Here is a 72,089-nt window from a genome sequence, read left to right as displayed (position 1 = left end):
GTGTCAGCCAGTTTGCCGTGGCATACGGAGCTCCATCGCAGTCTTTAACACTGGTAGCATGCCGCGACAGCGTGGACGTGAACCGTATGTGCAGTTGACGGACTTTGAGCGAGGGCGTATAGTGGGCATGCGGGAGGCCGGGTGGACGTACCGCCGAATTGCTCAACACGTGGGGCGTGAGGTCTCCACAGTACATCGATGTTGTCGCCAGTGGTCGGCAGAAGGTGCACGTGCCCGTCGACCTGGGACCGGACTGCAGCGACGCACGGATGCACGCCAAGACCGTAGGATCCTACGCAGTGCCGTAGGAGACCGCACCGCCACTTCCCAGCAAATTAGGGACACTGTTGCTCCTGGGGTATCGGCGAGGACCATTCGCAACTGTCTCCATGAAGCTGGGCTACGGTCCCGCACACCGTTAGGCCGTCTTCTGCTCACGCCCCAACATCGTGCAGCCCGCCTCCAGTGGTGTCGCGACAGGCGTGAATGGAGGGACGAATGGAGACGTGTCGTCTTCAGCGCTGAGAGTCGCTTCTGCCTTGGTGCCAATGATGGTCGTATGCGTGTATGGCGCCATGCAGGTGAGCGCCACAATCAGGACTGCATACGACCGAGACACACAGGGCCAACACCCGGCATCATGGTGTGGGGAGCGATCTCCTACACTGGCCGTACACCACTGGTGATCGTCGAGGGGACACTGAATAGTGCACGGTACATCCGAACCCTCATCGAACCCATCGTTCTACCATTCCTAGACCGGCAAGGGAACTTGCTGTTCCAACAGGACAATGCACGTCCGCATGTATCCCGTGCCACCCAACGTGCTCTAGAAGGTGTAAGTCAACTACCCTGGCCAGCAAGATCTCCGGATCTGTCCCCCATTGAGCATGTTTGGGACTGGATGAAGCGTCGCCTCACGCGGTCTGCACATCCAGCATGAACGCTGGTCCAACTGAGGCGCCAGGTGGAAATGGCATGGCAAGCCGTTCCACAGGACTACATCCAGCATCTCTACGATCGTTTCCATGGGAGAATAGCAGCCTGCATTGCTGCGAAAGGTGGATATACACTGTACTAGTGCCGACATTGTGCATGCTCTGTTGCCTGTGTCTATGTGCCTGTGGTTCTGTCAGTGTGATCATGTGATGTATCTGACCCCAGGAATGTGTCAATAAAGTTTCCCCTTCCTGGGACAATGAATTCACGGTGTTCTTATTTCAATTTCCAGGAGTGTATTTGCATAGTGCTACACGTGCATTATCTTTTGGCGATTTAGGAGTTGTTTCGGTTTCTGTTGCTTTATTTTATGAACAGATGTGCAGGCTGTGCAATGTATAATTTCGACGGTTGATTAGCAAGCATGTCTGCAGAGCCTTTTACATGCATTATTTTGACAATTTACGAGTGGTTTTCGTGTCTGTATATCACCGTACTGCATAGTTTGCAGGTCTGTAGACTATTTACTGTGACCTCAAGCACGCCAGGGTTAGTGTTTTGTATCAGTGTAATAAATAAACTACGTGAAATCCGTCCCTAAATAAATTGTTCCAAAATAAATAAAGTACATTCCTTCCTCTCTCCAGCAGCTGGACACAGAATGAGTCTTTTTTCCACCATTTGTCCCCAGACCGCCATGGGATTACAGTGCACTCTGATGGCAGTACTGTGCACCTGGTCAGTTGGACTCTGGACCTCACATTGAACATACTTGATGGAGCTACTGCCTCAAATTGTTTAAATAAGGACTCCATGCAAAATAAAGACTTATGTCTGTCCTATCCAACAGCCCAGCACAGCCTGAATCCAGTTCCAAGAAGGAGGTGGCAGTCAGATGACGTAGGTTAGTGGAGGTAGCCCAACTGACCTATTTTACCGCAATTTTCTCAGGTTAGGGGACGAAGCCCAATTCACCTATTTTCCACCAAAATTTGAACCTCCCACCATTTTCTGGGGGAGGGGGTTAGGTTAGTGGAGGTAGGCCAATTGACCTATCTTCCCAATAAAATTAGAACTTCCCACCATTACGTCATTGTGATGTTGGCACACGTGTCGCAACTATCTTGGATCTGCCATCTTGAATAAATTCGGCAACAGTGCAACGTGGGGCCATGCTCTCTTTGTCCTACCTCTGAGCAAAATACAGTGCCATGCGATAGAAGAATGCTGCGGGAAGAGGTGTGGTGCTGCACTTTGGCACACTTAAGACCACATAGCACGTCTTATGTTCACTCAAACTCTTCAGAAAGATTTGCACTAGAAAGCGAACATATTTTTGATAAATCGTTTTTTTTTTTATTTTTGACATCCTATCTTAAGCGCTCATCTCTAAACACATCTTGTTGCACATTAGTAATTGGAAACTGTTATTGAACATGTCATTGATGAGAATGCCAAGTTTGAAGCTTGGGATGACTTGTAGAAATTTCAAAATGAATCCTTGCCTCCAGGCAGTATGACAGGCAGCCACCATATGTGTACACACTGCAGTCTAGCTCAGCTGTCCCCAATATGTTGCTTTCGCTTTTAAATTCTCTGTCTCTTCCATCATTATTTCTTCTCATTGTTTCCATCTTCATTTAAGACTCTCCTGCTGCTCTTTGGCCGCGCGGGATTAGTCGAGCGATCTAAGGCATTGGAGAGATTCGAGTCCTCCCTCGGGCATGGGTATGTGTGTTTGTCATCAGGATAATTTAGGTTAAGTAGTGTGTAAGCTTAGGGACTGATGACCTTAGCAGTTAAGTCCCATAAGATTTCACACACATTTTAACATTTTGATTTTGCTGCTCCTTGAACCTCAGTAAATTCTGCACTTCTTCATTTCCAAGAATGGAACCAGGCACATACTGCCTGTTCCTTCACGCATATTTTTTATAACTTCAGTCATAACCTCACAGTCGCTCGTTTTCAGCTGTTCTGTAGCCTCATAGGTTGCATTTGATTTCCTGCAGTATTCATGGCATCACTTCTTCTGCCCCTTCAGTTCTCTATTCCACTTCCCCCATATGGCTGTCTTGTTGGTCTTCTTGTCGCTTACTTTGTTGATTCACTGTCCGTGACCAGTATGAAGTGGTAAAGTTATAAAAGTGTCTTGGAACCAGCAGAGGATCGTCATGACGAAATCGGGCCACTGCCAAGCCGGTCACAGCTGTTGGAGGGGCTGCATGGCCAGCAGCTGCATAATGCTTCTGTGACACATTCTGCAGGACTATACCTACCTAATTAAGACAGCCAGATGGTCACCAACATATTCCAGATGATTCAACACAGCAATGTAAACAGCAGAAATCAGTGCAGAGAAGAAGTATTTAAGACTGTGTGAATCAGCCCGTCAGCGTCGACTAGCCAGTCAACGATGTGACATCGAGCCTATGCTACTCCACGTTGTGCCAATGACAGACGCTTCTGCTTCAGTTGGGACATGAACTCTGCTAGCTGCGCAAGCCCCAGGGGGAATCTCACACTTTGCCACCATTCTGGGAATTCAAACCTGGGATCCAGCCATCTCTGCTCTCGTCGGAGTGCCAATAAAAGACCACTACATCTCAATCCCAAGAGCATGTCACAGCCTGACGTCCCCATAACTGCCACCACCAGCCATGGTCAGGCAACATGGGAATGTGGTGATGCATCAGCAACCACTCAGCAGCTGAATGCACAGCCAGCAACTGGTGGCCATCACCTGTCGGTCTGTTGTAAGTTGTCTCCTTTAACCCTTGGATGCACGAGTGGCTGGACTAACAAAAAATGCGTGAGAGGGGTTTGCAAGACCCCTGTCTTATATCAAATACTAAATGTTGGTATTAAAAGAAATATTATGAAATTCTGATGGGATTGTTGACACAGAAATAATAAGAAAATATTTATGATATTGTGACCTTTATATCATAATACTATTACATAAATTACGCTAAAATTTTCCTGAGTTGAATAACTGACTTAATTTTACTGATTCACACCAGATCATTAAAAATACTATGGTTGGATAAAAAGTGGTGGCAACACTGCTGTAACATGAAGGACGTACATCCAGTGGCGTGGGCAGTGTCTGTAGCTGAGAGCAGAAGGTCAGTTGAACTAGTGCAATGAGCGGCAATGTCTGTATTCGAATCGATTGTAGTGTGTACTCCCTGAAAGTGTAGCAGAACAGTTCAGGCCCCCTAACAACATGTTTAGGAACAAAACATGCAAAGACCAAGAGTGAAAGGGCACATGGTCAGAGTGCACAACAATGTTTCCAGAGATTGCATGAGGCGTGTGGTAATGCAGTATTGTCATGTCGTATGGTGGCGAGATGGGTGAAAATATTTCGAGAGAGCAAGGACGTCATTGAAGATCGGCCCCATTCGAGACGTTTCCCCATCTTGTGTTCCTGTCGTACACTACTTGATAGAGCACTGCACTGGGTCCCCCGCAGGAACTGTCATTTGCAATATGAAACAAGATAGATGAACTAAAAGTCAGCTCTGTCTCGATCCTACAGAACTCATTTTCACATTGCTCCTCCCTCTACCAAGATATATTCTTCCCAGTAAGGACTAAAATATGTGGTGCACTGAGAGTGACTGACAAACTTCCTGTTGTGAGGTCTGATCCGAGATTGATACAGGCAGTGTGAGATTTTCCAGTATAAGAAATGAGCTAGAAGTTACAGTCAAGAATTATGATAGAAAGTTCGTGAGAGAATCTGCGGATATAGCTTGGCTGTTTACACTGTTACTACACAAAGGCATCAAGTTTGTCTGGTCTGAAGAGTGTCAGAGAGTTTGTCGAATCAAAAGAGGTGCTAATGTTGAATCCAGTGCTAACGTTGAATTATTCATAGTATCATGTGACACATCAAACCATGCTCTCAGGTGCATTTTGAACCGGGAAGTCAATGGACAGGAACATCCTATTGTTTCTTCATCAAGACAACTTTATGGAGAGGAACTTTGAGAGAGAGAGAGAGAGAGAGAGAGAGAGAGAGAGAGAGAGAGAGAGAGAGAGAGAGAGAGGAGAGATATGCTTAATGCTTAGCCTGGGATCCTAGGTTACAGAGTAATGTACTTTCAGTGTTACCTGTATGGAAGTAAGTTTAAAGTAGTAGCAGACAATGCTTCTTTGAAGTGGTTAGTAGGTTTGAAGGACCCATACAATAAACTGACAAGTTGGGTATTGAAACTCAGTGAATGGGAGTATGGAGTATGGAGTAATCCACAAACCAAGGAAGCAGCACAGAAATGCAGACACACTAAACAGGAAGAGAACAGTGGCACAAGCACTAGGTCAAAATCTTAAATCTTGCTGAGTGGCAAGCAGCACAGAATGCTGACAGAGTGTAAGCAATATAGCAAGCAGCAGCAGTTTAGCACGTATGCCTGATTATTGTGTATGGAGATGAAATTAGGACCATGAGTGGATGTACCAGTGAAGTTGAGGAAAGAAGTCCTGGGGGAAATGTGTGATCACGTTTTATCTCCCCATGGAGATTCAGAATGATGAATCAGAGGGTGAGAGGGAAATACTAGTGGAGAGAACAGAAAATTGAGATCAATCATTATGTCAGGAATTGTATACAGTGTGCACAGCACGTGGATTTGAGTCAGAAATAAACTATTGCAGAGGTTGCCAGAAGCAATGGAACATTTTAGTTTTATGATATTGCAGTGCCTGTGGTATTCAGAAATATGATGCAAAGCCAGCCGCGGTGGTCACGCGGTTCTAGGCGCTCAGTCCGGAACTGCGCGACTGCTACGGTCACAGGTTCAAATCCTGCTTCGGGCATGGGTGTGTGTGATGTCCTTAGGTTAGTTAGGTTTAAGTAGTTCTAAGTTCTAGGGGACTGATGACCACAGATGTTAAGTCATATAGTGCTCAGAGCCATTTGAACCATTTTTTTTATGCAAAGGTCGACGGTATGTGGAGGTTTGGGTTGGCTGTGAGTCGTGTTTGGATACCGAGTGAGAGAGACCACTTACAGGAAGTGGAAACTCAGAGTTCAAGTACCAGTCTGACACAAATTTTCACTGTCATTCCATTACACAGTTGATGGTTGTCCATATTCGCAACTGAAAATATGTTGAATGGCTTTTAGTTTCATGGAGGTGGATGTGTTAGGACCATTCATCATCTGCATGACTGCAGGAAACAGGTTTGTGTTAATCATCATCTATCATTTTTCTCATTATATCAAGATGGTGCCGATGCTGGACAAGCAGGCAGTCACAGTGACACAAACAACGGCGAATGGGTATTGAAGTTACAATAACAATAACTGCTCACATAATGAACTTTATGTCAGACCTGATGAAGGAATTGGGTCAGTTGTAGAAGCTGAAGAAATTAGAAACCATTCCACTTCATCCTCAGTCAAACAAAAGGACAGAGTGAGTTTATTCAGCAACTGGGAGAATGCTTGGTTATTCGAACACATTTATCTTTTGTGGTGAGAACTTGTAATTCAAAAGTACATACTAGTACAGGATTCTCACTATTGGAAGTGATGTACAATAAGGTTATGCTATCACCATTCAGTATGATTAAGCAGAAAGAGAGCAGGAATGGAAAGTCAGTCTGAAAATTGCGGAAATAGTGAGATATCTGGAGGAAGGATTAGCAAGCAAACAACAAGGCATTGGAAAAACAAGAGGCAGCAATTAAAAGAAGTAGGGTTTTAATTCAGTACAAGGTGGGCCAGTGGTAACAAGTCTGCATACAACAAAAGGAAAGATGATGTTTGTGACAAAGCACCAGGGTCTGTACCAAGTGATTGAAGCCATATCCCAACAATGTCAACAATTTTACATGTGGGGCATCTGCTAAAATTCAAAGGTGCCCCATGTAATGGTCGCCTGGTCGTAGATATTGCTAATTGCTATAATCGCACTATTTCACTCCCATTTACGGAGCTTGTTAGCACTTGATGTTAGGTTGGCGCCATTAAAATGCATTGTGTTGTAGTAATCGCTGCTACTTGCTGGATCGCTGCTGTCTCTCGATGCTGATGCTGGCTCTACATCTGGTTGTCTAGGGTTAAAAACATGAGGTCCCGTGTTTTTTATGTGCTTTTGATGATAAAGAACGAGCGAAACCAACAAATATGTAAACTTCAAATATTTATTACTCTGGTGGCCATCTTAATTCCACTGTCCACCAAAGACCATGACACAACACAAAGTAGTATTTCCGTTACATGTTCTTTGCATTGTTTATCCACCTCAAACAGTAACACACAAACACACTTTACCAAAGTGACATTCCGACTGCCTCCCGACCGTTCTTGCTGCTTGTATTTATAACATTGCCAAAGAACTACTAAAAAGAGATATAGTTTACAAGTCACATGTACATCTGTTATCATAATTTGTGCAGAAAAGTTATTAATTTGCATCGAGTGATATAATTTAACATGTTATTAAAATGACAGACAGGTTTGTGGACTTGCCAGAATAATGCTTTGTTACAAAAAGGCCGTTTTTTAGAAGTTTGTCAATTGACTTATCTAATTTGCATAAATAAGTAAATAACATGAATTATTAAGCATTACATTGGTTTTCGTGTAAAATAGGATTGCTTGCGTGAATACTGAGTGAAAACGCTCCTAGTGAACAAATAGGTTTCACTGGGTGATTTTTATTTAAGGAGATCCAAAATACCTAAGTTGCCCACTATTTTTCGTACTTCATATTAATTATTTAAGATGAACTCAGTGTTTTTACATGACATTTGCTGTATCAGTGATCAAGTGATCTTAACTTTTGTGTGGGTCAGTTATTCCGTATAATTTAATGGGTTGACTGTTTATGGAGACATGTTATGCAATCATTGTTAACATACACAATACCTTTGCTATAATCATACATACTCATTAAACTGGTTGAATTTGGAGGGTATCGCATACTTCGGTAAAGTAAAGCCTTTAATATGTTCCGTTACACCCAGAAGCAATCCCAGGTGGAGTATTAATGGAAGCAAGGAAAGAAGTGAGAAAGGTGTGGAACAATGAATGGTAGGAGGAGATGGTACATACTCATCTTATGGCATATGCATTAAAGTTCGAAGTAGTTAATCTATATTGTGTTTTGTTATGATTCTTGTGAATTTGGTTATTTTATTTGGGTGTGCTATAGATTGTTGGGGGTAGCTATTGTATGTTAGGATAGGCATTATACATAGTTACTGTATGAAGTATGGAGGTTGTGGAGGGAAGGGGAGATGTTTAGGGTCTCTCCTCAGGAAACATAACAGATGGTTGCACATATCAGTGAAAGTACCAGTTTCAGACGAGCATGCGTTTGTCAATTGTTACACAATGCACACCCATCTGGTGAGGCTACAAACAGTGGGGAAGGTTATACAGATTAAAGGGCCTGTCATGTTACATTAGCTTTGCTGAAACTCCCGTTGTCACCACATGTTTATGACCGAGGGAGAGTTTCAGCGATGCCAAAGCAGGGAAGTTACTATATGTCCTACTCACGAGATTTAGATGAAAGTACTCCTGCCATGCAGAAGGAGGTGATGGAACCAAAATTCTTCCATTGGGTTGGGATACACGGGGTATATTCAGTGTATGACAACACAGCAGTGGTTGCATATTGCTATCAGCAAACCAAGCTCATGGGTGTCAGATGCTCAGAACTAAGAAGTAGTCAGTTGTTTATAAATGAACTACTATGATGTGTGATATTACAGGACCAATTTCTCATATAACAGCTACTGTGATAATTGTCACTGCGTTAAATGTAACACAACAGCTGTATTGGCCAGCTGAGCCCTTAAAGCATTATCTAAGCAAAATATTACCCTTTTTTGGACAATACCTGGTAACCATGCCTAGTTCATTCACTGGGTCAGATGATAGTCGCAAAGGAAGGGCAGATCACTGTGGAGCAGGTAATGCAGCATGTGGAGCAGTATCAGGGTGGTAAACAACAAGTCGCCGTTACCTGGAACACTGCAATTCCTAGTGCCATGGTGAGATACTTTGTTCTGCAGAGCTTTTGTTTATCTGAGAGGACCTGTACAGAAATGTATTCCACCAGTAATTCAGGTTCTAGTGGACTGGATCCCAAGAGCAAAAGATGAGCAGTGAATTTGAAGAGTAAAGATGAGAGGAGCTAGCCATGAAATTTTAGTATAGTGAATGTATCATGTCTGAAGTTGACAGCTTTGTGTAAAGGTGGAAGTGTTCATTGTGGAGAACCAGTCCTAAGCAAAGCCTGAGGGGCTGGGTCTAAGCCACGCAAAATAGTGTCACTACCTAGTTCTGGTGGAACCAACCTACTACTGGGCAGTAGCATAGTGTGACATATGAGTCATAGTAACGTGTATGCTAAAAGATTTCCGGACAGGCTAGCCAAAATAAGCGGAAATCTACTCTGTGCAGTGGTTATAGCGGGAGTGGGTATGACTGTCATTACGATACAATAACCCTGTTAGCAATGTGACTGGATGTGGGCTTTTAGTGTAACAGGTGTACACCTGAGCCATATAGTAGTAGCGGATAGAGAGGCACACACATTTGGAGTCCAGCAGCAGCACCATGATGCCAGTACCACACCAGCTGACAGGACGACTGGAGAACGTCAGCTGCAGCCACAGGTTCGAGACCAGATTGGACCCGCTGCCGACAATGTCTCCCCTTGTGGGACTTGGTGCTACAGAGCAGCTATCTGCTACCATCCGACTCCTGCAAGGGGATGCCGGTCATGTCTCGTGCACAGCACTTTCTTCGCCTTCGCAGTGGATGGCGCCGGGTCTAAGCCGCCTACATGCAGCCACCATGGAGCACGCCGACATCAGAACAATGGCCCACTGCCAGGCCATTGGACATCCCTCTGCCCAATGTAAGCATCAGGGGACACTGATTCTGTTAATTTTTGCCAGGGCTGATGCCTCCATCTGTGAGCTTTTGCCAGCCAGAATCACTGGAGTGGGACATGTCAGGATTACATTTTTCTGTAGCATTGTTTATCACTCATTGTATCTATTGGGCGCAGTTCCCACCACCACTCACCCTACCGACTGCTGCCAGCAGTCATCAGTTTAAACATTTTCCAGGTCATTGTCACTAACAAATTCGACAACAGCGTTAATTTATGGTAATTGCAGACAGCATACATTCCTTTCAAAAAGGGAAAAATAGTGTGGCATGATATTTTACTTATTTACTTACCTATAGGAACTAAATCACAAATGCCGGTTTTCCATGAAACTTGTTATGTAAAAAATTTGCAACTTAAAATTAGCAAAAGTACTTTTGCAAGCGTCCAAAACTTCTCAAAAGTATATCTTTTTCACATAAATACATGATGAAATTAGTAAACAACTTGTTTTGAACAGATATGTTGTGTCCCCAAGTTTCTATAAAGCACAAATTGAAGCTGTGAGTGATGATACAGTAATTTTTTTTTCTTCCAGCACCCATATTAAGGCCATCAATACACGCAAGTGTTGACAATGGAAGACTCAGTGAAAATGGCACAAGCAGTATTTCAGAACATTAGAATCTAGATTTTCGTATCTGACCTATCTGGCATATGCATCCAAAGAAAATTCAAGAATCTGCTTTTACAAGCTGTCCTGGGAGAAATGGTCGATGTTTGACAAGATGACAGGAATGATCATTTGAAGTAGAAGACTTCATATACATTGTTACTTTTCTGTATTATGCAACACAGTGTCAGTTTTAACACGTGCAACCTTCACTAAACATTACTGCATGTGTGTTAAAAGTCTAGATGGAAAAATACGTATTTTTTACGCGTTCATGTCTAAGCATTATTGTACACGTCACATTACAGCTGTTATACGGTTCCCAAATGTGCGAATATCCCACCACCAACTTCAGTGTATTTGTGCACTCTTGGGAGAACATGTGTTTCTTGCGAGTGTGCCTCTGCACACTCCCTAAAGAGGGCAGCAGCATCCATGATTCTACCCACCAGTTCATCTCACGACTAACTTGTTTGTACAGCAGATTTTGTTCAACACTATAAACAAGTCTAATGGGATAAGGTCTGGAAATCTCTTGCTAGTTAATTTTACAACCATACCAATCCAGTGATCAGGCGCATGGTATCAGTCCAAAAAATGTACATCATTTAATGTGTTCCATCTCTGAAACTATTTGGAATAAGTCATATGTCTACACTAAGATTTTGACTCAAATGAGCATTCCTGTTGAATCCCAAAATTCTGACCATTCCTGCTGGGACACTGTCAAATGTGCAAATATTATGGATTTTACTTTAGTGCAGAATCAGTTTGTCAAAATTGTACAAAATTTTGGAGCACCAATTAAGCATGTGTCCTGCTTGTGACAGGTCTAGACTAAATCACGAATAATGGCAGCTCGCCTAAGTCAAGGCGTGGACTGCATTGTTTCCAATTCTAAGCAACAGTTGCAGTACATGCATACAAGTGCTTCACACTTTAAGGAGACATCTATCCTGAAAATTTTCTTGTAGCTTTCTTATGTAGAATGTGCCACTTCCACCAGCGATGAAAAGTCACAACGAATGGAACACAAATTCACTAAACTTGTTACCACCACACTGAATACTGAAACAGGCTATGACATTCACAGCAAAACACTGACCACAACTGAATGCTCTGTCTGAATGCAGTGCACAGGCACCCAGAACAAGCCTTAACCCCCACTGACTCCAGTTATTCAATGAGGTGACAAATGTCATGTTATACCTCTTGATATTTTGAACCTCCTTTTGCCCAGTGTAGTGCAGTAACTTGATGTGGCATGTACTTAAAAAGTCATTGGAAGTCCACTGCAGAAATATTGAGCCATGTTGCCTCTGTAGCCGTCCATAACTGTGAAAGTCAAGCCAGTGCAGGATTTCCTGCAGCAACTGACCTCTCAGTTATGTACCATACATGTTCGCTGGGAGTCATGTCATGCAGTCTGTGTGGCCAAACCTTCAAGTGCATTGTCCAACTCGTTCTTCAAATTAATCATGAACAAATGGGGTCCAGTCACATGGGGCATTGCCATCCATAAAAATTCCATCATTGTTTGGAGACATTAAGTCCACAAATGGTTGCAGATTGTTTCCAAACAGCCATTTCCAATCAATGATCAGTTCAGGTGGACCAGAGTACCTAGTCTTTTCCATGTAAAAACAGCCCACACTTACAGAGCCACCACCAGGTTTTACAGTGCATTGTTGGTAACTTGGGTCCATGGCTTAGTGAGGTCTACACCAGTGGACAGACTGGTCATGTGTATGAGAGTTGTGCTTATTGTGACTATGATATTTGTACTTTAAAAGTCCTTTTGGCTGAAATGTCAAATGTATAGCAATCAAATGTATAGTGAGAAGTTAAAATGTGTCCACTTATCTTATTATGATAGAAAGGTCTTTTAGACTGATACATACCCTGCAGTTAAAGAGACCAGCATGGCCAATTTGAGAACATCCCCCCAACACCCTCACTCACCCAATAAGGTGGAGACTTAGTAAAAAAATTAATTCCAATTACATTTGTACTAAGTAGGACAGTATTTCACAGTGACAGCTTGTAGCCACACATTGGCAGTGATCTTGTGAATAGGTCATTTGTGACCATGTTTACGGGAACATGGTTTTGCAAGTATTATATACTTTCCCCCATGTTAGCTTTCACTGATTATTTTTTACTGTATACAAATTTTGGGCTTTGGCACCCAACACTCCTCAACTTGGCATCCCAAGTGGCCACTTGTGTTGCTTGGTACATCCTTGCAAGCTTGTGACCCATCCAAGTAGTCTGTGTGCATCTGCATTGTGAGAAAAACTGCAAACACTGTGCAACGGTTGGCAGAAGTTACTGAAGATGATTGATGCTGCCTCACCTAATTGAGTGATCTTGCCAACAGCCACACAGATGCTGCACACCCAGACTATGAAAATTCGAAGTGTGAGCACATGCAACATGCATCCATTACCTCCAGATTTTGGCATAATTCATTTAGGTAATTAATAACCATACAGATTTGTTCATGAACAAAAATATTTATTCAGAATTTCCATTTACATGAATAAAAACAATTACCACCTGTGATTAAGAATCTATGAATAATCCAGTCACATTCATCACTCCACTTTGTGATATGTATGTACACTGTTATTTCAAATTTATTTTCAGGACAATTCATCAAACATTTCACCAGAAATCTTTTATTTTCAAAGACTGGCCACTGTGACAGACTACATTCTCTACCTTCAAAGATCATATCACCTGAAATCAATTCATTTATTACTTTCAAATCACTATCTTCACCAAAACTTAAGAAATAATTCTGCTGTAGTTTTTGGCACAGAACTTCCTGTGATTCCACATTAATGTAAGCTCTTGGACCAATTTTCTTTTTACATGTCTGATTACTTCTTTGGCTGTTATGTCTGTAGTTTGTTATAATCATACCTTTGTCATTGATAGCACAAATCAACTGTTTTTAAATTGTAGGTAAGATATTGTAATAATTTCATTTGGTGAAGAAAGATAAAGGTCTTCCAATCATCTCTGAACTTTGATAAAGTTGCCAGTATTCTAGAATTTCAAAAACACAGTCAAAATTTCTCTTCTGAAATTTATCCATCTTTAAACTATTTAAATACATAAAAGCATGTCTGATTTGAAAGCTATCACATCTCTTAGTAGAAAGCTTACTCCATTAATCTTTGAACACTTTCAGATGAAGTCCAGCAGCATTCCACACATATTTTAGTAGCTTTTCAAATCTGTTGGCAACCACTGAGTTGTTCTGAAGTGCTGTGTAGCATGCACACTTGTGCAACACGTCTACATCTATTTTCTAAAGAAGCTTTCAAATGTTTCTTCATATTAGCCAAGTGAAGTACAAATGTGGGGATACAATTATGCAACATACATTTACTTTGCATCCTCAAGTTATTTTTGCCCATACTACCTTTTTATGCTAACATTTCCCAACCCCAGCATCTTCTGTAACTGTACACTGTGATGACAGTTCACTTCAAATAATGTTCTTACAGAGGTGTGTGCCTGCCTGAAGGCAAACAGACATTGAATCCATAGCTGCTTATTATGTAATACAACATTTGATTTGCAAATTATGACTGCATTTATTTCAGCTGTACTATTTATTGATGACAAGAAAGTTTTGCAATTTCATCATCACTGAGGGAATGTACAATATATGCTCTCAATGTACTAATCTCCATTTCCAACACACAGTCCTTCACATAATGGAAGTATTTATATCACCAGGGAATGTGGCAACTAGAATACATTGGTCTCTCCAGACCCAGTACATTTTTTAATTTATTGTTCAGCAACACTAGGAATTTTTATTTACTGGTGTGAAACAAGGAAGTTTGAGATTAAATTTTCTCAAGTCACCATACATTGTCTCTGTAGACCAGACCAATAATCCCATCAGTAGGATTAATTCACTTTAACATTAAGTTGAAAGGTAGAGTAGAAAGCTTTTTCACTATAATCAAACTTGAGCTCAATTTTATTTGTTAAAAATTTTAGTTTTAATACAAAAGGAACACAGAATTAGCCATTATTTATTTACACAACAGTTCTCAATAATTGTCTCTGACCAACAAGATCAACTGTAATAACTTTCAATGCTTTTAATTTTGAGTATGGCACAACATGATTTTACTTCATTTCACATGCATCAGTCTGAAAATTGCAGTTGGTGAATCATGTACATGTTTGCCTTACTTAGAGGAATTTCTAATGTTACACAGATTCATAGTGTTTTCGTATGGACTTGGCGAGACAGCAGGACAGAATAATTCCCAGTAGCTGAAACAAAAATATCACAATAGTACAGTACAGGTGTTGTGAGAAAGGAACATATGGTGTACCTGTTCATTACAGGAAACATTCAGACAATTTTAAATCCTTCCAAAAAATATAGGGTGTACTAGTTCCCTTTGAATTATTGTTATCACAATTAAAGTAGTTCATCTATTATCAAACACAAAGTATGTAATGCACCACTTTAAATGCTGTTAAATGCTTTAATTTCCCACACCATTCATTGAACATGCTCAGGTGTCAAGTACATTGCACCTTGTGGAGTTGCACATGTAAGCATTTTAAGTAGCCAGTCATTTATAGCATTTAGCAGAAAATAGAGTGGTAGTAGCAGTGGTGGTGATTTACGTGTACTTAACAGTATTAACACCTCTGGCAGCACAGTGTGGAACATGCGTGAAGTTATTTAATGGTTAGTATTGTTCAGTTCATACACAGTAAGAAATGTAATGTGAAACCTTTTCTTGGCTGTAAAGCAATACATTAATCAGCAATTTAAATGGAAGAGGGGCCGACCATCTCCCTTGCCTCCTCACAAAAGTATTTCAAACACTTACGTTAACTATCACCATATCAAACATTTCATTGTTTATCCAAAGGCAGCACCACAACTGTGTTACAATACATTTAAGGTTCAGAGGAATGATTGTTTACAGTAGTAGTTACATGACTAATTTTGGTAACCATCACTCAGGGCTAAATGATTGGATATAAGGTAATATCCTTTCAATGAAGGCACTATTAGAGATACCACAAGCTATGCCTGGCATAGTATGATTCCTGTTTGAAGGAATCATCTGTGCTTTGCTCACAAGTGACAACTTTACCACAAACCTTTATTTTAATTTACACTAACCTGAATAAATGCTATTCCAACACCAACACCACCCAATGTAACAGCATTTGCTATTACAGATTCTTGAACTGCAACATGACAGCTCCTAATGTGATGCTGTTCTGCCATTGTGACATTACAGCTGTACTGTGTATGTAAGAAACTGGCACAGCAAGAGTCTGGTAGTGACTCATTTTTGTATATAACACCCCAGTCTGTAATATTATTGGTCCCACAGCAACTGAACTGGAAAAGATGAATACTAATTGAGTACATACTGAATTAGGCACACTGTGAAACAGACGTTTTAAGTTACATGACAATTGGCAGACATGAGGCATAGAAATGATAACTTAAGAGAGTCAGCAGAAGAACGTACTAATAAACAACAGCATATTTTGCATTACTGTCTTAAGGGAAGAACTTGTCTTAAAAGGCAAGGACATACATACAATGATACCAAACTAGTTATGTAGGAGAATATTTTCTGATAGTTGCCTACATAAAGAACTAATTGTTACATTCAATACATAACTTTATCAGATCAATCCTTATTAAGTGAGAGTTAGCATTTTGTGACCCCTTCAATTCCTGGCTACTCAAAAGAAATTAAAGGAATTTGTTATTGAAAACTTATATAATTTTGAAAATATTTTAGTTCATGACTTCAACCCTCATTAAACAGCTCTCAATTGTCAGTTTACAGACAAATGATAATATTCTGTTTAGTGTTACGTAAATGTTATTAAGTGTCTAGAAATGAATGCCAAGTAGCTTAAGCATAAAAGCCGTAATTTTTTCAGATTAGTTATTTTTCTCCAAATGGACAAAATAATACAGCACTCAGCTTCTCTTATTTGCATGTGTGTGAGGTAGACAAATATAAATGCAACAAGCCAACAGCTTCTCTTAAATAGGGGCAAAGTTTCTTCTCCATTCCTTGGTGAAGGCTTTTAAATTTGAGGTTTCTTCTAACTTTTGTAAGGTACAATGTCAGATGTGCCGTAAGTCGCCTTATGGTATTTGCAATGGCAGCAGGCCTGCTGTGGATGTCTCCTCAGCTCATATCAGCACAATCATTCCCTTGAATGTGTCAGTCAGCATCTTGAGCTTGGCCTCAATGTATGAGAATCAGGCCTTTAGATCACTGTGTGTGCTACAGGAATAACCTGTGCACTAGAATATCTTTAACACAATGACAGTTTATTTGATCATAGAATGCCAAATACAGAGCTCACACGGAATGCTGAACTCACAGGACTAGGAATGTGGGAACAGATCACCTGCACTTAGTGAGTTCTGTTTGCCTGCATTACTAAATACATTGTGCATAGGAACCCACACAAGACAAAGTAAAAAACAAAGAACAACAAACATACAAAATGTAACAAAAGAAAAGCTTTGCATGTCATGAGAAAGACAGCATCTCTAGTGGAATGTGCCCAACTACTTAGCACACACATGAAATTGACACTTTAGACTTGTGCACTAACAACACATGCCAGATGACATCTGCAGTCCCTACAACAGCCCCCTCAGTGGGAGCAGAGTGCCATCTAGAAAGTGCACTGAAGCGCACATGACTGCCAGATCTCGTGCAGTGTAGTATAGAAGCTGCTGGGGCACCGGTGATAGCTGGACAAGGCAGCAGAGTAGTTAGCGGTTGTCAGTCCACATGTGGTTGTGGCACATGGAATACATAGACTGTCACGTCTGGTGACCATGGTCTATTTTCCATCTAAGATAATATCCATGGTGCAGTTTCTCCTGCTGACAACCTCATGTGGACCTACATAGTGTGGCTGGACAGCTAGTCTGTCACCACACTACACTGTATCCTGTGAGCAAAAGCTGAGGTCCTCGTGTGAACAGTGGACTAGTACCACATCTGGATAGCTGTGGGGTGTATCTCTCTAAGATGCCCAGTAAGTGTTGATAGGTCTATCTGGATGGGGAGGGGGGTGTGGCAGCTTCTATGAAATTGCAGAATAGTCTCAGCATTTCTCCATGTACCAGCTGCCAAGGAACCACCATGGTCTGGTCTGTAGGTGTTGTGAAGCCCAAGGATAACTGGTAGAACCTCAGTCTACCTGACCACATTATACCAGACCCACTTTTAGGGTGCAGTGTCATCATTCCATAATTCTGTTCCTGGCTGGATGGTAGCTGGTCATCCAATTATGGATTATGCTGCAAAGTGCTGCCAGTTTTGTGACTGCCTTTATCTGTTGTGACACGGGAAGGGCAGCCAAACTGCAAAATCCAGTGCCTTATGAAGGTGTCAAGGTTTTGACTAAGATTGGCTACTAGGACTGCTTCAGGCCAACAAGTAAATCTGTTGAGCAGGTAATGTTGATCATTTGAGGGTGATAGCAATCTAAAGATATTTGTGTGGAAATGTGTAAAGCACACTGACATTGGAAAATTACCTACTGGTGCATGAACATGTCTTAGTCTTGCTGATTTGGTACTGCAGAAAACATTACATCCACTCTCTGCAGTCCTCCATTTCCACTGGATACACAAAGTGAGCTAGAATTAGACAGAGCATAGATCTTGTGCCTGGGTGGCTCAGGTTATGTGGAGATTCAGACACTTGCTCACAGAAGTTTGGAGGCAGGTATGGATATGGCATGGCTATGGATGCATCACAATACAGTTGTTGACTGGTTCCAGGAATGTTCACAAGCTGTTGTAATGATGACTGCATGTCTTCTCAGGCCTTTAAGCTCCTGATCCAACCTCTACACTTTTGCAAGTGCCATATATTCCATTGTAGAGACTACTCTGATGCAAGAGGCACTCTGCCACAATGTTGTCCATACCAGAGATGTGCTGGACATCTGTGGTAAATTGGGCTATGTACAGCAGCTTGAAGTGTTCTCAGCAAGCAGTTCAGGTTATTTTTGCCATATAATAATAATAATAATAATAATAATCCCCGTAGAGGCCCGGGAAAAGAATAGGCCTCCGGTATGTTCTGCCAGTCGTAAAAGGCGACAAAAAGAACAAACCACTAATAGGGCTAACCCCCTTTTAGTGTGATTACTTGGTTCAGGACAGAACTAAAGAAGCCTCGGACAAGCGCCATCATGGTCGGGGACGACGCTTGAACCCTATGCCCGCCCACAATGGTAACTACACTGCTTGCCAACTTGAAAATGATTTAAATCCAAATAGAGGTGTTTTGCAGGATATGCTTCCTGCAGCCACCCTAGAAGGAAAACAAAGACAGAGGATGAGATGGTCAGATGAAGTTAATCGACACCATGTTCTGTTATTACCAAGCAACAAACCTAGGAACCAACACAACTTGATACAGATCACAAGTATACACAACATTACCAGATACCCACAATTAAAATTTTTAACAGAACAACGACTAGCTGATCAGATCCGTGTAATAATAAAAACTAACAGGATACCCCAGTCAGAATTAGAAAACATCAAACAACAAGTACAACAAATACTGGAACAAAATAATGTGCAATTAGAAGAAGAAGAAGAAGAAGATACAGTAATGGACTCAAACATCCCAGAGCAAACAAAGAACAACATGCATCAATTAAACAATCAGAGGAAAACAAAATCTTAAGACAGCCACCAGAACAAGTACAAATAGAACACTGACACACGTTAGATACAGAAGAAAAATTTCGGCTGACATATATAGAATACAAAGACACAAATACAGACATTAGACCATTCTTGCATAGATCACCAAATAACCCACAAGCCGAAACAATAACAACTATCAACACAATCATACACAACAAAATAAATGAAAATACAACTATGGAAGAGTTACAACTACTGGTTTATGTAGGAGCACTCACTACACTAAATATACACACTAGGCAGAGATCAGAACCAACCCACACACAGAAGAAACCCACAAAACCAGCATGGCAACACAGGCTACAGATTAGAATAGAAAAACTGAGAAAAGACATTGGACAGCTAACACAATTTATAAGAAATGAAATATCAGACAAAAACAAAAAAGGTTAGGTAAAATCTCACAACAAGAAGCGATAGAGCAATTAGATGAAAAGCAGAAATTACAAGCATTGGCCAAACGACTTAGAAGACACAAAAAAAGTGAAAATAGAAGGAAACAAAACCAAACCTTCAACACAAACCAAAAGAAATTTTACCAGACAATAGATAACACACACATTAAAATAGACAATCCACCAAACATAACAGACATGGAACACTTCTGGAGCAACATATGGTCAAACCCAGTACAACATAACAGGCATGCATGGTGGATACAAGCAGAAACAGACTCATACAAGATGATACCACAAATGCCTGAAGTGATAATTTTGCAACATGAAGTCACCCGAGCAATTAATTCTACGCACAATTGGAAAGCCCCTGAAAATGATAAAATAGCAAATTTCTGGCTAAAGAAGTTCACCTCAACACATTCACATCTAACTAAATTATTTAACAGTTACATTGCAGACCCATACACATTCCCTGATACACTTACACATGGAATAACCTATCTGAAACCTAAAGATCAAGCAGACACAGCAAACCCAGCTAAATATCGCCCCATAACATGCCTACCAACAATCTACAAAATATTAACTTCAGTCATTACACAGAAATTAATGACACATACAACACAGAACAAAATTATAAATGAAGAACAAAAAGGCTACTGCAAAGGAGCACGAGGATGTAAAGAGCAACTGATAATAGACGCAGAGGTGACATATCAAGCTAAAACTAAACAAAGGTCGCTACACTACGCATACATTGATTACCAAAAAGCTTTTGATAGTGTACCCCACTCATGGTTACTACAGATATTGGAAATATACAAAGTAGATCCTAAATTGATGCAGTTCCTAAACATAGTAATGAAAAATTGGAAAATCACACTTGATATCCAAACAAATTCAGATAATATCACATCATCACAGCCAATACAGATTAAGTGTGGAATATACCAAGGAGACTCATTAAGTCCTTTCTGGTTCTGTCTTGCTCTGAACCCACTATCCAACATGCTAAATACAAATTATGGATATAATATTATTGGAACATACCAACACAAAATCACATTTGCTATACATGGATGATGTAAAACTACTGGCAGCAACCAATCAACAACTTAACCAATTACTAAAGATAACAGAAGTATTCAGCAATGATATAAATATGGCTTTTGGAATAGACAAATGTAAGAAAAATAGCATAGTCAAGGGAAAACACACTAAACAAGAAGATTACATATTGAATAACCACAGTGACTCCATAGAAGCGATGGAAAAAACAGATGCCTATAAATATCTAGGATACAGACAAAAAATAGGAATAGATAATACAAATATTAAAGAAGAACTAAAAGAAAAATATAGACAAAGACTAACAAAAATACTGAAAACAGAATTGACAGCAAGAAACAAGACAAAAGCTATAAATACTTATGCTATACCAATACTGACCTACTCATTTGGAGTAGTGAAATGGAGTAACACAGACCTAGAAGCACTCAATACACTTACACATTCACAATGCCACAAATATAGAATACATCACATACATTCGGCAACAGAAAGATTCACATTAAGCAGAAAGGAAGGAGGAAGGGGATTCATCGACATAAAAACCTACATTATGGACAGGTAGACAATTTAAGAAAATTCTTTCTAGAACAAGCAGAAACTAGCAAAATACACAAAGCAATCACTCATATAAATACATCGGCTACACCACTGCAATTTCATAACCACTTCTACAACCCTTTAGATCACATAACAACAGATACGAAGAAAGTAAATTGGAAAAAGAAAACACTACGTGGCAAGCACCCGTATCAGCTAACAGCCACACATCGATCAAGACGCATCCAACACATGGCTAAGAAAAGGCAATATATACAGTGAGACGGAAGGATTCATGATTGCAATACAGGATCAAACAATAAACACCAGATATTACAGCAAGCATATTATTAAAGATCCCAATACCACAACAGATAAATGCAGACTTTGCAAACAACAAATAGAAACAGAAGATCACATCACAAGTGGATGTACAATACTAGCAAATACAGAATACCCCAGAAGACATGACAATGTAGCAAAAATAATACATCAACAACTTGCCATAAAACAAACTAATAAAACAACACGTTCCCACATACAAGTATGCACCACAAAATGTACTGGAGAATGATGAATACAAATTATACTGGAACAGAACCATTATAACAGATAAAACATCACATAACAAACCTGGCATCATACTCACCAGTAAAAAGAAGAAATTAACACAACTAATTGAAATATCCATACCAAATACAACAAATATACAGAAGAAAACAGGAGAAAAAATCGTAAAATACATCCAACTGGCTGAGGAAGTCAAGGACATGTGGCATCAGAAGAAAGTTAGCAGCTGCCAGGTTTAACCGACATTTAGGTAACTGCCCACTGCAGTCTGATTCGCATCTACCACCACAGCCAACAGTGCATTTGGCTCAGGATGTGCCACCAGTGCCACATCCACTATCACTTGTTTAGACAGGAAGTCCTTAGGACATGCAAAGAATTATGGTGCTATTTAGGCATACTGAGCCTTTGACAGTATATGCTGCATGCAATTTAGTTAGAGCCACTGATAGCCCCTCTGACTGACTGACATCCTCAGGACAAGGTACTTTACCACAGTTTCTTTATGGTAAGTTGATATACTTTTATTGAAAAAGTTTTTTACCTTTATCTTTAAATTTTTTATTTTCTTTGTTGGTTTGAAGATTTTATTTATTTCATTTATTTAGTGAAATAACAACATCCTCAGGTCAGTCCACCAGGGCGGCTATCAGTGGCTCTAACTAAACTGCATGCAGCATATACTGTCAAAGGTTCAGTATGCCCTAAATAGCAGCATAATTCTTTGCATGTGGCTGGCTGGGGCAGCTAGCAGATAGCATCAGCCTTGCCTATCAATGGTACTGAGTGAGGGGGTAATGTGGTTGCCTAGAAAGTCTATTTGCAGCTACTCTGAGATACACTTCATCACATTCAGCATTATTACTTGTTCACTAAGTAACTGGAAAACCTGAGAGAGATGCTGACAGCATTGTTCTGATGATGCTGAGAAGACAGATGTCATCCAAGTATGTGAAGCAAAACAAGACCAGGAAGCACCGATTCAACAAACCTGTCACATGTGCTGCATTCTGGAGGCTGAAAGTCATGAACTTTCAAATAAGCCAAAGGGTGTAGTAATGGATATCATTGAGATGTCATTGGGATGTCATTTGCTACAGGAATCTGTGTAGGCATTGGCACAATCTAGTACACTGTATACACAAGCATCAGTCAATGCATAGTTTTAGTCACAGAGCAGATCTGGTGGGCACCTGTGCAGGTCTTCAAAGCTTTAGTCTCTGCAAGGCTGCCCATGAACCCTACTTCTCAGAAATGAGGTGCAGGGGAAAAGAGCAAGGGCTATCAGATAAATGCATAATGCCTTCTTAGACCCATGTTATCAAACTCTACTTTTGCTATCTTCAACTGGTCTGACACCAGTCTTTGATGTTGGCAGGAGATTGGTGGCCCCTCAGTAGTTTGTGTGTGTTGGACAGTGTTGTGTCTGATGTCCCTCAGTATGCCTGGTGGCTTTGTTGAAGCCAGAAAGTCTTTCAATAGTGTGGCATATTCGCAGATCGCAGTGGTCATCTGGGCAGTTTGGGTGGGTATCTGGTGCTGAAAGCCTGTGGCTGTCAGCCCAGTGGTCCAGTCTGCAAGGCAGGTATTGGATATGTCTTGCTAAAGATGCCAAGATATCTGTGCCTTTAATTGGTTCACCAATGTCTGCCACAGTGAAATTCCATGGGAAGACACAGCTGAGGCCAAAATATAGATCCTCATTCTCTGCAGCTCTGAAAATAGCCGCGTTATTTGCAGATGCTGGGCAGAATGCCATATGTAGTTGGCACCAATGTAGACAGGGTGTGTGGGTAGATGCATAAATCTCAGCTAGTGTATCAGGTATTTACAGACAGTGGATCAATCCATGATGAACAGATGCTGTGGCATTAGCCAGCAGTCTGAGAAAGTGCCTATGGTTAATTGTCATCGGCATTTGGGTGGACACACACACACACACACACACACACACACACACACACACACACACACACACACACACACACCCACACACACACACCCACCTTGACACAGCATTGCTCATGTTCTCTGAAACACTGGTGCTACCAGCAGGCAACACCCTGCATATTAGATGTCTGCACAGGCGAGTGAGATGCGGCACCTTTGCGGGAGCACCTTCTACCCTTCACCAGCTGCAGTCTCCACTGATGCTGCAAGACAGTACCAGCTGGCTAATCTACAGCATTAACTTGCCAACTTTCACCACTAATGCTTTGTACTCTGCACATGCTACTGTGGTGGTTGTACTCTTGCACTACGCAGTTGATACCGTGATAGGCACATGCGATATGGCATCCAGTACTTAGTTCTGCCTTGGCACCTAGTGATCTCTGAATCGCAATAATCACCTTGAGAGAGGGTGGCAAGCAACTGCTTTAGATTGTACGCAACAGCCGATTGTTTATGTGTAACTGTGTCAATTTTGTTTCCAAGATGCTACAAGTACTGTGACAATCTTCAGTTGGCAATATTGTCTTGGATCTGTACCTGTCTAATGCACTACTCTTGAGAGGCAGAAATACAGTGGATCAGTTTCAAGTTCGAGTGGTCATATGCATTTTCCTTCAGGTAGCGTGACAGTGATGTCCTCCTGTCATGTCTTTCTGTTTTTTAGGCCTTGAGACTTATGCCTGCTACAAGACTAGAAAACACACACACACACACACACACACACACACACACACACACACACACACACACACCAGAATATAGCAATAATCTAACTCTTTATTTGATCATAAAACTCTAAATACAGAGCTCAAAGATGAAGGGTAAATACCAGGTTCACAGGAGTAGGAACGTGAAAACAGATCAGTTGTGCTTAGTGAGCTCTTTGTTTGCCTGCCTTATTAGGTACATTGTCTTGTATGGGTTCCTATGTACAGAGTAAAAAATAAAGTAGCATACAAAATGTAAAAACAAAGAATAAAAGCTCCACACATTGCAAGAACAAAACAGGGTCCTTAGTGGCATGTGCAGAACTACTTGGCACATGAGCGAAAAATTTACACTCGCGCACTGCCACAACACATGCCAGATGTTGCTACAAGAGGAATACAACAGATTCCTGTACTGTGGAAATCTTAGATGGTGAATGAGAGATACCAACGGACAAGTAATTGTCAGTGAACTTCATACTACTAGAGGCATTTTAATAGGGGACTATTCCTCAACATTCCTACCACTTTAGTAGTTGGTATGTATTGGAATTATTAAGAATTTGATGCTGCAGTGGATGTCCATTTGTACTACAGGTAGAAGACAATATGGGGATAACTGATTGGGGGATAGTGAAGTTATCAGAGTGATAAAAAGTTTCCAGTTCACATCACTAACCACTCTCTCACTTTCCAAATTAGTAATTAATGTTGGGTTTCTCAGTAGCCATCTCAGTTTTTGGCCAAACTGAAGTCTTAGAAAGTACACTATCTACCACTTAAATTCTGTTATCCAAGTATACAAGTATCATATCTGAAGTTTACACAATGCAATCAGCATTGTTTATTCACTTTATTTCACTGATTTATCAATAAAACAACATATCTTATCTTTTATCTTACCTCATGTATTTCAATTGGAACCACTGAATGGTATCATTTTCTGTAAATTAACAGCTGTGTGTAATAACAAAAAATGTTTAAGTGTTTCAATTGGGATGATAGCAAAATCTTTAATGGGGGCCACAAACTCATGGGAGTACTTTTTTTAGGATGAAAATCAGTATCCAGTCATCCTACATTGATTGAAATTAAGCTTAATGAAAATTTCAGGCAGTCAGGTACTACAGATGTGAAAATCACAAGATTCTCGTAACAGTACAGTAAAAAATAATAGTATGGCACAAGATTCACTTAAAAGCACAGTAAAAAATGTTAATATATTGCATCAGAATATCAGGGGGTTAAAAAACAAAGTAGATGAGCTTGTTTGTCTACAAGATTTAGGAACTGAGGGTGGAATAGATGTACTATGCCTGTCTGAACATCATATAGTCACAGGTATGGAAATGGTAAATGTAGGTGGATAGAAGCTTTCAGCACATTTAAGTAAACAGACTATGGAGAGAGGAGTTGCCATATATGTTAAAATCAGTCCATGTGTAAAATTTTGAAACTGAAAAATTTTGCATAGAGCAACACACAGTAACTTGTGCATGTGAGCTTAAACTAACTAAAGGCACTTTTATAATTGTAGCTGTGTATAGGTCCCCACTGGGAAATTTTCAACTATTTTTGAAAAACTGATTCTTTGTTGTGTTACCTGTCAGAAAAAGGAAAGTAAATTATTGTTTGTGGGGATTTAAAAGTAGATTTTCTGAAAGAGTCCATAGAAAGCTTGACCTTTAAGTATTACTTGGTTCTTTCAACCTAGCATCAGTTATTTTCCTACACAGGTGGTACAGGAAAGCAGCACACTGATAATGTTTTCATAGGCCAAGATAAATTTAATCAAAAACTTTTCCTGTTGAGAATGGTCTGATCATGACACACAGCTAGTTACAGTATATGATATAGCTCCAAACAGTAATGCAAAACAGTCCTCCAAAAATAGTGCATTCCATTAACGATTTAACACTTCAAAATTTTAGGGGACACTTGCAACAGTTACACTAGAATGAGATGTACAGGGAACATGATGCTAATTTAAAATTTAACCTATTTCATGATACCTTTGTGAGTATATTTGAAAACAGTTTCACTAAGAAAACTGAAATATAATTGTAAGAAACCATGTAAAAAGCCATGGCTCACTACAGGGAAAAAATATCTTGTAAACAGAAAAGGGAAATTTATCTTCTAGCTAGGAGGAGTAATGAGCCTGAAACAACGAAACTTTATAAAAACTACTGCACTGTATTAAGAAAAGTTATTAAAAAGTCTGGAAGTATGTACATTATGTCAGAGTAGCACATCTGATAATAAAATTGAAACAATTTCGTGTATTGTGAAAAGAAACAGGGCAACCAAGACCTCAGGAAGACTGTATTTATTAAACACAATGAAAAGTTTGTTAACAAGAAGTCAGAAGTAGAATACATGAAAAATCAATTAAGTGTTTTAGAGAAAACTGGTTCCAGCTATTCATTAGAAAATGCAAGGCAGTATGTGGAAGAGGCAGTACCTATGCAATTTGATAAAGTTGAAGTTCACCCCACTTCGCCTACTGAAATCAAGAAAAATAAGAAATTCGGTCTAAAGTACAAGGTCACATGGAATTATGGCATTTCCAACAGAGTACCAAAAGCTTGTTCCCAACAAATAAGTAGGATTCTCAGCCACATATGTAGCAGCTCATTGAAACAGGGAATTTTTCCTGGTATACTGAAATACACTATTGTTAAACCATTGCATAAAAAAGGGGATATATCTTATGCTAAAACTACCATATAATCTCACTGACAGTTTATTCAAAATTCTTGAAAAAGTAATGTATTCAAGAGTAGCATCAAATATTTATAAAATGAAGTACTAACAAAATGTCAATTTAGTTTTCAGAAAGGCTTTTCAACAGAAAATGCTATCTATGCTTTCACTGATCAAATATTAAATGCAATGAATAACTGACCACCACTCATTGGGAAATTTTGTGATCTCTCAAAGGCTTTTGATTGTGCAAATCAAAAAATTCTCTTAGATAAGCTTAAGTATGGTGGTATGAATGGGACAGTGCACATATGGTTTAATTCATACTTAACTGGAACAATGCAGAAGGTTGAAATTAACAGTACAGATAGCTACAAAAACCAGCAGAGTCCTCTAAGCAGGGAGGTATCAAGAATGGTGTCCCACAGGGTTCAGTCTTGGGTCCTTTATTCTTAAATATATATTAAGGACTTGGCACTATATATTCATGAAGATGCAAAGTCTGGTTAAAGTATCCACCAGCCACACACTTTGAATGATCTACATTCTCACCACCTTACAGCATCAGTATTTGAACACATAGTGTTCTTATCTTTTGCAAATTAAATATTTTTTCGATGTATTTTAATTATGGCCACATCAGTGTCAGTACTTTAATACTAAAAGGATTTCAAAATTTTGTTCTATGAGTACTACCATCCAGTATCTGGATTTTCCCCAAATTTAACATGCCAAAGGTACAGCCAGAACTGCTTTGTTAATGTTAGTCTTAATATCCAGCCCACTTATTCTCTTTCTTTTCTAAAATTTGCTTCTTAAACATGTACCATATGAAAACAGGAGTTATACACTTGAGTACTGTGATACCCTTTACACAAGCTTTACTTTGTGTACTTGTCTTACTCTAAGGATTTAGGTTCTGCTTGACACACTAATCATTAGTCAATTTCTATGAAAATATTGTTTTCATTATCATTATAATGTAGGAATGCACAAAACTATCAGAATAGTTGTGTATCACCCAACTATATTATATTTTGCTCCTTGTATTATAGATGCTCTACACACCATTACAAGTGTTACTAGTAATCAGAAATTTTATGAATGAAAAGATACTGAAAGAACAGATCACTACTCCAGACAAATAGAGGTTAAATATGCTGAATGATATTTTTTGTACACACGAGCAAAGGATCAAATCACCAAATCACCAGAGTGTGGAGTGGGCATAATAATTACGATGATAAATAATCACTCTCACTCCTGTCACTATGAATACTTTTATTCTCGCAACATATACACAGTGCGTGTCGCATAGAGCACATACTACAGAGAACTGATCTGGCGAAGATAGTTGGTCTTCCTGCAGTAGAGTAGTGCTATTTTGGGGGGGCGGGGGGGAGAGTAGAGTCAGTAGTTTATGTCCCCAGAAAACCATACGTTTTAATTCCAAATGAAAAGTCAATGTTGTGACCAAAATTGCAGCAGTAGTGAAAAAGTCAGAGTACTTACTTCTTTTTGAATGCTGTCCCATACAATAGTTATTTCTGGACTATCTGTATAATGCGCCATACTGTCATTCATTCTCTTGTTTATTACTTCCACAGCTGCATCTTCAAGGACATAACCAGCTATTCCAGCTGCCAATTCTAAGATGAATATAACTCCCAACAATGCAGAAAACTGGAAAACATTTGTATACAAAGTTAACAGTAATCTTACACTTGAGAAACATTGCATATTTATCAATATGTATATTAGTGAGAGTATTAAATATTGAAATATCAATTAACTAAACAGGATTATATTCTTTTTTTCTATACACACAATTGGGTAACTGTTGCATGTGTTAATGATCATTATTTACTAATTATTTGAAGGGAAAGTTTAATCTCTTTCAAAGCAATACTGTTTCAGTCATGGTATTCATTTCTGAAGTAAGACACTCATGAATCCACAATATATCATCTTTCTGTCCTTTTTCTTATTGGATCTGCAACATTACAATATCATTCTAAACTGTTAGATAGTATCTCAGGCCTGAAGGTATGATATTAGCAGATGTTAGTAATTCCACAAGAAATCTGAGCTCTCAGCCATTGTGTGTATCCATGGAGCATGTATGTCTCCCCTCTTGAGTACATTATTTCATAATAACAAAATTAACATTTAATTCCACAGTAATTCAGTTTGGAATGCCAGAATGTTTGAAATTTGTAGAAATTTTTTTGGAAAGGCCTGTAGGAGTTGCTTCTCACCCAGTCAGGAGAGGCTGTTAGTAGTACTGTAGTCATAATTTAAATAAATATAATTATGTATTAAGAGTAATATTCTTTGTCCATCTAGCTGTTTACATTTAATGAACAAAGATTTCAGATTCTTTTATTCACCATTGACCACCTGAGGTTGAATAGCCAATTTACATGGATATCTTAACATTTTCCTTGAATAGTACCTTAAAGCTAAATGAGCACTGCAAATAGTGCCCATAGATGATAACATACACCCTAACATAAGAAATACATTCAGTGACATCACATAATGAAATCCTTAAAAATTAATGTCAATTGATTTTATATTCATAAATTCTGTTATATTGTAAAAAGGATTTATAGTAACTAGTTTAGTAGCTTGCTCCTGAATCTACTTATGTGAGATGGAATGTTTATTAAATATTTTTAAACTATTGATTAGATGGGAATTCCCTGTTCTTGTCAGCCTGTGCCTAGGTATGTCTAATTTTGTTTTGCCTCTGGTATTATGGTGGTGTATGTTTTCCCTCATTTCAAAATCTGCTATATTGTTTTTTCCATAGAATGCTGAGGCATTTATAAAAATTAATAACTTAATATTTTCAGCTGAATGAACAGTGGCAGGCAGTGCTCTGATCTACCAGAATTGAGTGCTCTGATCTACCAGAATTGCTCATTGCCCATATCACTTTCTTCTGAATTTTTAGAACTTCAGTGATGTGAAGAGCATGTCCCCATATCAGCACTCCATACTTACTCTGTGTAACTGAAAGACTCCAAAATAAATAACTCTTAAATATTCTTTTGTCACCAGGATTCTCTGTTTCCATATGAAATATGTAACTAGACAATTTTGTGCAGGTATGGATGTGTGTTTCCCACATTAACTTAGAGTCTACATGAACTCTTAGAATTTTAACTGCTTTCACCTCAACCTCTTGACAATCCTAGTATAATCTGTTGGTTTTTATCAGGATTACAAAGCAGTGTATTTGATGAGAACCAATTTAGTGCTGCTTCCAGGCCATCTTGCATCATATCTTGCAGAACTGATGTGTTCTCATGCTGAGCAACCAAAGTTGTGTCATCAGCATAACAAATAACAGTATTGGGGATACAATGGGGTAAATCATTGACTGCAATTATAAAAAGGAAAGGCCCAAGGACAGAACCTTGTGGGACTCCTGTCTTAACTTCTAGAAATTGTGGGTTTCTGACAGACAAACTGCTTCCTATTGTTTAGGTAGGATTCAATTACTGCCAATGCAGAGTCCAAAGCATGAGAAATGCAGTCAAATGCCTTACTTAAATCACATAAAAGAAGTGAGGCTTTATTTTTATTCTTGGAGGCTGTTAGTACTTCATTCACAATTGAAAGAACAGCAGTGGTGGTATTTCTTCCCTTGCAGAAGTCAAATTGGCTATTAGAGAGTAAGTTATGTGACTCAAAGTAATAGTTTAGTTCGTTATAAATAAGAGATTCAAATATTTTCGAGAAAATGGGAACTATTGAAACTGGTCAGTAATTTTTGAGATCACGTTTGTCTCTTTTTATACACTGGGATAACTTTTGATATTTTTAGAGTTGTAGGATAGACTCCAAACTCTAGATACCTATTAAACAGAAAAGCCAATGGTTCACTAATTATATGCGCTGTATTTTTTAATTATGTAACTGGACAACCAAGAGTAGTCCATTCTCTTTGAGTTTGAGAACTTTGCCACTACCTTTGTAATCTCCATTTAAAGGTATTGTTTGCACATGGTTGTTGCTTAAGTAGATCACTTGCATTAGTGTTTGTTGTTTCAGTTTTGTTCCTAATCTCACTGAGTCCATGAAAAAACAATTAACTTTATCCAGGTCAAGAGCTATGCTAAATTCATCATTCCTGCAATGGTCTCGCACAACAACATTCCATGCAGCTTTGCACTTATTAGGAGCCCCTTGAATATATCTTTCTTATGCTGTTCTTTTTGCCATTCTAAGCTTAGTTCTGTAGGTTCTCTTACATTCAAGATGCACTTTGTACAGTTCATATTTCTGCTCCATTTCATATTTAAGAGAATTTTTATACATGTGGTACAATGATAATGTGTTTTCCCTCATATTGGTAAGTTCATCTGTGTACCACTATGTTTTTCTTTATAGATTGGCTTTTATGATTAATTTTTTGTAAGAGAACAAGAATACCACAAATCTAAATAAATTTTAATGTAGTTCTCAAAAGCAGTTTCAGTTTTATTTATTCCCACTTGACAGTTATATATACAATCCCACTACTTTAATACAAAACTGGCTCTGCAAAATAGCAAGATTTAATATTTACATAATTCACTGAAGAGCCAGATAAACAGTACCCTTTTACATGAAGATTTCATAGACAGAAGTTTTGCTTAACACTAAGGCTCTATTAAATAGGTTTATACTGAAGCAGCTCTTATTAAGCACAGAATACTAGAACTTTACTCACCCTGTTCATTTTCATAATAGTTCTTTAAAAAGCACAAAAATTATCAATACCTCTTAAAACTTATGAGAGCAGCCTGTATACACTTCAGTCTATTGGTATGTGTCTAAGGGTCACTAAATTTAGATAGTTGGGCATTGTTGGAAAGAGGTTAGTATAGTATATTGCCCACCACAGTACTGTCAGTCAAGCATTCAGCCATTACCTTGAGCCAAAGCAATGAAGTTCTACTTTGCAATGGTCAGTTATGGTTGATAATTCTAGTCAATTGCTCTCAGGTACTCCATGAGAATGCAACAGAACTATGTGCTACCTTCTTGAAGGTAATTTGAGAGCTTTTTCAACCCAGAAAGTTCACAACCCTCCCCACACAATTGATGTAGCTTCATTATGAACAGGTGATCTGCTCAGCACTGGTGCATGAAGAAAGAAGACCAGAGGGCAGGAAGCACCTGCAAAGAAACCTGGAACAATAGAATTGCTATTTTGTCACCAATAACTGCATGATGTATGCAACACCCAATTAATGGAGAAGAGTATGTTGCCAGGCATGCAGTTCCATGGGTTCAACAGGGAGACTTTAGTCATTTTGTCTTATCACATTTGGATGTCCAATGTCATCAAGGGTAATTTGAGGGCTGCACAATCCCAGAAAAGAATCCTACAACCAACTGTCCAGCTACCACCAAAGTTTTGACAGTGGATTCATCTTCCAAGACAAATGCAGGAGTAACTGCACCTTCCTGGTGAACACTTCCCATGAGGAGTTGAACAAATGGAATGTCTGCAATATCACCAGACAAACCTGAAAGAACATATTTAATACCAGTTTAAATGTGCAGTGTGTCATAGCAGTAAGCCTACTTACACAATGGATGACCTGAGGGCCAATCAGAATGGGATATACTTCAGCAGCAATGTGTCTACCAGCTTTCAGACAACATACCAAGGAACAGCCAAACATTACAATACACAATGTAGGCCAACACTATTCAAACTTACCAAGCAGCAGATTTTGTAATCACAGATGTGAAAACCACCTTGCCTTTATTTTGGTTCTTTTTTATTTCACAGTAAAGTTATTTGTTAGTTTCATTATCTCAGCCCTTTAATCTATGCACCATTAAATTCACAGGTAAACAGGTGGAAAGAAACTGAGCAGTTTACTGTTTTAAAAGGGAGTGTGTATTACAACCCCTATAACTAACATTTAAAAAGTCACTTTCAAATTTTTAACTTACAGTAAGTATCATACAGTGGTTCTCTTTCACAGCACCACAGCATCCAAAAAATGATATTATCAGCACAATTGTTCCCACAGCAATAAGCAGTGCAGGTGCAGAAAAGAATCTATTATCCAGAAAGTGTTCATATTTGTAGTAAACTCCCTGAATGACAGCACCAACTGACAGGATAATTACTCCCGTAATCTGAAAAAGAAAAGAACACACGAAGGTAATTACACATCTCTTAACAAGATTTGTGTTGCACCTGACCAAGGTAGCTAACTCAAGAGTAAGTAAACTCAAATAAGCTATACGTAAACAATACAAAGTGAGAATGCTGGAATTAATTTGATGTATGCCTCTGTAATCATCCCCCTGTCATGATCTGTAGATAAGTTTCAGTAATGCATAAATCAAGTAATTTGAAATAAAGTGAATAAAGTGAAATACCTCATTAAGAAAATAACCTCTCAGCACATTAGCTAACAAAGCAAAAATTCAAACATTTATAGCTGACTATCAGTCATGTTCCTAGAGTAAAATTCTGTAAAGATATTTTTCAGTAACTTTAATATTAAAATCTATCCCCAGCTGTTATTTAATAATAGTTTAAGGTTTCTTATTTCCTTTGTTACTGTAAGTGAATTTCAGCTTGTGGTGATTGAATGTTTAAAATAACAAAACTTCATTAAAAAAAGCATTATAGTTAATCACAATCCATTTGATTGCCCTGGAAAAGGGCTTCATTTTTATCTAGTCAATTCACAAAGAAACTTAATTCTGTGCTCTGTATTAGTAATTGGCTGTCATTTAATTGCTATGAAGTACTCATGCTTATTCAACTTAAGTTTAACAAAAAAGCAAAGAACTACTCCATCAGATACATAACTGACATTTTTCAATGACCACATTGATATTTATCAATGATTTAATGCAGGTTGATTCAAAAGTCACAACATGCCACAACTCATTTGTGCAGATACGAAAGAAAAATGATCGAGGACAAAATTTTCATAGTGTTTTAAATCATGACCTCACAGTTGATTTTCTTTTTTCCACTACATAACTCAGGGAAGGTTGGAAATTTTCCTTTTCTATGCTGCCAGCGTAAGTCTACAGAAATCTGTGGAGAAATATCAGCCAGCATCCATATCAACCACCTCCACATCACACAACCATTGGTCATTTACTGGAGCTGTTCAAGGCAACAAGCACTATCCATGACAAACAATGGTCTGGGCAGCCATGTATAGCAACAGATCATCCAATGTCAGCTAGCATACTAGCTGACAGTCCAGCACAGTCAACACAGTAAGTGGCTCAAGAATGTGACAGGCACTCTTGTCCAGGAGCTTCATGGATATTGCAAAGACACAATCCTGTGAGTTGGTTACAGGAAGGGGAGGGGACAAAGAACAGCACGAGGATAAATGTGCAGCACAGAAGGGAAAAGATGCTGCAAAGGCTGAGGCCCCACAGAAACCAAACCCACCAAAGAGCAGTCAGTCCCCTGGGGAGGGGTGAGTATCATGTAATGTCTGGTCTATATCAAAGCCATTATAGACTTAACACTAGCTTAAACTGGGCTGAATTTTCATTTGTTACAACGAATGGCAGCTTGCTGTATATGCAGATATATCCGAGTTAGAGCACATAGGTAGAAGTAAAATTTCTGTAATATTTAAATGTAGTATCAGCATTATTGGCTTCCTGTTTATCTCAGACATGTAAATGAGCTACAAAATCTGCAAAATGGTATGAATTTGACCAATCAGTTATGTGGGACAGCAGCTGGTTGGTTTATTGGGATAATTCTCTTGTCACCCAGTCTGGACATAAGCTCATCTTTCAAGTATCTCAACTGTTACATTAAAAGAAGGCACAAATAATTCAAAGGATTGTTGCCAGATTTATTCTTGTGCAATGCAAACTGTACAGAAAAGTTATAAAAGTTTTGAAATGCTGATCTTTTCAAATCAATATTTTTTCACTCAATCACAAAAAACTAGAGATCAGGGCTCATACACAAGCAAGCAGATACTGAAATGAGATTTTCACTCTGCAGCGGAATGTGCACTGATATGAAACTGTAAAGCTGTGAGTACCGGGCGTAAGTCATGCTTCGGTAGCTCAGATGGTAGAGCACTTGCCCGCAAAAGGCAAAGGTCCCGAGTTCGAGTCTCGGTCGGGCACACAGTTTTAATCTGCCAGGAAGTTTCAAGCAGATACTGTTTCCCATTGCTCTGTTTTGTGAACAGGACAGGACTGACAAGGCAACACTTAAGCACACAGGGGGCATGACTCCACCACAGACTGGCTACTGCCCTGGCTATCTAACGTTGAATGAAAACACCGTTGAGTAGGAGATGAAAGGCAGTCTGGCCACACGGCTAAGACACTAAGTAAGGTGTGTTCTATCCCAGTTGGCTTGCTTTTTTGTCAGTCTTCTGCCTGGTTTGATGCAACCTGCCATGAAATCCTCTCGTGCTAGTCTTCATCTGAGTAGCACTTGCAACCTACATCCTCTATTTGCTGGATGTATTCCATTTTTTCTCTATAGTTTTTACCTTCTACAGCTCCCTGTAGTACCATGGAAGTTATTCCCTGATTTCTTAACAGATATCTTACTGTCCTGTCCTTGTCAATGATTTCAATGTATTCTTTTCCTTGCCAATTCTGCAGAGAACCAGCCCATTCCTTACCAGTCGACAATTTTCTACATTCTTCTGTAAAATCACGTCTCAGATGCTTCAATTCTATTCCAGTTTTTTTGCCATCCATGTTTCATTACTATACAATGCTGTGCTCCAAATGTACTTCCTGAAGTTTCTTCTTTGAAGACCTATGTCTGATGCTAGTAGACTTCTGACAGGAGTCTCCTTGGTGCCAGTGCTAGTCTGCTTTTCATGTCGCCCTCACTCCACCCATCACAGGTTATTTTGCAGTCTAGACAGCAGAGTTCCTTAATCTACTCTGACCACCAATTCTGATAAGTTTGTCACTATCCTAATTTCTGCTGGTTCTCGTTACTTTCGCCTCTTCGATTTACTCTTAATCCATATTCTGTATTCAGACTTCATTCCATCCAGCAGATCCTGTAATTCTTCACTTTCATTGAAGATAGCAATGCCATCAGCAAATTTTATCAGTGATATTCTTTCACCTTAAATTTTAATTCCACTCTTAATCTTTCTTTTATATGTCATTGGTTCTTCGATGGAGACTGAACAGTAGGGGCGAAAGACTACATACCTGTTCACCCGTTCTAATCCGAGCACCTCGTTCTTTGTCATCCACTCTTATTCCCTCTTGACACACACTACCATTCTTTCCCTACAGTTTATCCCTATTTTTCTCAGAATTTTTAACATCTTGCACCGTTTGACATTGTCGAATGCTTTTTCGAGGTAGACATATCCTACGAAAGAGTGTTGCTTCTATTATCCACCACAGTGTCAGAACTGCCTCTGGTGCATTTGCCTTTCCTAAAGTCAAACTGATCATCTACCACATTATCAATTTTCTTTTCCACTCTTCTGCATGTTATTTTAGCAACTTTATTGCAATGAGCTGTCAAGAACTTTGTGCCTTAATTCTTGCACTTGGCTCTTGCAGTCTTCAGAATTGTGTAGATGGTGTATTGCAAGAATCTCACATTCTATGTACTAAATTAGTCTTTTTGTTGCCACTTCTCCCAGTGATTTTTGAAATTCTGATGGAATGTTATCTATCCCTTGTCTCCAAAGCTTTTAATGTTTGATTCTAATACTGGATCCCTAGCTCAACTCCTGTTTCTTCTATCTCATCTGACAAGTCTTCCCCTCAGAGGCATTCAGTGTTAACTTTACACTTATCCATTCTGTCTTCTGCATTTAACAGTCATTTCCAGTGCGCTCAGTGTTACCACCCTTCATTTTAATTTCTCCAAAGTTTGTTTTCACTTTCATATATTTTGCATCACGCCACAGAAAGAAAATTTAGAAGGGGGTCAAAGCCCAGATGGGGAACAAAATACCGAAAAGGGGAGGTTAAAAAGAAAAGTAAGAGTAACAAAAACTGGTTGGTTGGTTTAAAAGAGAGGGAGACGAAACTGCTAGGTCATCAGTCCCTTTTTCCGATTAAAATAATTCCACAAGGGTGGGAGCGAAATAATCGAGACATACAGAACAGCTAGAAGAAAAGAGAAAAATCACAAGAATGACAGGACAACAAACACTAAAATGAACAAAATAGGACAAGAAAACCACAGACGCAAGAAACATTTAGAAGAGATCAAAACAAGAGAGCAGATTACCATGGCTGGCTGACCATGAGAATAAGAAAGCAGCCACTCTTTAACACAAACCTCCACCCTTAAAGCAGTAGGATGGAGGGCGCAGAGGGACAAAGGACACGTGCTAAAACTCCGATCAAATGATGAAATCCACCCTCACGAATAAAACGTGAAACTAAAGCTGCTGCTGAGGCATTGTCGCCCAACACCGAAGGTAGGGTGCTGGGAAGTTAGAAGCCCGCCGCAGAGCGGCTAAAAGTGGGCAGTCCAGCAAGAGGTGGACGACCGTCATTTGTGTCACAGCGACAATGAGGTGGGTCCTCGCGACAGACGAGGTAACCATGCGTTAGCCACGTATGGTCAATGCGGAGCCGTCAGAGGACAACTGATTCCCTGCGAGAGGCTTGCATGGAAGACTTCCACACATTCATAGTCTCCTTAATGACACGTAGTTTGTTGTGCGTGCTGTTATGCCATTTTGTCTCCCAAAGCCAAAAAACCCTGCGGTGTAAGAGCACAGGTCAGATTCGGAGATGCCTATCTCCAGAAGCTGTTTCCGTGTCGTCTGTTTGGCCAGCCTGTCCACAAGTTCGTTGCCGGGGATTGCGACGTGTCCTGGGGTCCACACAAACACCACAGAGCAGCAGGACTCTTTCAGGGCATAGATTAACTCCTGAATGGACGCTACCAGAGGGTGGCGTTGCTATCACTGGTTGATCGCTTTTAGGCTGCTCAATGCGTCAGTACACAGTAGAAATGACTCGCCAGGGCATGAGCGGATGTACTCAAGAACAATAGATATGGCCGCCAGCTCTGCAATGAAAACACCGCAGCCAACTGGCAAGGAGTGCTGCTCAATGTGTCCTCCATGAACATACGCAAAGCCTACGTGACCATCAGCCATCGAGCCGGCCCCAGTACATGTCTAGAGTCGAGAGGAAGTGATAGCGGAGAGCTGCAGGGTTAACAGAGTCCTTAGCGCCATGCGAAAGGTCCAGAAGAATCTGCGGCCTAGGTGTTCACCATGGAGGTGTACGTAAGTGGACCTCGCGGAGAGGTGGTAACGGGAACGACTGCAGTTCAGACAGAAGGGACCGGGCGCGAACCGCAATTTTAAGCCCTGACCTGGGCCGCCGAAGCAGGAAAAGAACCGCCGTGGTTTGCAAAAGGAGACAATAATTCGGACGCGCAGGAGGACTACGAACGTGTGCAACGTAACTGGCGAGCAGTTGTGCACGCCTAACCTCCAATGGAGGGACTCGGGCCTCCACCAGGACACTGGTCACCGAACTCTTTTTAAAAGCTCCCGTCACTATGCCAACACCACAGTGGTGCACTGGGTCTAGTAAACGCAACATTGAGGGCGCCGCCGAACCGTAAACCAGACTCCCATAGTTAAGGCGGGATTCAACGACGGCTCTGTAGAGCTGCAGCAGTATAGAGCTATCTGCACCCCAGTTGGCATTGCTCAGGCAGCAGAGATCAATGAGGTTCTGTCAGCACTCCCACTTAAGCTGACGAAGGTGAGGTAGCCACTCAATCGGGCATAGAAAACCAGTCCTAAGAATCGATATGTCTCCACTACAGCGAGGGGATCGTTTTTAAGGTAAAGTTCTGGTTCTGGACGAACGGTGCGACGCCGACAAATGCCTGACACGACTTCACGGCTGAAAACTAAGCCGTGGGATAGAGCCCGTGACTGCGCCTTGCATATGGCTCCCTGTAGGCCACTCAGCAACACCAGTACTGGAAGAGCAGTACAAAATGCAGAAGTCATCCACATACAAATAATGAGCGATCAACGGCCCTACAGCTGCTGCTAGACAGTTAATAGCCACTAAAAATAGACAATACGGAGCCCTGCAGAACGCCATTCTCCTGAATACGGTGGGAGCTATTGGAGACACTGACTTGGACACGGCAAGTACGGAGTGACGGGAAGTTTTGAATAAAAATCTGGAGCGGGTCCCAGAGTCACCACTCATACCATGTGGCAAGGATATGACGTCGCCAGGTCGTGTCGTATGCTTTACCTATGTCAAAAAAGACTAACCTGATGTTGGCCTCTGGAAAAGGCTTCTTAGATGGTAGACTCGAGGGACAAGATTATCTGTGGTAGAGCGACCCTGGCGGAAGCCGCCCTTAAATGGAGCCAGTAGGCCACATGACTCCAGGACCCGACCCAACCCAACCGCCGACACCATACGTTCCAGCCACTTACAAAGAAAGTTTGAGAGGCTGATGGGTCGGTAGCTATCTACATCAAGCGGGTTTTGACCAGGTTTGAGCACTGGAATGACGCTCTCCCGCCATTGCGATAGAAAGACGCCATCGCACCAGATCCGGTTGAAGAGGAAATGTCGCTTGTAGTCAGACGAGAGATGTTTAATCATCTGACTGAATCCGATCCGGCCCAGGCTGTGTCGGGGCAATGTGCAAGGGCGCTGAGGAGCTCCCACTTTGTAAATGCGGCGTTATACGGTTCACTGCTGCATGTAGTGGACGAGAGGACTTTCCATCCGCCGTTTGAGCGTGCGGAAGGTTGGGGTAGTTCGACCGAGAGGCTCGAGCATAATGCTCAACCATGTGCTTGGCAATGGTGGTTGCGTCAGTATATAACACGCCATTGGTGTTAATACCAGGGACACCTGTTTGGGTTTTCCGCCACAGCGCTGTAGCGACCTGCTCAACGAAACCATCGATGGCACCATGCAGGGGAGATTCAGTGGTGACAGGTGAAAGCTTCCCAGTCTGCCTTGTTTAAAGCCCATCTGGGAAGGAGTCCGTGGGTATGACACTGGGTGGAGTGACAGGAAGATGGGGAAGTGGTCATTACCACACAGGTCATCATGTGCTCTCCAGCAGATACGAAACGGCCAGGGCTGCAAACCGAGATAGCAATGGCCGAGTATGTGCAATGTGCCACACTGAAATGTGTGGGGGCCACCTGTATTTAAGAGGCAGAGGTCAAGATGTGAAAGTAAACTTTCTACCTCCCTACCTTCGCCAGTAAGCATGGTGCCACCCTGCAAGAGGTTATGCACGTTAAAATCTCCCAGAAGTAGGAAAGGTTTAGGGAGTTTATCAATCAGTGCAGCCAATATGTTCAGGGGTACTGCATCATTTGGAGGAAGATATACATTGCGAACAGTTATTTACTGCGTCGTCCTTTTCTTGACAGCCACGGCTTCAAACGCCTCACAAAGGGGCACATACTGATTTCAGGACATAGGCGCAAACTCCGCCTGACACTATTATAGTCGCTACAGTTCCTGTAATATCCCTTATAGCTGTGGAGGGCAGGGTCTGCATTGCTGGGAACCAGGTTTCCTCGAGGGCAATGCAGAAAGCAGGTGTAAAGCTTAAGAGTTTCCGTAGCCCAGCCAGGTGGTGGCAAAAACCGCTGCAATTCCACTGGAGGATTACGTGATTGAAGACTGGGAAGGCATGAAATAATGAGGTAGTCTATGCCTCAGGGTCACCTGCTGCCACAAGATGAGTACCTGTGCAATTGACATCCATTGTGTGTGAGGTCCAGTGAGATCTAGGTCCTCAGCAGATGCCAGAATCTCCACCTCATCCTCAGAAGCAAAGCTTGTAGGCAGTGGTGGTATGGGTGCCACTGTAGTGCCTTGGTTTTTGGGGTCTTGTTCTTTTTAGGTTTCTTTCGCTGCTCCTTAGGTTTGTCCAGATGGGAGGGCTTCACTGATTCAGTCTCAGGGACTGAAGAGGACCGTGAAGCCCTACAACCAGCTACGTGTGGTTGTTTCAGCCACTGGGGGTGTCAGCATTGCCACTGGTAGGAACCTGGGAAGGGAGTGACCCAGGTGATCCTTCCTGGTGAGAGGAGCTGAAGAAGACTTTCGCTTCTCCGTGCAAGAGGAACAGCGAGGAAAGTGCCCTCCACCATCAAGGGGGCACGTGGAATCTGACGGCTCAGAGGCAATGTACACGGCAGAATGGATGATGGTAGAACCATTGTCATAGTGGCGGCGTAGGTTGACGTCATATGCACAGGATGTAGCCTCTCATTTTCTCTTAGCTTCAGTGTAGGTCAGTCAGTCCAGGATCTTTTATTCCATTATTTTTCTTTCTTTCTGGAGAATCCTGCAGTCAGGCGAGCAAGGCAAATGGTGCTCTCCGCAGTTGACACATGATGGGAGGTGGGGCACATGGAATGTTGGTATGTGATGGGCATCCACAATCTGCGTGTGATGCTGGAAGTACAGCAGGATGACATGGCCAAACTTCCAGTACTTTATGCACTGCATTGTGGGAGGGATATATGGCTTTATGTCGCAGTGGTAGACCGTCACCTTGACCTCCATTGTAATCCGTCATCCTCTAAGACCAATATGAAGTAACCAGTGGCAACGTGATTATCCCTCTGACCCCAGTGGATGCACCTGACGAAATGGACACCTCGCCACTTTAAATTGGCGCACAGCTCATCGTCAGACTGCAAAAGAAAGGTCCCTGTGAAATATGATACCCTAGACCATATTTAAGCTCTTATGGGGCATGATGGAAACAAACATCCCCAGCTTGTCACATGCGAGTAGTGTCCACAACTGGGCAGAGGATGCTGGTTTGATCAAGATTGACCCTGACCCCTCCACCTCCCCAAACTTCTCTAAATGCTCCAAAAAACTGAGGATTGATTAACAAGAAAGATTTTCCATCAACTCTCGTACATACGAGGTACCAGGTTGAACAAGCTTCGCTGCCATCCTTAGCCTGGCGTTCCTCCCATGGTGTGGCCGGGGGGAGGAGGAGGGGTCGATTTAGGGTCGCATTTCTTGGCATTGAAGTTAGATCTTGATCGCTTAGAGACTTCTGTGTTTGGCCACCAACATGAAATGATTTCCTACACTTCATTGTGTGTCATCCACCCTGATGCCACCCACTCCAACCAGGGGCCCTCCGCACAGGCGCCACTCAGCCACAGCAAAGGCCACCTGGCAGGATGGCCATTGCCAGGAGTCCCGATGCCCCAGGGGAATGGGCATTTACCCCTTGGCATACATGGGGAGTTCACAGCGCAGTCATCAGCAGAGTGATCCCTGTGTGCTCAAGGGGCTACAACCAACAGGGTACACGGCGACCCCACCGCAATGGACTGCCTACCATGCTGGATATCAGGTGCAAACAAGCAAAAGTCCATTATCGTCAGCGTAGAAAAAGATACCGCTCAGTAGATGGAAAAATACACACCCAGTAGGGTGACCTCGCCAATCAGTTGGAGAATGAGCGGAAGTGCAGATCCAAGCCGACGAAAGACGCAGGTCTCCGTGCATGATGGACATGATGCACCATGTAAGGCATCCTTCCAAAATTGGCTCGCTCTTCGGGAAACTTTGAAAAATTAAGGTCAAACCCTACAGGGGACACTCACAAAGTCCGAAACGTGTGAGACTCCTTTTAGTCGCTTCTTGCGACAGGCAGGAATACCTCAGGTCTATTCTTACCCCCAGACCCACAGGGGGAGGTGCAGAAGGGAGGAGGCGTATAATCGTATGGGATATCAAAGGTTATGACTGGCTTTAGGGTATCTTAGTAGGGAGGACACAGCATATTACAAGTCATCGACAGATGAAGTTGCTTCGGGTATTCCCCAGGAAAATGGAGTATGTTTTACATTATTGGTCCTACGACACACAATACCGAGTTTAGGAAACACGCCCGACAAGGTCACTGGACCTCTATAAGCAACATGGCAGACGAAGTTTCTCAAGCACCATATGCAGCACACAAACAAGGGAGACCGTATGCTAGAGTAACAGGCTCCACATGAGACAGATCAGCAAGACACAGTAAACGACACAGACACGGAATCACATGCTGTCACACACGGGAAACGAAAACGAACATACAAACATAGCAAAAGTAAGCTAAGCTTCAACAACTATAAATCGAATAACTCTGAAAATTGAACTATGTAGCTGTTTTTGTACGATTTCTTAGCTTTTAATGCCACCTGAAGATGTTACTTCTTTCTTTCTCTGGATCAGGTGTGACTGGCTTGAAGTTTTACCGTGCCCTAGCACCTGATACAGCTGACATTTTAAATAAACTCGCAATCTCCACTGTTACCTTAAGTTCGGAAACTCCTAACCTAACTAATCAATACATTAAATTATTACCATTATCAATATAGCATGTAACCACACACGTAGAAGTTATGAAGGAGAGAACTGTCACATGTCTAAGGCAAATTTCTGTCTTGTTTCTTCCATTAAATACACTTCAATGTAAAACACATCCACAACCTATTATGTACCTTATTATCTAAGCTGGCAACAAGTTTAAACAAAATCGTGTATAAGCATTTGTACTTGGTTTTTTTAATTTTATCCTTTTCTAAAATTTTCAACAGAAAGTTTTCTTGTAATAAAACTAAATTTGTTGATATAGCGTAACATATCGCACAATGTACGACCTGCTATACAATAACAGGCAGAAGGTCTTTAGACAAATATTGGCCTGGCAATCTGTATTAATATAACCCAACATTTTGTTGATTAATCATTTGTCTATAATGAAGTACTAGCTGAGAAAATATGCTCAAATATCCAAGCTTATCTAGTGGCCTAAGAAGAACCATCGCTTAGACAGTGCCTTTTAATATCTGGTTATAACAATTTGTAGAGGTATGAAGTGCAATAAACACAAACCCAGTCTTAGGTAAAACAGGTGGTAGACTTCTGTTTCCAGGGTGAATTTTCACTCTGCAGCGGATTGTGCATTGATAATCTTACTGGTACATTAAAACTGTGTGCCTGATTGGGTCTCTAACCTGGGACCTTTGCCTTTCGTGGGCAAGTGCTTCAACTGAGCCACTTGAGCGCAGCAAACGACAAGTGCTCCACACCTTTACTTCCGCCAGTATTTAATATCCCACCTTCCGAATTCACAGATATTCTCTCGTGGAACTTTGAACACTACCACGCTTGGAAGAAAGGATATTGCAGAATGCAAAGGTCCTAGGTCCAGAGCGGCAGACAGTTAATCCGTCAGGAAGTTTCAAACTTTAGTTCATTGGCATACTTGAAGATGCAGTCATTCTACAAAGGAGACTGACTACAAAATACACGTGTCCCAATGGCTGAATTGTGTGAGCGCATACCAAATTTGACTAATAGCGTGTATTGAACGTATTCGAGGAAGTGAAGGAGTAAATGTCACAGGTTGACCTTACGGAACAGCACCACAGCAATCCTGCAAAACCTGTAATGGCCAACGTTCGAAAACAGATGCAAGTTGTCCCACAAGATCCTTACTAAATTTCAAGAACCCTCATTATGTGAAGAAATTAGACGTTACTTCAGCCCTCTCCGTATCGCTTCTGCAGAGACCATGAAGCCAACATCAGATTCATTACAGCAGTCATTTCAGCAGTTTTTCTTCCCATGCTCCTTATGCAATTGCAAGTGGAAGAAACCTTATATGGTAAAATGTTAAGTACTCTGCCCTTCACTTCAGTGGGTTGCAGGATTTGCACCCCACTTACCACTGACCCATAGTAGAAGCTGAAACAAGTTTTTCACGAAAGTTTGAACCACTTTAAAATGGAAACACGTTGACACCAATTTGTGAATTTTGATATTTATCGGCGGTCCACACAAAAATTTATTTCATCTACCAGGAAAGTTCCCTGGAATGCAATACGTAAAGCTTGCAGTCTGAAGATTGGTTTGAGTAAGTGCTTTGCTATGCATGATCCTGGAATGGCTACGACAGTGTGCCCCTGACTTCCTTAAGCCTCTGAACTGCCATACCCGGCCATTTCTAGGAGAACCAACGGTTTAATTTTGACTACGAACTACGATGTAACTTCGCATTTTTATCAGTAACAAATCAGAATTTAAACTGTGTGACAAAAATGCTAGCAAAACTAAGATTGGGGTAACAGCCCGTTGGCTTTGTAGTTTAATGGCTACTTCCTTACATAGCAACACTTTAAGCAACTTGCAGATATTACTGAAGTATTCAGAATTAATTGCATTAAAATATATAGAAGATACATCACCAAAAAAAGCTTTGGCAGTGTGTGAAACAGTCAATGCACGAATTTTTGTAACATCCAGCTGCATCAGAACCGATACTTTTACTTACAACTTTTCACACATGTGGCAGGAAAACAGTCCAATGAAGACGTCATGCAAGCCGCAAATGGATATGCTGCAGACAGAGAATCTGCTCTTCAGGCTTGGAACCTACTCCCTAAACCAACAGTTGGGCAAAGTGCATTCGAAAGAACATTATGTGACCTCAAAGCAAATTATTTCTCCCGAGCCTTTAAATTTTCACTTTATTCTGTAATGTGCGAGGACCGTCAGAAATAGTGAAAAAACGTCCACGTTCAGTGTCTACTTCGCTTTGCGTCTGCTTATTAGGCTTAAGACGAGAAACTGCTTACGTATTTAGTGCTCCTACCTCTAGTTTAAATCGGTCCTTACTAAGTATTTTAGAACATTCACTGGGAAGCCCGCGATGAGATAACCGTGACATCACCTAAGTTGTGTGCGCAAATCGGTGCTACGATATATAGCAATCTTGTCTCCATTGCACTGCACGAGCGGTCCTAACAAGCTACATTTACTAGCTACGAGGTTAATAAAACAGATTGGGCACAGACGTGTCCCGCATGCTCTTCATGCTCTGTCCTGTTCAACGATCATCTGAGGTCAATGTGCCCAAAAGTTAATGACTGCTGAGACTAGATATTGAAGAGAGCCAAACCATCTCAGAATTTTCGGGAGCTTGAAACATTGCAGGTAAGCAAAAAGTAACTTTTGCTGCCGAAAAAACTTTACTAAGTGAGATGCACATCCTGATATGAAACTCAGCTTTCAGCCAGTTGCAATAAGTATGTGAACATCCAAGAATTTTTAACTATTATGAATTAGAAAGACTAACTCTGTGGTATTTTTTTCGTTCAGTATATGACAGCTTTCTATCTAGACTGCTCCACAGAACTCTAGTTTCTACTGATAGTATTCTGTCGACTGAACACTGACATCTTTCAGTCTATTACAAATACGTGAAATGGTTTCTCGCGTCATAGAAGTCATATTCGCCGAAGGGAGGAAATAAATTTTGTCGGCACCAGCAGTGAACTTAGGGACTGAGCCCATTTGGAATGCAACCATAATAACCTGATGAGACTTCCCAACACGAGTTTCTAATGCTAGAAGGAAAACCTGTCTCAGGACAGAAAAAAAAAATTACGGGAATTTTAATCATGTTCATTCAGAATGCTAGCCGACGGAAAAACAATGACCTCGTATGGACTCCTAGACAACACGCATTATCCACTTAATAATGGAAATAAATGATTTTTGACGTTTCTAGTTTTAGCCCTTGTCTCCTCGGAGGCAAGTTCAAGAAGTGACGCATCGCAGTGTTTCCTAGTTGTCAGAAAAATGCAGTGTGGCGAATAATCTGTTTATGCCGATATTGGGCCGGCTCGATTAAGATTAGTGAATCTGAACCGGGCAGCACATACGTCACACCTTCCAATGTACCAGAACGACTGGTGTAACAAGTAACAGCAGCACGATTCTCACTGATCGTAAAACTGAAGTTACATTGTCAACAATAGTGAGACGTCACAGTACTTCCTAAACTCCCTCGTCTTATAAGGTCATTTCTGTCGGGCAAAAAGCCGTGCTTTTTCCCCCCGCAGGATTGTGACAGCTGAAGGATAAGCGTTGGTATTTGAGTAGATTCCGGAAGGCAACATTTTAATCCAGTAGAGAGATCTTCCATCAATGCATATCTCCCAGTTCACCTGACAGGAACAAAATTTTGAAGTAAATTTCATACTGTCAGCTACAGGTCGGCAACCTTTCGGTAAATAGGGAGACATTCCCGTTGGGCGAATGATATCGCTGTTTGTGATAAACTTGTGCTTGCTCTTTCAGCAACAAAGACGATTTCTGTAAGAACTGCATACACCTGGAGCAATTTAAGCTGGTTTCTCTTCAAGGCGAAACCTATATTTTCACTGTAGTCTTGACCATACACTACCAAATTGAAAATAGTATTCAATACATTTGTACTACACGTAACACATGTTGAGAGTATTTCCCATTCAGAAATGGGCTATGTAACAATGAAGCTGAATTTATGTCCCCTCCCCTACCCAGCCCAGCACAATTACAAATTACATACTTTGTGCGAGGACAACTGCAGAAACTTTTTGGAACAGTAACTACAGAACGTTCTATAAAGAAAGGTTGTCAAACTTAACAACAAGGCTTTAAACTTTCACAACTACAAGGAAGCTTTTCAGTCACAGCAAGAACCGCAAACTTAAAAACACTACACAATTTTATTTGAGTCAGCTTTTGAAAATAGGCTTTTACATCATTTATCTCTAGTTTTAACGAGGTAACTACTGTTTTAGTGGGTTACAAACGAAAAATTGCAATATATAACACTAAAAAACGCTCAAGGCTTCAAAGGTGATTATTTTTGAAACGTGTGTAATATCCTAACTTACTATCCGTGCTTGTTCTCATAAGATAATGCGAGGTTAGGTCTTCTCTTGAAATTAGTACGGCAAACGCGTTGTGAGACACGTAGTGTGAGCGGTTGTTTTAGTCATTGCACAAGAACTGGAGAGCAGTTTTCCATTGTCTAATAAGTACTGACACCATATATGGCGGCAACTTTACCAGAAAAAGAAAGAAAAACAGTTACGTTGGGAAGAACATTTATCAGCTCACGCTAAAAGGCCTAATCACTGCAGTTTTAACGTAGCACTTCACGTTACAGGAAATGTGTTTTAAATATTCAAGCGACATACGACTCTTTAATAACAGCTGTTTATGTACGACCCCAACGCCATAGCTTGGCAAGAAAATTTGACAGTTAAAATCTAATTCCAAAATCTTTGTGAACAGTTAATACTGCAAGAGATTCATTACCTGTGTTCTTAGGCAATTACCGTTTAACTATTGTTGGATATTAAAATTACGTTTCGTATAACTGACAAGTTCGTGTCAGCCCGCTACTTACATTTGTCTCTAGCACTGAAAAAATTCAGTGATCTTTGTGTTGGAGGATCCAGGGGATTTAACCAATGTTGGCACAAACTTAAACCAATAAAAGAAGGGGTAAAGCTGTCCTCAGTCACAAGGTTGGTAATTTACAAGGGATGGATCTACTGGATGCAGCGCGTCCTTAACTTCCTTTGACATCTTATCTGACTTACCCTCCGAGTTAATATGGTACATTTAGTTAAGTAAGCCACGGTTCAGCTTCGGCACACCTTGCAGTACCCAAGGATTTTTTTTTCATGGTTTGCTTCATAGGAATCTTACTGAAAATTTGAGGCTGCTCTGATATGACAAATGGTTGCTCATCGTATCCGTTTCTAGTATTCCTGAAAATACTAGGAGACGAGACGAGGAAATGACGGGGGTGGGGGGTAGAGAGATGTATTGAATAAGTGACGGAATCGTCACTTAACAGAGGGCCGAATGAAAATCGCGACTGCCTTCTCCGGCTACTGAACGAGCCAACTGGTAATCCACACAGCACAGCATGGCCTTATGCTACGACCGTAGGCTGCTGTGTGATTTAGAAGCGAAAGGCACTTTTCAAAGCCCTTATGACTAATTATTTGTATCAGAAAAGTATCATGAATGTGTTGTTGACTTCGTGAAAAGCTCACTGTAAAATTTTACCATATTAGTTCAACCGTAGACGCAAAACAATCCCATTGCGCATGGTAAACCGATTCGGTTGCACCTCGCGTTGTCTAAATCAAATAGTGAACGTCTGATTTTTCAATCCACCATTCTATGATTAATATCTGGAAGGCGTACAGCATTCACGAATTGGCGGTGAGCCTTTACGTTCATATCTTTTGCAAATCTATTACATTTTCTCCAAGCTCCTCCAAACAAATTTTGCTCGTTTCTGACTCACCTGATCACTTCGTAACACATCAAATATGCTACTTGATAGGTGGAAGAAACACTTGATAAATAAGCCTAGAAACTATCGGCAGAGAACGGAGTGTTCCTACATTATACCTAATAACATTAGTTTCGCGCGACTCATTACATTAGAAATACTTGTAAACACGATTGACACTAGCCTGATACATTGTTGTGTATTTGGATGAAAAACACGGAGTAAACCACAATATCAGCGCAGCCTTGAGCGCATCTTTTAGAGCTGCGAGAAAGCTCTCTGGTAGCTGAATGTCCCAAACAAGGTGCTGTAGGACTCAAAACGGCTACCGTTTGATGCTCTGAAGAGCCAGAAAATCCGGAAATCTGAAATCTATCCCACGCTGTTTGCTTAGCGAGTTCTAGCTTTGATTCTTATCAAAGACGGTAACGTTTCCTTTCTTCGTCTAAGGGATCCTTTAAAGCACTTTGGAGACTCAAAATTACCTCGACCTTTAGAATGTTTTTTCCTTTTGTGAAGTCATGAACTACCCGTTAGATTTCAGCCAAAGGGTATAGCATGTAATATTTCATTGCAGGCTGCAAAATCAGTTACTGTGGAACATGGTTGATAATCCATCTGCGCAATCAAAGTTTGACTAGCGTTTCAAGGATACCTTCTGAATAACTTCTATGAACGATTCTAGGTGCGTGCGTGCCGATAAGTGTACAAATTATCATACCCTCTGACGTGTCGCCTTAATCATTACACTCCTAATCATCTTCAACCTTTACTATCTGAACACAGCAGAAATACGTGTTCTCAAAGTAAAATCTCTGTACTACTACTACTACTACTACTACTACTACTACTACTACTACTACTACTACACTGGCGTGTTTTCTAAATCATTCTCTGCATCAGGAACCCGACTTGGGGACAATCTTCCTCAAAAGATCAGAGAACACAAAATCGTTTCAAACTTCAAAAGACAGCTAATGGCTCACCTACCACAACAGCTATCTCTTCTTGCAGCTCACTCATCAACCCTTCCTCCTCCACTTTTCCCCCTCTTATCTAAAGAGCTCTATTGAAATTCTCTTCTTTAGTAGCAGCCAGTCACTTTCATATCAATCTACTCTTTCATTAACCCCACCACTTCTAATGTCTAACAAGGCTTCGCAAGATTCAAACTACTGTAATCAATATTCTTAATGTCCCCATTGTTTTGTCTTAATGTTACTGTTGTTACTCAGAGCGTCTGTATATAAAAGAATGTCCCTACTGACACTGACTCATCACCCAGCCCAAACAACCAAGTACAAACTTCAAATTTGCGAAGCGTGTTTATTGTATACTATAGACGTCGTTCAAGAATGGATTTTTTGAAACTCCATCCTTAAGTGAGTGAAATAGGGAATTTAAGTTTTTGTAAATATGTCGCTATTAATGCAATTTTGAGCCTAGACCTATGAAAACTGGTTTTTTTTTCTTGGTCAGAAATAACTGTTTCAGCATATTTGAAATTTAACCATAATAGGGTGAAATGTGGGATGGAAATTTTGAAGAAAATTTCGGTATATTAAAAAAGCTATATCTATGAAAACTGATATTTCACTTCTCCCTCACATATAAAAGAAATGTGTTAGGTGATTAAAGATTCTATGGAAATTTCATAGCAAGAACACAACGGGCATGATTAACTCCAGTTACCAGAACTGATTTTTGGTCAGGAGTACATTCGGATCGGCTCATGCTCCTATGACCTCAATTGGCGTGAAAAATTTAGACTTTGCAATCTGTGAAAATTCGATTAAAGAAAAATCTGCACATTATGCAGTCTACGCGTGCGAAACTGTGGGCACTAAGCTAGTTAATGCATATAATTATTATTGTGATTGTTATGTATTTTTTATACTTTAATATGTTTTATACGTGTCTTTCCTAGTAATGTTTAAGAGGACCTTATCTGGTCAGGCTAAATCAGCAATAAATAAATTTGATTTAAAGGACAACTGTTTCCGGCGACTTGTTACAGAATAATTACTATTTGTTCGGTTTGTTGCCCCAGTTGCCTCTTTCTGTTTTAACAATTGCAACAGTGAAAAAACCTGTAAATTACGACCACCACAACGTACAATACGAACTAGGGTAATACGACAGTCCGCAGACTATGCCGAACTGCTGTGATGGTGCTCCCGTCGTCGTTGGAACAGCTCTGCATAGTGTCACCGTCACTTCTGCAATGCGTTCGGAGATACGTGAATGACGTGGGTAGCGGCCAACTATCACTGAACCTATCCGGTTTAGTCCAGTCAACGAAGCAAAATTAGGGGAAAACATTTTCTAGTCGCCGAATGGTAGGAGGGAGCGTTGCGAACATTTTCGCTAAGAATGAAACTGCGATTCCTATCGAAAATACTTTACTATATCAAATATCAAATTTCCTACAAAAAAGGTCCCGTTTTCTCTAGAACTAATCGTTCCACGTTGAAGGGGTCGAAAAATTATATATTAAAAGTGTTAACGGTATAAAATTAATGTTTATTGTTAAATGAATCAGGTTAAGAACAAGTATTAAAAGATTACCACGTCTAATAGTGTAGTAGAGCCATATTAAGGGATAGTGTTTTGGGGTGAATAGTAGGGGGCGGGTGAGAGTATGACGGCGGATTGCGATCATCCAGTACATGGAACATTTGAACTAATGCAACTACTGCAAGAAACTATGAACATCTGAATGAATGTGTGTGTGCACACTGATCTACACTGCCACAGGGGAAATTTGTTCCCAGTCGTCCTGTACGACAGCTTTAATGTTCTTCCGGAAAAAAACTTGCCCCAGAACTACTGCTGCTCGCTTTCAGTTTACGGAGGCTACAACCCACCACCATTTTCCGGGCTTTTCTCTTACCTGAGCAGACAAAGGAAGGTAACTGAATGTTTATATAGGAGTTACTTTCAGTTCATTAAATCAATACTTATTTACAGTTCAGTGAGCTTTTATTAGAGTTACGTTCCTCTAAAGAATGGCTGCGAAATGAATATGGAAGTATGATTTTGTCACTGCTTCGTAGTGTTGGTGGGGATCGGATGGGATTCTTAAGTGTACCACGTCGCTGCTGTCTATCGTTGAGATCGCATAGTAAAGCTGTGTACCCATGTCATTTTGTGACGAATTAATAACCAAGCAGTTACCGCACTTCTATCACCTTTGTGTTACTGGTAGAGTGCACAACTTTTTCATTAAGAAATTCCTGGCACTTTTAGAGTGGGCTGCAATGAGTGGCGCCATTTACCACGCATCCACAATGTGTCTTACAATGTGGGTATCAATGTCTGACGGAATGGGACTGATCATTTCAACTCTAACAGTACTCTGCTGTAACCCATTACATTGAAATGTGAATTTCCACGATACCTAGGGGACCTAGTTCTGTTGTAAACAGAGCCAATTTGCCTTTGAGCCTCTGCTTGTATTGGGAAACCTGAGGCTGGAGTGATGCATTTGATACTCTTCCTGGTGCAGGAAGTATTCTGGACAGGTCAGACAATGAAACCGACATTGACTAACACTTGGGGCAGGCTCTTCTGTGTTATAGTTGACAGCTCCAGCTGCTTACGTTTTGTAAATAAAAGCTAGTTTAGTGCAAATAAAGTAGCTCCACTGTATAAACATGAACTGGGTGAGGTTATTTAGTCAGCCCACATTAGCGAACATGACAGGGAATGCTGAGTAGGAACACCCATTTAATGTTTGGTTTTAATCCACTTCATTTAGCAGAAAACATTTTATACCATTAAAGTGAAACATGAGAAAATTCACTGGTACATAAAAGCTAATGTAATTTTCACTGTTAGAGAAACCAAACCCCATATATTGTTGTTGGCTATAATCTGGATTTTTCAATTTTGTTCTGGGTATATGATAAGGACCCATCTAGATACTTTCTGATCCCACGATCACATGAACATTCTCAGAGTTTACTCGTTTTCAAAATGTGGTGAGTTATTCTTAGTAATTAGGTGAACAAATCTGTACCAGTTTAATATGTCTGAACTCTCGCAATAAATTTATAAAATTATGTATGACAATTTTTATTTCACAAAAATTTAAATATATAGCACTTTGAAAAATTTTGTATCACAGGAAGTTTTGTTACAGTTTGTAGTCTCTAGCAAATTTCACCGTTTAACCTGCAATGGTTCAGCAGAAAATGTTAGTTACATACTAAGAAATGGGAGCTGTGGAAAATTTAGAAAGATTTCATTACGTTTTATGCTGGAAAAACTAACTTTCGTCTTGGCCGTCCAGATTTATTTGCTCTTTTTGATCCTCACGTAGCTCTTTTAGTGTGCCCTTTTGGCAGTGCTCACTGATATTTTGGAACTAGCAATACGGACATCAGTCGTCAATAAGTTTTCAGTGAAGCAACTTGCAACAAATTCTAGTTTCGTAAGGGTGGTAATTCTTCCAGTGTTACCATCAATGAATACCAGACCAGCATGACGTAACGAAATTTCAACAACAGTACATAAGCGTACTGTCTGGGCGTCTCTTCTAAATGAGGTTATCGAAATTTTCGTTTGGGTTGTGTGTTCTGTTAAGTGCGCATTTCTTTAATAAATCTGATCGTAAATGGGCTCACAGCTCTACTCTCAGATGCCTTCTCTGATGGCACGACATAAAATCTCGCAAACAATGAATTGTGTAGAGGGGGAGGGGGCCTTGATCTGCGCACTGGTTGAAACAAGACAGCTTTTCCATTATTTGTAGCACGAACTAAACTCTGAAAAATTGTACTCCTAACATGCTGCAGAACTACCCGCTGGCAAAAATCAATTTTTTACCAATTTTACGTACATCCCCATAAATCACTAATAATTTTTTCGATCCCTGCAACATGGCAACTATGACAACTATTAGTCCTAGATAAAAAATGAATAGTATCTTTGAAAGACATTTGATAATTTTTACTCGGAAAGATTTTCGATAAAAACCACAACTTTCGAGTTGTTCAAGGTAAAGTTTTCTTTAAATCTAAATGCCACGTCAAAACTTTCAGGCATGCATGCCTCAAGGGCATTGTAAAGTATGATTCAGACACTAGAAGCACATTGTCATGTATAGATTCCTCGATAGACAAACGATAAAGGTAGTTTTTCTGCAATTGTGCTGGAGCCGCAAATGGGAGCATAAGATATGGACAACCTGATCAAAGTACGCGAAGTGCAGGAGAGTCACAGGAGCTCTTTGTGTAAACTACATACCATCAAAAAGCATATGCTCATATCGTCAACAATAGCAGGAGAAATAAAAGAATTTTTGCACGTGCGCCTCTGTAGCTGCGAGGTCAACGCGGAGAATTGCTAAGCGAAAGAGTCCGTGTTCGATTTCATGCGGGGTCGGAGATTTTTCCCCGCTCAGGGACTTGTGTTGTCGCTACTTTCGTATCGTCACATCTGACCTCGTTGAGGTGGGGGGATGAGCACGGCCTGAAAGCCAATAAACTGAAGAAAAGTTCTGGTGTAATGAAAGCTGGCATTGAATCCCTTTTCTCGGCGAAATTTATTCCTGTCTGGTATTAGTCAATTTGTGATTCTGTGTTTCTGTAAGTTATGTTCCTTAAATTGTGCTCTATGTTCCTTGCCCAGTTTTATTACTTTCATATATTTTGCATTTCTATTTTTCTAATGAAATATTTTAACTTTTCATTTTTCTTTTGACTTAAGTACTAAATTTGCGTGATGTAGGTTCGAATGTCGTATGACATTACATTAAGTAAAAAATATTTGAGGTGGAAAAAGCCTTTAGAAAGGCAAGAAAGTGACAACTGAATGGACTAATAATTGGTAACAGACGAGAGAGAACTGCATGTCCGTATTACTGTTGTACAGAATGTAATGGATTTCACTGACAAAAATGCTTTAAAGGAAGGTTAACTATTTTAATACAATTTCATTGAATTCTTCAAGTCGAGTTTTCTCGAGTATTGCATTTCTGAGTTGCGTCACTGTTCTTGTCCGGTTGGAACATACGCTCCAGAAGCCATGGCACAAAGCTTCGCAGAGGGTTCATCGTAACAGTGTTTCAGATTGTCTTATTTCATTCGCGAACTGAGCGAGGGGCAATGACTACGCCTTCGTACATGCTCTAATGTCTCCTTTGGTCATTAATAATCTACCTTTTCTAGCTCCTTAGTATTGACATTCAGACTAATGCCAACTTCCCCTCACAACGTTCAGTGTTGGGTTTACCTGTCACTCAAGCTGGTGGTCCACTTTGAGTAAGCAACATTTGAGGAAGTATTTCTGTGATGATCCGTTAACGTCCAGTGCAATCACATTTACGTATGTTGTACTGGTTGAACACTTGTTGAGAGCTCGTGTTCCTTACTAACGCTTCAACACGCGTTCTCGGTGACAAGTGAGTGCCGGGTAGTACCGCGCCGTGCTTCACGCAGCCCAAGACGCGTGCCCCGTTGCGTTACGTTACACCTAAGCGGCGGCAGCCTCGCCTTGTCTGCGATGCGAGCAAACTGGTTTGGCAGCCGCGGGCCCCGAGACCAGCCGCCGCTGCCAAACGCTACCGCCCAAGCTCACTTAAAAACCATCCCTGTCTGAAGGCACCTGAATACGTTTGCGTGGGTTCAATCGACATTGTGCTACGTGTCAGTGATTCGTAAAACCTATCAGCAATGGCCATTGCGTAATCGCAACAGGAAAATAACGCGAGAATTCTCAAGCAGAAGGGCAGGAAAGCCTAAATATACAAACCTTGCAATTGGTTTGTGTTTAGACTATCCAAGATACTAAAACATCTGATGAAATATAAAAATGGAACGGTGGTGAACTATGCTATTAATTTTGATTGAATGCAGTCCTAAGCTACATGCTACCACCAACTAAAGTGGCCAACTCTCCCGTATTCCCGGAACTTCTAGTTTTAAAACAATTTTTTCGATCTCCCTTCCTGACCACCTGTTTCATATTTCGCCAGTGAGCACATTAATTCCGCGAAGTTCAAATTCTTTATTCGACAGATCTCCAAGAATTTTCGTATGATAATCGATACTATTGTCTCCTCTTCATGCTGCTTCTTAGGAGATTAGTGTTTAAAGATTAGTGTTTAACGTCCCGCCAATAACTACGTCATTAGAATGGAGCACAAGCGCGCATTAGGGAAGGATGGTATACGAAAGCGGCCGTGTCCTTTCGAAGGAACCATCGCAGCGTTTGCCTTCAGCGATTTAGGGAAATCACGGAAAACCTATATCAAGATGGCCGGAAGCGGGCTTTAACTGTCATCCCGAATGCGAGTCGAGTGATAACCACCGCGCCACTTCGCTCTGTGTTTCTATGAGAAAGTTTGGTTCAAGGGAATGCGAGGAGAGGAGAAAGGTTGATAGCTTACGCATATAGAAGACATCATGAGAGAGCGATGTTTGTTTCTTGGTCCGTATAGGCATTCCACGGATGCGTTCATCTCAAACCGATCAGCAGGGGTGGTATAACGTTAGCAACAAGACTCGCAAAATTGTGGAGTTACCCCAAAATATACCATATGATTTAAGAGAAAAAATAAGCGAAGTATGCCAGTTTTTATGTTTATACCCACTGTGATTCCAAGGAAATCTGATGTAGCTGCGCAATTAAAATTTATTGCGACTAAATCTCCCTTAAAATCAGTCTTATGTTTGTAATTTAATTATCAATGTTTTAACATATGCATTTTGTGTTTATGTGTAATGCAAACTTAAGTGACGCCTCTATTCAGTAGTTTGTACCTCTGCATTGCCTTCAATGCTTCATTGAATGAATGACCTTTCTTCTGTGGATGAATATACCACACAAATGTTTAGGAAGTTAAATGGACAATGTTACGTATTTACAGCTAATTTCAATGATGGAGCAATGTAGATCTATGTTATTCCAATTACGCAAATTGCTTAGCTGAAATACATTTGTAAGGACTTCGTTACAGTGATGTAAAATGTGATCTATTTAATGTTTCACGTATCACCTGCGTACTTTAATGTTACACACTTTTGTATAGTGACGCCAGTGATGGGCTGGTCCTAGACCGAAATAGATCTAACAAAATATACCGTTACAGCTGTGTATGGCGTTGTAAAGTTCCTAACATTTACAAACCTCTACCGTGCCACAAGATATTTACGAAATCAGACAAAATCAATATCTGTAGGTTTCTTTTTCTTCGTGTAAGAAGTAACCTGTTTAGCATATGCGTATCTGCAGAACGGAGTGACCTACATACAAAAATCGTTTCCAGATGTTGGTCACCCTGCCACAAACACTATGGTTAGCAGTAAATAAGCAAATATCTGCAAGTTGCGTGGAACACTGGATAAAATAAATTAAGCTTCTCCACTGTGGATACTGTAAACTACATGAAAACATAGCTGTGAGCAGCTGCTTACGAAAAATTTTTCATAGACTAGTTTCATGGGCATCCGACTCTTCGAATGAGGCAGAAATTTGCATATCTATACAGTGATGTTGGGCACTGGAGGTTTCTTCACTGCGACGAGATGGGAAACACGTATCGCCTCAAGTTACATGGAAAGCTGTCTCAACTATTTACTTACTGCGGCAGAATGATTGGTTTCGGCGTGATCAAAATGGTAGCTCCTGTTAACACCAAGTCGCCCACAGCACTACAGCAAGTGAAGGAATTTATTTTTAACAACTTGCCATGTAACATACGAGGTGAGAAAGCGTTTCCTTTCTTACCACAATGAACAAATGTAGAGTTCCCAGCTTCCTGCTATAAATATGTAAGTTTCTGCATGTCTCACCTGAATATCAGTCTAAAGAAACTAGTCCATCACAATGTTTCATAAGCGACTGATCGCTGCTCTCTGCGTTTATATTTCATTACTGTTGGCCAATGTGGAACTTGGAAACGCACGAGCATTTTCAGCATTACGTGATTTAATTGTGTCGGTGCTTACCCTTAGATAACTTATTAATACGAAGTTTACGTTTTATAATAACCACTAAGCTCATACTATATTTTTAAAACATTACTTTTAGCAGTTTCGAATAGTTTGTTAATCAGCTACATTGCATTTACAGGGTGTATATCAATTACTGAATATTTAAAGTGGCATGATGCCTCTCCAAGAGCCCCACGTAAGTTATGAAAACTTCTATGTTCCCTGTAGCGCTACACACGGCGTTGGTACCGCCAGCGTATTCTGTGCCTCTTAGCACAGTCACGTGAGAGTCGAGAAAGCGAAACACCATTAGCACTGACAAATAGGCAGGTATTATTAACGACACGCGCGTTCTTAACACGCACTGGCAGCACAAATATAGAACACTACCATACAACCACGAAACTACAATTTGGCACAGGTAAACCATTTTAATCTAACCAAACACTATTCGGTTTTAATATAGTGATAACAGTGCATTTTGGAACTTCAGATGCATACCCAAGGCCCCTGGGAACTTTTCGTTCAAATACACGGTTCGGTTTCTAATAATGATTTGCTCTTAATAAGTACATCTTTTACCTCTTGAGTGAAACTCATTGTTGCCACCTTTTAGGCCCACTTTACTGTATAGGTTACAAGTCACATTCCTTTCTGACGAGTTCCCTCATGTTCAGGACGATTTCGGAAAGACGAGTGAAGTAATGTTCCAAAGATAACACTGGAAAATGCTACAAACAACCTCTAAACCGAAAAATCTAAACTTTAACAAAATGTAATATTACTCTTGTAGCAAATTCTGCACTTGTTTCATGGGCGGACAAAAATATTCAGACTTAACTGACCAATCTTTTCTGCTGTCTTTAAGCATAGGTATCTTCGAGATATACACTGAAGCTACAGAAACAATGCATTTCGTGCTAAGAATCCGATAAGTGCACATGTGACAATACGTCAAGAGTGATACCCCTGACTCGAATCCTGTTACATAAACCGGCCAACAAGTGTTCAGCTACAATATGGCGTCAAGGACCGGCTAGCTTCAATCAAGCTTCGTTGCCACAGCGATTTCAGTGTCCGACTGTTTACCGGCGCTCTCTCTGCTCAATAAAACAGCGTTTTATATTTGCCAGCGTGGCCACAGAGCGCATGAACAATTTTGAGAAACTGTCGGTGCATTTCCCGGCGCAAAGAAAGTTTATAGTACCTGCATGCTACCTACCGCACTTAGTTTTTCCTGAATTTCGTGTGATACTGCACCACATAAGGTATTAGCAAGTACATGCTATCAAGGAGCCAAAACTAAATACCAACAGATTCCTTGAACGCCATTTCCTTTCCGGGATATTTTCCTGTGCTGTTCTACTCTTATTTGATAATGCAGTGCTTCTGATGGGCAAACTATTTCCCTAAAATATACGCTGCAGAAAAAAAATTAACAAAATTGTTTCATTTTGTGCAACAGACGAAAAATGTTTCACTGTCAGTTTTCGAACTGACCATTATCCTGGAAAGTATCTACCAATTACGCATAGCTATTTTATCTTTACTTCGGTACATTCATACTTAGAAACAGACATACTGCTTTAAGAAAACATCGCTCCACACTACACTTTAGCGACCTGAGGCTGAAAAATGACCTTTATCAGTTATTACGCGATACCTTAAATGACAAAGCTGTGAAACGTTTACTGTAAAATCTGGCCTCTTCCTAATAACTGATTTATGCTCGGTGATCTAAGTGAATAATTCTGTGGTTATATAAGTATTTATTCAATTTTCATTAAAAATACAACTTATTTTTTTGAGTACCTGTAGCGCAGTTTATACATATTCATGTTACTATCTTACCTATTTTTGCCTTTGTGTATGTCACCTCATTCTGCAGATACCCATATGCTAAACATTTCACTTACACGAAGAAAACGCCTACGAAAGCATACCACCTATGCTTTTGCGTAATTGGAGTAAGTTGTCAGATGTACATTGTTCCATCATTGAAATCACGTTCATTTAACTGCCCAGGCATCCACTGAACAAAGTAGGTCAAATATTCAATGAAACATTTAAGGCACTGTAAAGATGTACCTGCTGGTGAATAGAATGATCAGTAAGTTTACATAAACTAGAATTGCATGTTACATTAATAATTGAATTACGAACCATTTGCATTTTGTGGTTACTATATAACGTACGTACTTTGGTACAGTGATGTAAGATGTGATTAATGTTTCGCGTAACAGCTGCATATTTAAATGTTACACATGTTTTGTACTTTGGTACAGCGGACCCAGTGATGATACGAACCTAGGCCGAAATCGATCGTCTATAACAGACTACACCGTTACAGCTCTGTATTGCTAATGCAGTTCTTAACATTCATTAAAGCCGTACAACACCTCAAATATCTTGAACTGTATTCAGTGCTTTATTCCCTATGCAGTCATGTAACTTTACCAGCTTTCCGAAGCTGGTCGAGTCCTAGACCGCCTTTTTGGTTTGTGGCAAGATTAGTAAGCTGTTCTTGCAGGTAGGAAATTGAAGTGTTAGCACCTGCTGGCAGCTGATAGCACGCGCCACCTGCTGGCTGGTTTCGTAATCGCAACCCAGCGATGTTAGACGCTGGTGAAAGCGGCCATAACCTGAACCAGATTTAATTCTTGCTGCAGCCCCTCCCTGCCTGCCCTGTGTGCTTTAGGTTACCGTGTCATCGGTGTCTACATCATACCATGTAAGCCATAGCACAGAAATCTCGCCGAAAGCTTTCCATCTAGGAATGCTCTTCCCAAACACTACAGCTGTTTCGAACACTTTGAACTCTGTTCATGCAAACGCAACAGAAATATTACTTTAGTCGCCACAAATTCGAAATACGGCGAACTTGAGCATACTCGTCGGTACGATCCAAGTACTGGCCATCTTGCATTTTTCGTACTTTATGTCCACTATATGCAACAAAAATACTCAGCTTGTGAATTTACCCGGTTTTAATTTTTATAGTTTAATGTGAGGCGAACTTTTCACAGCCACGCTACAGATCACTTACCACATTTCACATTCGTTAGCTTCCGACCTAGGGCAGACCTTGACCTACTCTACAGATTAGCCAATCATAACCAAGACTTCGTGGTTCGTCCAGTACCACGCCGTAGCCCACCCGGCCTTTCCTTCGCTATGTATACACTGGTGTGTAGACGCTTGCAAGGATTTTGCCTATCGGCTGCTTCGGCCGGCTGTACGAACAGCACTCGGTGAGGCCTCCATGAAATGGAAAGCAGTGAGGGGACGAGCAGGCCCCATCTCTCCGTGGAAACGGCATGGCTAGCATCAGACTCTGCTCATTACGCCACAGGTGTTGGTAGAGCGCTTGTTCTAGCCATGCAAGCTTGCCAGCACAAAACTTTCAGCATTGTCAAATTTTGTACGTGCTCTACGGTATTGTGTAAGAATGACGCCTCAAGTCTCAATGAACTATTATCTTCAAGCAATCTAAATTACTTCTTTGGATTTGAGGTCCGCCAGTTACGCAAAACACCGTTTTCTCTCAGTACCCAAACATGTTTCGGCACCACTGTGCCTTCATCAGTGGGTTTTCGTTTTTATTTTTCTTTACATTTGGTGAGCATGAATTTTCTGGAACACTTTCACAAACCACAATAACACTATTATAGTTTAGTGAAAAGCGTTTTACGACGTTATTTGTGGAAAATACTTGTTATAGCTACGTATGCATCACAACATCTCAGCATGAATCTGAGAAGGGAAGTGCTAGACACAAAAACATGACAAGCTACCTGTCGTAATTAACACGAAAGTTGTCCAGAAAATTCATGCTCACTAAATGTAAAGAAAAATAAAAACTAAAACCCACTGACGATGGCAGTGGTGCCAAAACATGCTTGGGTACTGAGAAAAACTTTTTCATAACTGGCGGACCTCAAATCCAAAAAATTTTAACCGCAAACACGGCCAATAAGAGGAGTTGCAAATCAAAAAGATGGATAAATCTAAGTTACGTTTAGGTATAATATCCTTTGTTACAGTGGCGGAAGAATTAATGGATATAAAATTGGCAGATACACTTTCTGGCAAATAGCTTCGTCCTTTAGAAAATGCATTCACGTAAATGCGTATGCTTTTGCGATCAGAGCGGTTAATAAAACTTTCGTCAGTGTTGTAAGGTGTCAAAGTCACTCGCCTAATACAAACAGACGATGTGCACTGCAACAGCGACCGAAATTTAGGTGTTATTCAGTGGCAATTTCCAGACAGATGAACAGTTTGCTTGGTACCATCGCAATTTTTTAAAATCAGACATCACTTAACATTCCAGGGTATTTTTCACATGTGACAAACTAAGGCAAGTGCCACATGTTCATAAGTAGAGATTATACCAAGCGGTTTTATTCTATCACCGACTCACTATGAAGATTGGTTACTGAACATATCTGAAGAAATATTACCCTTCTGAGTGTCGCCTGAAAGACGATTGAATAAAATGGCTAAAATTGACAATTTTGGGTCGTGAAGCATACTAAGCAGTGGCATTGTTAGTCCATGAGAGGAGATTTTGTTGTATTAATATCTACCCGGTCACAATATGGACTAAAAAGTTAGGAAACTGTCCCGAACAGTGAATGTCCGAGTATGAAGAGATACCAACCAAGTTTCTCGATACAAACTGTAATAAAGTTTGAAGTCCCGGTTCAGCTCTTGTTCTGCAGCCAGATCATACGCTACACACTGAAAGATTTTGACTGCAGTACGCTCTTACGGAAGACTAAGAAACTTCTGGTCGCTAGAAATTCAAAAGAACGCACGAGTGTAAGTAACCGTATGTTTATATCAGGTTGCTATAGCTAACATAATTCGAACACGCCATCTGATCCAACTTTAACTTTTCGGAAGCCTCATTCGTCACTACCATGCAAGAAAACCAATTATATTAGAATACCGTCTAACATTAGTAATACTGAGGCTGCAGTCTGCTGCCACGGACACATAGCTACACTTTCACTTTAAGCGGGCCAACGTGTCACCGCTGCCCGATACAAGCTGCTCACTCACGTGCTTGCAACAGGGAAAAGCGGTGGACAAGACTTCCGCGTGGTGTGTGGGTCCAAAGTTCCTCATAAAGAGTGGCAAATCACCGACCAGCAAACTCTTGAGAGCGTTTACCATCTAGATTTATACACAGAACCGGAAACAACACTTTCTGAAGAAAGCGGCGACACGGAAAGGGGCGGGGCAGTTTTGCGGCGACACGGGAAAGTCGATGGCCCACGCGCCGAGCGCGCTTAAAGTGACACACACCACGCAAGAGAAGCTGTAGGCCGATCCGACGAACTTGGGGGTGCAGGTGACCGCGACGATGCCGCGCAGTGAAATCCGAATGACGCCTTACCCCGATGAACCTCGGCACGAGACATAGCTGTTTCTTCCTGTTCATGTCCGAGCGTCGGCGCGAGCGATAGATAAATGCGAGCACTCACTACGAAGATGAGGTTGAAGATGAAGAGCAGGTACTTGACGCAGGCGGAGCTTCCGCGGAGTCCCATTGCGCTGTCGCTGTGTCCGAGTCGCTGTCTGCGCGTCCACTGCGGCGGCTGCACGCTGGGCAACTGGAGACTGGCGCCTTGCACAGCCGACGTGGCCGCCGGGCAGCGGGGTGGTGGAGGGGATGACCGGCGCGCCAGCGCAGCGTACCACGCCGCGCCGCCCCGTGTTGACACGTCCGTACGTACCGAGCTGTTTGTTTGACGGCTCTCGCGTTATCACAGAACGCGTTGGCACACCATTTGTTTCTCTTGACGATAGTCGCCGGGTAGGTGCTCTGTTTCCACGCTGTCGGCAATACTCACGAAAAGCTGCACTTTACTGTGCCGAAAATTAAGGAGAAACAGACGTCGGTAATTAAGAGTACATTGGCGATGAAATGCATTTCATCGCTGCGCAGTAATGCTGTTGCTTTTGAAATACCTGTTAAACAGCAACAACGGGTTCTTTCTTAACTCCAGAACACTTAAATAAAGGGGGAGGGGTGTCACATTGCTACTAAACCGTCTTAAATTTTACTAACTCCTCATTTTATTGAAAGGAAGTCATAATTTATAGATTATGCACGAGTTAATTACAGTTGTTAGAGCTACAATGGTATGTTACATACCAAATTAAGTACAAATATCCTGTTTTATATCCAACTGCAATCGTAAATTTTACGAGGGTTTAGTAATCTAGGCCGGCCGAAGTGGCCGTGCGGTTCTAGGCGCTGCAGTCTGGAACCGCGAGACCGCTACGGTCGCAGGTTCGAATCCTGCCTCGGGCATGGTTGTGTGTGAAGTCCTTAGGTTAGTTAGGTTTAACTAGTTCTAAGTTCTAGGGGACTGCTGACCTCAGAAGTAGAGTCCCATAGTGCTCAGAGCCATTTGAACCATTTAGTAATCTATGGTTAACTAGTTTCTGCACAGAAAACATGCAACAGACTTTGAAGGGTAGTCCTGAACATTCAAACTCACACTCTGTTTTTACAGGGGTTACGCAAATATATAATCCAAATAAATGCGAGTAGGACTCCCGCATCGGATGTTCTGTACAAACTTAATTATATATGCAGATAGTTCATCCATCCCGGGAATCGCGAATCTAGACCATTTTTGGTTGATATCGATACAAGCAAGATTATGCGTCTTCCCATTCCTGAAAAAAGGTATCTTTACAGGACGACAGACAGATAGTCAGATAACAAATGACGAAAAATATTTTTTCGTTTGTTGTAAATACGAATTAACAATTTATGGATTTTTTTTCTTTAACTAAACTGTGAAACATTGCTTCTTGCCAAATTTTATCGGGAGGTACCGTGTAGGTTTCGATGAGTGAAAAAAATGGCTCTGAGCACTATGGGACTTAACTTCTGAGGTCATCAGTCCCCTAGAACTTAGAACTACTTAAACCTAACTAACCTAAGGACATCACACAAATGTATGCCCGTGGCAGGATTCGAACCTGCGACCTTAGCGGTCGCGCGGTTCCAGACTGTAGCGCCTATAACCGCTCGGCCACCCCGGCCGGCTCGATGAGTGGGTTTGCGTTTGTCAAAACATGTGACATAAATGGTCATATCTTTCAACTGCATAGACTTAGAATGTTACCCTCTTTTGCCGGCCGGAGTGGCCGAGCGGTTAAAGGCGCTACAGTCTGAAACCGCACGACCGCTACGGTCGCAGGTTTGAATCCTGCCTCGGGCATGGATGTGTGTGATGTCCTTAGGTTAGTTAGGTTTAAGTAGTTCTAAGTTCTAGGGGACTTATGACCACAGCAGTTGAGTCCCATAGTGCTCAGAGCCATTTTTTTGTTACCCTCTTTTCACCACCAAGGGACAGTAGAGCGTAATATGTGACATAAACTTCAACTTTATACTTCTACCCGTTCCTGACAAAAAGAGGACTTAACATATGGACGGACTAACTGACAACAAATGACAATCTTTTCATGTGATATAATTACAAATTGACAACAATTTTAGGATTTTTTTTTCCTTTCCGTTCACAGTGAAACCCTGCGCGTTGCCAAATTTCATGACTTTAGACCAAAGGGAAGTACCCTATAGGTTTTGATGAGTGAGTTTCCGTGTGTCAAAATATGTGACATAAAACGTCGTATCTTTTGGCTTGATAGAACTAGAACCTTACATTTATTGCACCGCTAAGGGTCTTTAGACTTTAGTCTGTGACATAAATTTCAACTTGATAGCTCGAGCCGTTCCTGAGAAAAAGGCGTCTTAGGAGATGGACAGAAAGACAGTGAGATAATAGGTGACAAAAAATGTTTTTCGTGTGATATTATTACAGGTATACAATTTTAGCAATTTTTCTTTTGGTTGTAGTGTAAAACCTTGGTTCTTTCCACATTTCATGATTCTAGGCCAAAGGAAAGTACCCTACAGATTTCAACGTGTTACGTCCACATATTGCTGAGAAAAAGGTTTTTTAACAATCGGAGGAACAGACAGACAACGGAGTAATCCTATAAGGGTTCCGTTTTTACCGATTGAGGTGCGGAACCCTAAAACCGACAATAAAAAAAAAAAAAAAAAAGAAACGAGACAACTGCGATTAGAATTCATGCTCTGCGGGATGCATACAAACTTAATTATATATATAGATAATTCCTCTATAGGTTTTGATCAATGAGTTTGGGCCAAATTACAGTGTACGCTCGCCCCTGTTGAAGGAGGTGTTCCACGTGTCGTCCTGGCATTTGGATGCAATACTGTACTCTCCTGTGCACTTGATTTCGAATTCTTTGTCACATCTGTATCACTCAGTAAAGTTTGACAAAAATCTATAATTCGCTGCTCCAGTCCTTCGGCCGTATCTACTGAAGTGCTGTACGACGGTAAGCATTAATAAAACTGTCAAACTGCAGAGACGGATGCCTGACTGGAAATGAAGTAAAACAAAGGTAGTATGAACATGTCTCCGGAAATGGACAGTGTGTGTGCAGCGACAAGAAATCGTCCCGGAACACAGTACAGAGTCGCATCACATCCACGTCACAACGTATGCTCAGCGTGGCCTCCATGGGATTGAAGGTGATAGGGGTAGTAGCGGTTGTCATGCAGGATACTCATAATCGTACGAAAATCAATAAAGGAAAAAAAATTATTGATATGTGTTGACACGGACAGTAAAATTGGAAGAATAACCAGTACTCCAGCAATGGCAGCACTGCCCTGGCCCGTGCTGACCGCTACAGCCAAGCATGCAACGCTACTGACAAGGGAAACTTCCCACCATATCCCTGTCAGATTTAGTCGTAAGAGGGCCCAGTAGACAGCGCATCAAAAACTGAACACAGATCAAGCATGGAAACAGTAAGAAGATGTACTGGAGAGTGAAAAAAAAAGCAAAACAGAAAAGTGAATGGTCCAACAACAAGGAGTGCAATATAGAGCAGACGCCGGAGAGAAATGGCATCGTGGTTACGTTGTTGGACTGGTAAGGGCCCGGCACGGTAGCTCAGCGTGTTCGATCAGAGAGCTGGTTGGCCTCTGTAATAAAAAAAAAAAAAAAAAAACTGAGTGGAGGGATCAACAAATGAACTTTAACGGATGTCATATGACGTCCGCAACGACCAAACACAATGAGCAACAACGATCAAAATTAAAAAAAAGGGGGGGGGGGGGGCGAGCCATGTTCAAACCTCCCTCGAGCCAATTTCTTTTTTCGCTGTTCGCTTTATTCAAATTTATGTCTGTGTCGTGGTGTGGCGTCCGTTTGCAAGAGCGAGGTATAAGGTAGGGACCTATAATGACAGCTGATTCTGCACCACCATTATCAGCAGCCGAAAGGAAGCGGCTTTCGAATGGGAATCGCAAACGTTTGACGACAAGGCGACAGGTCAACAGAATCCTCCACTGGGAAATATATCTGGTGTGTCTGTGAATATCGACGCACATAATTTGTACGACTGGTAAGTTAGTGAGATACGTCTCCTTGCCCGATCTAGGTGTTCGCTAGAATGTGAATGTGATCACTCACGAGGAAATGATGAAAACATAATATTTCGTCACATGATGACGATGAGGTCCCATATTCCCAGGAGCGTAGGGGACGATGTGGGAGACCCGCACCGCTGTACGAGACAAGGTCCTTAAGCTGCAACAAATAAACGCAACAGATTCACAATCACACAGTTTTCTGTGCTCTGTCGTTCGTTTTGGAAGTCTTGACTCCTGAATTTCTTTCTAGTAACGTAGCTCATACCCGTTTACTTCCTGTTTTTATTTCTGTGAGACGTGTATGTGGTATCTCGCGTGCCCTCACTGTTCATGACATTTACTCGCGATGGTAAGGTATTCTTACCATATGGCCCATATTCTTTAATCAATGTACAGTATGACAATTGCCAAGACTACAGAAAGAGAACAAACATTTCAATGACCGGATGGACAGTTCATAATGTTGTGAAAAAAAATTAACATGAGGGAGTTTTACAACCGGCTCGCCCGCTTGGCAGGCCAACACCATAACCATTTAACACGCGATGCCGTTGCAGTTTCAGGCTGTTTTTTATTGCACATTTCGTTCTTGGCCGTTCACTGTTTCTATTTTTCTTTTTTTCGCAGTTCAGTACACCTTCTTCCTGTTTTCGTGCTTGATCAGTGTTCAGTTTTTGACGGGCTACCCACTGGGCCATCTTACCACTAAATCTGGGGGGGAGAGGGGGTGCAATGGGGAGTTTCCCTTGTGAGTCGTTGTTGGGCTGCTGTTTATTCTTCACGTCCCTGTCAATACATATCGATAAAGTGAATATTGGAGTAAACAAATTTGTAAACGCTCTATCGAGTGGGCACCTAAAATTCCGTCTTAAAAATTTTTTGATTTGTAAATAAATGTAGCCTTTTCTTGCTGCACTGTAATTTATTTCTTCCAGACGCATTCCGCCTTTTTTTTTACATGTTTCGGAAATGAAGTGGTAGTGCGACCTCCAGAGCAGATGAGAGGAAACACAGATGCGAACAAATTGTAAGTAATTACTAATTTACATAAGAAACTAGATGTGCACTGTTTGGTAATCTAAAAATAACACATATCAAAACAAAATTGTATCGTTTTAGATTCCACTTAAGATCCCTTAGAATAAAAAAAAGGTGAAACGCGTATGGGAGAAATAAATTACTGTGCAGGAAGAAAAGACGGCTTTTATTTACTGTGCTTGCTGCGGAGGATGGTTACGCAAACAAACTTGTTAAAAATAATTTTGTTTGTAATGAGACACAGAACCGACGCATTCTTTTGACACTTGGCGTCACAGTAATTGTTTGGGCTACATAATGTAAAAACTAAATTGCAAATACCTACCGAAACGATATATATATATATATATATATATATATATATATATATATAGTACCAGTTTTAGCACCATATACAGTATATATACAGTATATATATATATATATATATATATAGTACCAGTTTTAGCACCATATACAGTATATATACAGGATGCTAAAACTTGTACTGCAAATATTGTCGAAATGGAAACTGCTATTGATGTCCGATTTTCACAGAATTGATTGGTAGCCAAGAAGCAGATTGTAACAATACTTAGAAAGTGTATTTTTTGTGAACACATATACTTCACATAACAAACTGAAAGTAACATAAATTAGAATTTCAGTGGTGTTTGTTGCAAGAATTTAATGTGAGCCGTTTACGAGATATCGTATTTTGAAAAGTTCCCACACAGACACTTGTTCTTGCCATTCAACATGCGTAGTTGCTAGGTACGATGTTGTTATGTTTTCTTACAGTGTGCTTGTGTGTTCCTTGAGTGCATTGCGACTTGCTAGCCAGTTAGTGTGTGACAGTCGAAGTAGTAGGTCGTGAGTGAATGGCGGGATTTACTATTGCAGAAAAAGCCGACATTCTCTTGGTGTATGGAGAGCAGGAAGAAAGCAGCAGTTCGTTCTTGTACGGGGTATGCAGCAAGATATCCCAACAGACATCAACCATCTCAGCAGTTACTTATCAACCTCTTCAACCAGTTCCGTGGAAGTGGTAGTGTAATACCCCGACAACTTAACAGAAGGAAACATGTGACGCCGGAAAGCCGCGCGGACTGGCCGCGCGGTTAGAGGCGCCCTGTCACTAACTGCGCGGCCCCTCACGCTGGAGGTTCGAGTTCTCCTTCGGGTGTGTGTGTTGTTCTTTGCATAAGTTAGTTTAAGTAGTGTGTAACTCTAGGGACCGATAACTTCAGCAGTTTGGTCCCTTAGAAATTCACACACATTTGAACATTTGACGACAGAAGACGAGGAAATTAATATTGTTGCTGCTGTCGCAGTTGATCCGCGCGTTATCTACAGCGCAAACGTATGAGGATGTGGCATGAGTCAGGCAAGTGTCCTACACATTTTCCATCGACATATGTTCCATCTATATCACACCTCTCTCCATCAAGAGCCGCATGGAAATGATTATGAGAATCTTGTTAACTTGTGTACATGAGCACTAAGATAGGATACACCGGATGTATCGCGTACGTTGTTTAGTGATGAAGCCACATTTACCAATTATGGGCAGTAAACAGCCGTAACATGCACTATTGTTCTGTTGACAATACCTGTAGGCTTCGTCAGGTGGAACGTCACCGTCCATGGAGTGTAAATGTGTGGTGTGGGGTACTGAATCGACAGCCCATACGCCCGTTTTTCGTAGACGGAACATCGAACGCGCATAAGTATCACATCCTTCTAACAGACCATCTTGCACCGTGCTAGAAGAACGTCCCTCTGCAGACTAGGAGAAACCTGAGACGCCAACGTGATGGTTTTCCAGCTCATAGTAAACTAAGGACTGCAGCATGTCTTCCCGAATAATTTCGAAGTCGTTGGATTGGACGCAGAGAGCCTTTACCTTGGCCGGCCCGTTCCCGAGATTTGACGCCTGAAGACTTTTTCTGCGGCGCATCCTGAAAGACATTCCAACTACATTCGATGATATGCAACGACGTAGCAGACTGCACGGACATCTCTGCCGAAATGCTAGCAAGTGTGCAGCAGTTATTCCATACCAGGCTGGAAGCGTGGTGATCATTTTAAACACAGTCTGTGACGGTCAGTTTTCTCGTTAGTGGTCAGAATACACATATGCAGTGTGTTATTTAGTGTGTGCTACCACAGGTATTGTAGAAGTGTCGATGTAGGAACTATTTTTAGTTTGTTAATGTCAACAGGCATTGTTCCATTTAAAAAAAAAAGTGTATTTTTGCGCAAGATGTACTTTCTATGTATTATTACAATCTGTTGACTGGCTAACTGTTCGAACCCCTGATTACCAATCGATTCTGTGAAAACTGTACAGAAATAGCACTTTCCGTTTCGGTAATATTTGCGTTGCAAGTTTTATGTGATTCACCCTTACCTACGGTATAGATGACACATTACGTTGAATACAGGCACATTGAAATACAATTAAACATTAGCTTTCGGCCACAGCCTTCGTCAAAAGACTGATGACCTCAGATGTTAAGTCCCATAGTGCTCAGAGCCTCAGAGCCTTCGTTAAAAAAAGAAAAATAACAAATTCCTTCACGCAAGCAAGCACGCCTCACGCGCGTATGACCGCCATCTCCTGCAGCTCGGACCAGAATGCATTACCGAGCTCCCAACAGCAGCAGCGAAGAATAACTTCTTTTATAACACTGTGCAAGAAATGAAAATACTATTGTACATTGTACTGCATTACTAACAAAGTAACATATTTCAGAGGTCTAGCTTCAACCGTATCACAGTCTTTGCAAAAGGTGATTGTAGTCAAATGCATAATAAGGGTCACAGGATCTTCACCACAATTGTTCTTGAAAGTCTCCTCCTACAAAAACTAACCAAAACTATTGCGTAACATAGCACAGACATTGGCAGGATACAGTAGGTGTCGAATTTCGACAATCGTTTATCTGAAAAAAGAAACACTCGTCTGCCGCATATATTTTTAGTGACTGGAAAGGACATTCAGATTTAGTTTCCTCCTCAACATTTTCTCGAACCTAATGGTACACAGATAATTTGGACTTTGTAGTATTCTGTTACTCATTATGTTATTAATAAATCATAGCAATTTGCGGCTGAATTGTTTACGATTAAGGAGGGCAAGAATGAGATTTTCACTCTGCAGCGGAGTCTGCGCCGATATGAAACTTCCTGGCAGATTAAAACTGTGTCCCGGACCGAGACTCGAACTCGGGACCTTTGCTTTCGCGGACTAGTGCGCTACCCATTTTGTTTTTTTTTTTGAGCTC

The 72,089-nt window shown here is 40.9% G+C and overlaps 1 protein-coding gene across 1 annotated transcript; it reads right to left on the bottom strand.

The window, feature by feature from the left end:
- Positions 1–14,464: 14,464 nt before the first annotated feature.
- LOC126189439 (CD63 antigen-like) lies at positions 14,465–63,930 on the bottom strand. The gene is made up of 5 exons (XM_049930942.1): positions 63,773–63,930; positions 33,156–33,344; positions 28,707–28,877; positions 15,656–15,880; positions 14,465–14,784 (listed from the first exon to the last, which is right to left on the bottom strand). The coding sequence occupies exons 1-5, from the start codon at positions 63,836–63,838 to the stop codon at positions 14,719–14,721; spliced, it is 717 nt and encodes a 238-aa protein (XP_049786899.1). The 5' UTR covers positions 63,839–63,930; the 3' UTR covers positions 14,465–14,718.
- Between the last annotated feature and the right edge of the window lie 8,159 nt (positions 63,931–72,089).

This window comes from Schistocerca cancellata, chromosome 1 (genome assembly GCF_023864275.1).
Source record: "Schistocerca cancellata isolate TAMUIC-IGC-003103 chromosome 1, iqSchCanc2.1, whole genome shotgun sequence".
Lineage (NCBI taxonomy): Eukaryota > Metazoa > Arthropoda > Insecta > Orthoptera > Acrididae > Schistocerca > Schistocerca cancellata.
This window is presented reverse-complemented; position numbering and strand designations above follow the sequence as displayed.

What these genes read in the sequence shown, in the direction of transcription:
- LOC126189439 (XM_049930942.1), bottom strand. Translation starts at nt 63,838, where the DNA reads ATGGGACTCCGCGGAAGCTCCGCCTGCGTCAAGTACCTGCTCTTCATC. An exon ending in TCTTCAACCTCATCTTCGTA is followed by an intron (nt 33,345 to 63,772) that starts GTGAGTGCTCGC and finishes TTTCTTTTTCAG; the next exon opens with ATTACGGGAGTAATTATCCT. An exon ending in TTGGAATAGCATTTATTCAG is followed by an intron (nt 14,785 to 15,655) that starts GTTAGTGTAAAT and finishes TTTTTGTTTCAG; the next exon opens with CTACTGGGAATTATTCTGTC.